The sequence below is a fragment of the Pinus tabuliformis genome, chromosome 8, assembly GCF_031772625.1.
Source record: "Pinus tabuliformis cultivar Carrire ecotype Pingquan chromosome 8, CPIR1, whole genome shotgun sequence".
Classification (NCBI taxonomy): domain Eukaryota; kingdom Viridiplantae; phylum Streptophyta; class Pinopsida; order Pinales; family Pinaceae; genus Pinus; species Pinus tabuliformis.
The window spans coordinates 1,293,989,858-1,294,061,946 of NC_142294.1; the positions used below are offsets into that span (position 1 = coordinate 1,293,989,858).

Genomic DNA, 72,089 nt, shown 5'->3' on the forward strand with positions numbered 1-72,089 from the left:
GAAATGTTTTATGTTTCTGAATCTAATGTCAATAGAATATAAGAACTGAATACCAATCATAGAGGCCTCATCTATGAAATCTAGTTGCAATTCTTGATATAGCTTTGATAAGTTGTCCAATACTTCTTTGCTTAGTGGCAATAGTTGAGACTTGTTAAAAGGCATTAGCAATGCAGAATGGATTGTTGTTCCACCTGCATTATATGCAACTTTTCCTGTATATGCTAATATTAGACCTTTTGGTTTCATAGGATCAGTTGTGTTCTGTGAATCATAAATTCGTATAAGCATTTGGAAAATTTCTTTTGCTGTGAGTGTTTTGCCTACGCCTGCTCCACCTGTAATAAATAGGTAAATTGGTTCCTTGGGGCTTTTTTTTTTAATTACAACGTATTTTACAATTGCTTGTTGCTCTTTGTTCAACATTCTTCTGAGTTTGTAATACTCATTGTTCTCCATTAAAAATGGATGAGTAGTTATTTGAAATCCAAGATTGATTTTTTTCTTCATTTCAAACTGTTTTGGAAATTGCAAGTCCGATTGCAAATCATATTCCTCATAATGGGAACTGTTCTCTTGGTTTCGCATATTTATTTGGTTAGTATTCAAAGAACTAATTTGTTCATTTGTTGCAGTCTCTAAATCACCCCATGTTGGATTGATGTTATATGTAAATTTAGCTTCATTGGCTTGAACTGTTTTTTCATGTAATGTATATGCAGATAGCCATGTAGGCAATTCTTGTTTCAATGTATTTTCACAATTTTCAAATGGCATATATAATAATAATTTCTCTCTACAAAAGTTTTCAATATCATTGTATTTGTTATATTTGACAAATCATATAACATTTGGTTTTTTCCTTTTAGATATGTGTGTGCCATCTTTCTTGTAATTTGATACAAATTCTACAATGCAGAATTTGCTAATGGAATTTCGGCGTCCAATGTAGTAGTCAATAATGGAATGGCACATCACATCCTATGAATCATCAGGTTATTGTTTCAATAGAATAGGCGGTTTAAGCATAAATGTGCGTTCATCAACTGGAGATGTGTTTATGAATATACATTCCCTTGAACTACAACTCAATGGCAATGAAAGTGCTATATGCATTGCTTGTTGAGCTAACATTTGTTGGAGATTGAGTAATGTATTTCCAAGTTTATGAATCATTTTCATAGCATCAATTTCATTTTTCTCATGCTATTTGAGTATTCTTCTAAATGCATTTGTCATAGACTTGTCAATTTTGGTCATATATGAACTACAATATGATGCTGCGGCATATGCATTTAGCACAAATTGTGCATCCGTATTTGCATTCCATAGAGCAGGCATAGCCTTTGCAAAACTGTTATTCCAAATGTGAGAAGGTTTTCGTTTCAGGAAAATTGTTGGTTGCTTTATTGTATGTTGTAATAGTTGTATGTACTCACTTTCTATTAGTCCTATTTCTAGGAGGAAATTGTCATGGGTTATTGAATCATTGTAGTTTGTTTGCTCCAGGAATGCCAAAAGTGATATTGATTTCTCTGCAAGTTTTTTATTTTGTACACTGGTTGGCTCAATGATCATTGTTGATTTCATTGGTGGCATGGGGAAATTGTATCTACAGTTTGAATTTTTTCACTTCTTATAGCTTCTTGTATGGTGATGTTTATGCAATTTAGCAACATCTGGCTCCAAATGATCTGTATCACAAGTTATGTAATTGTCAAGAAACTTCTCAATTTCTGAATTGCTTTGTTTTCCATATATTGGAGCATTTTCTATCCATAACAGTCCATGTTCATGTTCAGTTCCTCTATTTTGAAATTATGTTACGAAATAGTAATCAGATATTTTTCCAAAGAATGTAGTATCTTGACATATCATTCGCTTCACAGCATTAACTCTATGTCTATAGTACTGGCTACATGTGACTGGATATTTTCTTATAAGGTAGTCAATTTCATCATCTTCTAATATATCAGTATCATTTTTACTTGCTTTATTTCTAAAAAATGTGACCAGTGTATCTACTAATGGTTTCCATCGATGTTCTGCACTTGTAAGTCACAAAAAAAGTTGGAGGTCCCAGTTTTCGTATCATTGCAAATATGTTTTTCTTAATTTGTTCCAAATGATCAGAATATATGCGGATGTTTATGAAATCTATGTATCCAATATCATATTTCAATAACTTTTCCAAATTTGCTCGATACTTGACATCTTTTGCTAATATTTTTCTCCCTTTTAGTTGTCCTTTTCTTATTCATACCCATATGCAAGAAAGAACTTTATCAATGATTATTCGCATTGTCTTGAAAAACAAATTTGTTATATGATATGAGAAGTCACCACTTGCTTGTAACAATTCCCATTGTACAAATTTTTGGTAGCTAAACCTATTTGTAATGTCATCATCACATGCATTGCCTTAGAATAATGTTGGAAAGTTTATTTCTTCTGCATATTTGTCCTTGAAAATCCCCAGTGGTCGTTGTCCTTCAGCACGTGCCAGTTCAATAATCTTGTCTTGCAAATTGTTGATCCGTTGTGACTCTATTAATCCATGCACTAATGTTTCAGTAGGTGCTTCATTATTTGCATCACTGTTTGTATCACTTTCATTGTCACTATTTGCATTTTGTACGATGTATTCATTATTCTCTTGTAAAACATGGGTCCAATTCTCATTTATACTAATGTTCTCAGCTTTATAACGACTTCTAGAACATAGTTCGTTCAATGCTTTCATGAAAATAATTGGACATACTTTACCTGTTTGGTATGTATTTTTGTATTGCAGTCATCCTTTTAATGCAATTGAAATTGTTATTGTATCACTTAGATATTGCGGCAATGCTTTTTGCACAACGTCTATATGAACTGGTACATTGATAATTGATCTTGTTAAGCTAATCTATGATCACCTATATCCCCATTGTCTGATTTGTGCAAATGCAATTCTCAGTGACACAAGTCTTTCGTCTAGATCTGAAAGTGTATTTACAGTTGGCAATGGAATGTTACATCTTATTTGTTCAGGGGTTGCAAATTGTGGAATCTTTCCATTTTGGAGTGCTTTTTTGCAAGAAACACATATGTTTTCATTGCTGAAGGTCCTATTGTTCAATGTCAAATTCATATGCTTTTCTTGCAACTCTGTAGTGAAGCATCTGATATTTTTTGCAAAATGCAATCTGGTACAAACTACACATGTATTCCTAGGCGTTTCTTCGAATTGTTTCATATAAATGTATTTTTCATCTTTCTTTCTTGGATGGATTTGTTTGCTTATTGTATTTTTCTTATTGTTTCCGATATTGCACAATATTTGTTTTAATCCAAGAAATGTCATTCTTGTCTTCTTATTAGAAGATGCTTTTTTGCATATGTCATTGCATTTGCTTCTTGTACGTATGAATTGCTTCATTTGGTGATAAGTAAGCTTATGACACTTGGGCAATTTTTGTAAGCAAGATGCTATTTCAAATTCAATGTTGTTATTGAGATGTATGCGAGAACTAGATTGTTGATTTTCTAGTACATGCTTATGACAAAAGATGTTATCATTGTTATCTACATCACTGCATTTGCTTTTTGTACGTATGAATTGCTTCAGTTTGTGATAATTGAGCCTACGACGCTTAGTTGGTCGCATTTGTTCTAAATGAGATGCTAGCTCAAATTGAATATTATTGTTAAAATGTACTTGAGATATACATTGTTGTTTTTCTAGTAAAAAACAATCAATGTTGTCAGGCACAATGCATTGTAATCTGAATTTGTAACTGTCAACATCTATTATTTCTTCCATCATTTCCAATTGCTTACCATAGTTGCTTATGCAAGAACTAGATTGTTGATTTTCTAGTACATGATTATGACAAAAGATGTTATCATTGTTATGTACATCACTGCATTTGCTTTTTGTACGTATGAATTTCTTTAGTTTGTGATAATTGAGCCTACAACGCTTAGTTGGTCGCATTTGTTCTAAATGAGATGCTATCTCAAATTGAATATTATTGTTAAAATGTACTTGAGATATACATTGTTGTTTTTCTAGTATATGCTTATGACACAATTGATTACAATCCTCTTTTGCTTCCATGTACACTTGTTGAGAATTGCAAACATATTTTTGTATCATTGCGTGGTAATGAATATGTAATGTATCTGTTCTGAATGACATGATGTTAACAATACGATTGCATCTCGAATAAGCAGAACTATATCTGACAAAGTTATTCACAATAGAGGACCATACCTGGATATTGACTTTGAATATGACAGATATCCATTGCAAACATAATGGTCCACCTTCTACCTGTCCTTTCTCGTATGGCATTTCCATATTTATGAGATATTGTTGCCAGTTTTTATTCATTGCATAGTGTATCACATCAACTATTAGGTATTGTTCTAAACAATGCAATGCATCTTGATTCTTATGCATAAGTGCATTGAAAAAATATTGGACAATGTAAAGTCGCAAACACTGTGCATCGAATTCTGTTGCTACTAAATAGAAAATTTCATTAAAGAGACTGTCACCACAATTAGATGTCATTTGCTTTGCGATCATTAATTCATTTAAAAGCATATTATGTGCAATATGCATCCAATGGATTTCAATATCTTTGCAAATAGATGGCAGGTAGATATTAGATTGGTTACAAATGCATATTGGAAACTTTTCATAAAGCAATGGTTCATAATGACCACTAACAGGATTTGCATCATGAAATAGAATGCAGTATGGAATTGTATTTTCATGTTGATTAAAAAGAAAATATCTTGTTTGCCTTGTCAGTGACCAAACTCCAATTGATATATCTATCCATTTAGGTAACCAATGTATGCAAAAGGTGTCACCCCATAAACCTTGGTCATACTCCTTTATATTTGTAGATGCAGGACAACGCATTTTATGAAGATATGTACCAATATCATTAATGCCATGTAACTTGTATAGGAAGTCAAGTGCTAGTTCATACTCATATGACTCTATTGTTTCAACATCATTATTTTTTAAGCAAAAAAGAAAATGTTCTATTAACCCATTTCATAGTTGATTTGAAGTATAACGAAAATGTAGAAGCATTTTGAATGAGTCAAATAGACAATCTCCTACAGTATATGAAAATGCATCTAGTCTAAAAAGACAATTTCTTTTTAATACACAATCAATGTTATCAAGCACAATGCATTGTAATATGAATTTATAACTGTCAACATCTATTATTTCTTCCATCATTTCCAATTTCTTACCAGAGTTGCCTTGTGCAATTGTCTTCGCAAAAACTTAATTACTTTAGCAATTTTTACTATTGTTGTTATCTACAGGTTTGAAAAAATTATTGATCAGATTAGCAAAAACTGAAGATGATTGTTTCCAACAAAATATATATATTAAAAAAATAGGCTCTTGCATTATGTTGCCAAACAAATATCAAATTTCTAGCAATAAGTCATATTTATAAATGCCAAAGGAATTGGAAATGAAAAAATTGCTCTGGAAAGCAATATAACTTGATAAAGGAAGTAGTGGAAGGACATAATGAAAATGACTGGGATGGAAAAGTTGCAACCGAGTCCTTTGTTGATGGATAGAAAGTTGGCAAGGACAACTAGAATAGATCAAAAGACATTATAATCTCAGGGGGTGAGAATATTTGAAGCATTGAAGTTGAAACTGTTATTCATGCTCATTAAAAAATAAAATATCATGATTAAAAAATACATGAAAAACTACACTAAAATGAAAAAATGGTGATGGAGTGACAATTCTTGTCAAAACCTAGTGATCACTTTATGTTCATGATAATTCCATTAGGTTTTGGTTTCACCACGGGATTTGGTATATTACTCATTCTTCTCGTATGGTAGGTAGGCCTTAGTAAACTAACGCCTATAGGCAAGGACTGTCGCCTTTCAAGTCAGTCTTTTGGCCTTTATAGAATAAGCATTAGCATTCTTAGAGAAAATCTAGACGATTTCAGACATCACCAGTACGAGTAAGATCTCTGCATATGCCTCTCGACAAGATCTCAAGCAAAGAATCTTCCAACCCAAAACTAAAGTCAATAATACCCTGTATGAGAAGATTACTTGCAAAACACGCAATATATAGTAGGAAGAAGAAGACAAACATCATTCCTTAGAGTATCCATCTGTCACAACTTATAGAATCGAAAATATATCTAGGAGATTCAACTAAAAATAAGAAACTTAAAATATCTCTAGAACAATAATATGAAAAAAATTGAAACAGTACAATAAAGCACTAATAGGGGTGTATCCAATGGATACTTGTAAACTGGTTGTAATTTTGTTTAAGAATTCTTGCTTGACCACCACCACTGGGATAAATAGAGGATCTTAAGCAGTTCTGGTCCCTGGCTATCTGCTAAGCCATTCTACAACATGGGAACCTAGGAAAATGCAAAACATATGCTTGATCCCAAATCTCACCAGCTCAAAATTAAAAGCAATAGCACCCTGCATGAGAAGACAGCTTGCAAAATATGCAATATATACTCGTGCTTCAAATCGGTACCCTGACTCTATAAATTCATGTCTTATTCTGAATGAAGCAGATACAAAATTTGGCGTTTGTTATGGTTATGGCCTATTTTCTATGTAGGGTACACAAATGTAGACAAATGGGATTTAAGCATGAAGTTTCTCTTGAGCTTTGAGCTTTGTCAACACAATACAAAATCTATGTTCTGCAAAAAATGTGCCAAGTTATATTCCATTGTTACATAGGATAAGAGCTAATATCACATAAGCAAACATTCTACACCTCCATGTAATAAAATTAATTCATAGTTAGGATTGTTTGACTGTACAGTGTGTATGGCCATCGTATTGTTCTAATGTTGATACATATTCCTAATTCGTTGTTTTTAAATTTAGGACTAATTTTGATTTTGATTCGAGTTTTACAGTATTCTTCTGAAATTTGAGTCCAAAATTTAAACAATTGAACCTCTATCTTCTTATTATTATCTTATATGGATGATGTGCTGAATTTTGGAAAAACGTAGGATAACTTTGGGAGGTTACATGAACGAAACAAAGAAGCTCCAAAAGCAATGAAGCTTTTGTCTAAACTCTTTCCTAACAAAGTGACTGTGCAAATGCCTCAGGTATTTAAATATTCTTCAAATATATGATGGATATTGTCACGTACATCAATTCCATAATTAACAAATTTCTCATTTTAAATACAGGAAGAATCCCTTATCGTTGATTGGAAACATCAATTAGAGCGTGATGTTGAAACACTTAAAGCAAAGGCAAATCTTGTAAGCATTCGCAATGTAAGTTGTATTTTGTTTCTTATGTTGTTGCTTCATTAATTTTAGTCAAATTTTGGAATGCCTTTTCTGTATGGAATTCTTAGCAAATTTAAATTCAGTTTTTAACTTACTAACAATGAATTGGGCATGAAATTGTCAAGCTCTTTTTTACTTGGCCTACCATAATCCTTCAAACTAGGGGTTTTGTCACTTGTGTGATGGGATCTTCCTACCATTTAATCCCAACTAGCTTCCCCTTTCTTTCCCTCTTGGCCCCTGAGCATCAACCATATTAAAGTACCATAGACAAACCAGTGAGCTTTTGGAAGTTCATCAGCTTTCCACTTCCAAATTTGTGTTCTTTTTTTTGCAATGCAGGTCAAATGAATATTTACTAATTGCAACATGTGCACATCAAGATTAATCAAAATTGACATTAATCCCTATGGTGTGTCTATCCTCTAAATTCTAATCGATGACAATAACAACAACAAAATGACTAGATTTTGGAGTAAGGATCCCTCCTACATTGCATCCTGATACGTTCATTGGGTTAGAAAGAAATGGAATCCATGTTACCCTTAACATTATCACCTAGGCTAGTTAGAATTTTGAAGGAGTTCATAGTTGATGGCATGGTGGAATTTTTGGGTTTTATTTTGGCCTCACTAGGGTTAAAAGGCCCCTAGGATTCCAAGAGAGGACACAAACAGTGTGCCCTTTTGTTGTGGCCTCCAAGGGTGACATTTTGAGGGGATTGCATTGGCTCCTTGATTGTGGATGAGGCCATTGGCTTTCTTCTAGCTATCCCAACAGAAGTCAAAGGATTGCTATCTTGTGCCTTTTGGGCTATCGTAGCCTATGTCTTGTGAATTCGTTTGGACCACTTGAACCCATGCATCTTCAATGTCCTTGTTTGGGGCATACTTGCAAATATTGGCAATTCGAGTCTTTGAACTCACTGATACTTGGTGGAAAAAATCATGATATTTTCAGGGGTATGAAAGTGTCACTATATTTTGAAAATATTATGATATGTTGTCAAAATATCACAAGCCGATGTAAAATGTTCGGGATATTTTGGATTTTTTTGTCCACTTTAAACAGAAAAAGCAAGGGATTGAAAGCAAAAGGGTTATCCACTGTTATATCCTAATATTTTTTTTAGTTTCTCGATACTCTATTATTTCTGATAAGTTTCTTTTCAATCTCTTGTCAATATATTCACCAACATTATATTTGCAACATTGGGACATTGAAGAGCGTGAGGTGCTGGGTGAGAGCCTTTCCTTTTCAATGTCTTTAGACAAGTTAATTTTAAGACAGAACCTCTTCTGAGGAGGAGGCTTTGATAACCTTCTAGGTTTATGGCAGATTTAGTTTCCCAGATAATTTTGATATAATGGAATGAACTAAATTGCATGGTCAGGCTAGGAATTTTTTCCCTTATAGGACAACAAAGCCGTGGACACTGCTTAGCCGAAAAGTCCTCTAACCAATGAGAGATTACAACAAAATTATTCGTGCATAACCAAGTGATACAAGATGTGATAGCTCAACATGCAGACTGTTTGGAAATAAAATATAAACTGGCCTTTAGTCAGGCTTCTGCTACTTTAGGAATGCCAGTGATGTAGTTTCCACATCTCAATCCAGTCCTAAATGCAGGACATATTCTTGATCCCAAATCTCACCAGCTCAAATTTAAAAGCAATAGTACCCTGCATGAGAAGACAGCTTGCAAAATATGCAATATATGATACGAATATGAAGACAAATTTCATTCCTTAGAGTGTTCAGTTGTCACAACTTCAAGATTTGAAAATATATCCCAGGAAATTGTGCTGAAAATAAGAAGCTTGAAATATCTTTAGCATATTAATATGAAAACATTGGTTAGGGAAGAAGTGAAAATTGAACCCTTATTTGAACCTAGAAGTTTTTCTACTGAACAAAATGCAGAAGTCTTGAATGGTATAAAAGTTTTCATTTTGTTTATGATGATCTCAATTTCCGTTAAATGATAAATAAAGGATATGCTTAGTTGATAAACCAGTTAGAAGTGGATCTGTCCAATTGCTAACATTCCTAAAAATATTAAATACCCTGCCTGTTGATACGTGAATATTGTGAAAGAATGATGCATACCACAATACTGGGGTTTGCAAGAGATCACCAATTGAAGTGCAAAGGCTGTCAAATTAAACTGGACCTCAAACGCTGTAGCAGTTCACTGCTCTGAAACTGTAATGTATAAAAGCAAAGACAAACTGTATCGTAACAAGCTAAAGACAGATCTTTTAAACAAGTTAAAGACAAAGGTTTTAAACATACACTTGTCACACATGCAAAAAAAATTTATAATACAAAAATATATTTCAAACACGTAAAATACCATGGGCCCACAATTTTACCACATGCCTGCCTCTCATCCTTCTTGCATACCCAACGTCTTTACCTCTGTCTCTTTTGCATGTCCAACGTGTCTACCTCCTAGCTAATGAACTCACTTGCATCCATCCAAATGATTGAATCTCCTTCTAGAGTCTTTCTAAAACTGTCCTGAAGAAATGATTCAAGGAAGTCGAGGCACGTGGAATGATTCAAGGTAGTCGAGGCACATGGATTGTATCAAGGCACTTTGTCCTGCCCCCTAATGCAGACTCTCACTTCGTTTCATTCTTTGTCTGTACCGTCGAAAACAAACCCAACCCAGAGAAAAAAGAAAAATGGAGGGCATTCTTCCCTACTTGCATAAAGCCCTCACTGCACGCTCAACAAAATATAAACCATATAAATGACATTTATGTGCGTGGAGATGACCCCCCTGGACATTCCAGTAGTCCCAAATGAATAAAGTAGCACAATAAGTCGGTCAAGGTTCAGGTCAAGCCCCGCCCCTCGCTCACTCTGCAAGCAAATCGGCTCGCCTATGATGAAAAGAAAAGTACTGGCCAAGCCACTCGAGCCAAGTTGTAGCAGCCATCAGACGGAGGGGCAAAGTTTTCTTACTGTCAAAGGCATAACCAGGTCAGTTAGGGTATTCAAGAAAACCTGTCCCGGAGCGCTAGAGCTCATCCGATGAGTGAAAGCGTCCCGTCAAGGACCAGATCCTTGGCCCTCAGGGGTCGTTGCCATGCCTTTCAATGACCAGAATCGTATCCCTAAGTTAGAAGAAGATGAAGAAATTAGCAGATTTCGCAACTGGCTGCCTTCCAATTTGGCAGGAAATTCTTACAATGGCAAGGATGTATAGAGGTAATGACAATGAATAAGTCAAAGAAGGATTTTATGGTATGCTATATTTTGGTCAGAACTAAAAATGGACAATTGGTTTGTATTTTTGGATCTTGCATTGACCCGAGAAAACAAAGATACAAGGTATTCGGCCTCGAAAGCCTGTTCTTCGAAAGCCAGCACTAGAGGGAAGTGGATTTGAGGTCTGAGAGGGAGGTGGGTATGAAGCCCGATAATTAGGATCTAGGTCAATACCTGCACAGCTACAACCAGGATTCCCTCCAATCCTCAGCAAGACATTACCTTCTTTCAACTCCTGGGTTGCCGTTGTCGTGCAGGAGCTCCTCGTCTCTCAAAAGCGTTTCTTCCAAAAACACATCCTCATCCAATTCTTCTTCCTCGGGCTGGAACCTCTTAGAAGGAGGATTGGAAGCAGAGGGAGGATCCCCAAAACGTCGTTTTCCCCCCATAGTATCCATATTTCCAAGGTTTTGTCTTTGCCCTGGCTATCTCCTCTGTATCTCTGTGTATCTCTATGTATGTAACCGTGATAGATGATGAGGAGAAAATGGATAGCAGGAGGCTCCTGGACTGGACTGAGGCAAATGTCCCTATAGTGGACTAACATGAGGGCATTAGCACGGGGGTAGCAACGATTGATGAACTCAGGAAGTAGGCAGTTGGTACTCAAGATGTCTGTGGGGCAATTTGGGGAAACAATGACATTGCATATAGGTGTCGGACATGTGAGCAAGATCCTACCTGTGCTATTTGTGTTCCTTGTTCAGAGCTGGCAACCATGTCACTCACGATTACTCCATGATTCACACAGGTGGTGGTTGTTGTGATTGGGGAGATGAAACAACATGGAAATCAGAAGGTTTTTGCTCTAGACATAGAGGTCCAGGGCAGGTGCAGCCCCTACCACCAAAAGATGCAAAGTTTGCAGAGCCTGTATTGGGGGCCCTTCTAATTGAATGGAAAGAGTGTCTACTAGCTACAGAAAAAGTGGCTGAAGGCAAGCCAAAGAAATGGCATGAACAAAAAGTAGAGGAAAAGGTTGCTTACAAGACAACTTCTGTAATCGTGGAAATGTTGCTTAGATTTTGTGAATGCAGTGAGAGTTTACTTAATTTTATTGCAACATTGATGTCATCTTCCCAGTATGGTTTGCTGGATACTCTTCTAAGGACTAAAACGTTTCTGCATAAGAAAGTAGTGTCAGAGCTCCATGAGTTTCTTTTCAAGTTATTGGGAGATCCAAATTTTAAGTATGAATTTGCAAAGGATTTTATTAGGCATTATCTGATTCTTATGTCTGCAGTCACACAAGAGGATGTTGATCGGGATAATTCCAATACAAGGCCAATAAATCCAATAAAAGTAGGTCATTGTAAAATGAAACCACTAAACATACTTACAAGTAGTAATAATCCCAATCAATCAAGAAACTCCTCCTCGCTTCCTTGGTTGAAACTAAAGCTGAAGCTCCCCCCTTGACAGATGTTGTTGTTGGCTCGGATACTAGCTCGGATGCTGCTAGTGGACACTCTCTGCACTTCTCCTCAAACTAGCTCGAAACTGAAACTCACTCTCTCCCCTGCTCGTCTCCTCCAGAGAAAGGATTTTTGGACAAACATGGACGCCTCTGCACAGACATCAAACATCTGGCACTTGCAGCATGTAGGGCACGGATAACAGGCACCAGAATAACTTTGTTTTGAGAAAACTTATGATAAATTAAGTTGTGCGCACTAACATAACGCCGGGTCAAGTGAGGCGAGCAATAAGAGGGTAAACTGAAAACTTTGGTTAAAATTTTCTTGCAGAGAAAGTGCCCAGCATAAGCCCAGCATAAACTTTGGTTAAACAGTAATTAACCCATACAAATTGACGGTCAACGCAAAAATTAATAGTGAGTCAATGTTGTATCGAACGCTATAGTCAATGGTATGCCAGAGGCAGGGACTAATAAGTGTTCCATACAACGCAAACACTATTTGGGAATAAGTGAATGATAATGTGAAATAAACGAAAGATGTTATTTTCAAATGAATGTATGGTTTTTTAATATGTGAGTAGTGGTAATGTTACCGAAACACATTCTTGAAAACGATGTTTAATGTTCTCAATTGAAATAGCATAAGTAAGTTTAATATTGGAAAAAATAAAAACTGTTAAATAGCAGAATTAAAAAAATAAAATTAAAACTAAACTTCTTATAATATATAAATTAAAATTAGAATTAAAATAATAAAAAAATACATTGCTCATCCATACTAAACAACAAAGATTAATTTTATGAACTCTTACAAAATTAAGCAATAAAAGAAAACAGAAACAATTTATTTTATACCGTAGCATAAAATTAAGAAAAGGCACGAAAACTGCAGAAGTGCGTTAGCATGATCGTGAGTGTGTTATTCCAAATACTGATGCAAAATACAATAATAGTTAAAATTAAATATATTCATTTATTTCTTTGCAACAAATATTGGTAAAGATTAATATTCTTTAAAATAAAATGAAATTAGAGGAAGTTGTAGTATTCTTGATCAAAACTTATACATTGACCAATAAAAATTAATATTTGGAAACGTTCTATATGATTGTAAAACAAAAAATGATAAGAGTATAAAATAAATATAATCTAATAAAATAATGTTTTATGTAATTGGTATAAAGTATATATTATTTAATTTTTTTTTATAAATTACTATTATTTAATAGATTTTTATTTCAATATTTATTTCATTTTTTATTTTTAAAAATTATTTTTTAAATAATCTGTCAGGCCAGGCAGTAACTCCACAAAGAAAAAATTGATTCGTATTTTATATTCCATCAGGTAGGTTTGTTATATACATGAGGGAGAGACTGTTCAGTTCATCTCCCGATGACTGTTCATATTTCTCATTTATTTATTTACATATATTTACCCAATCACAAGGATTAGGTGTCAACATTCCCCCCCTTAATCTAAAGGGATGTTGGTGAGTCCAATCATCATTCTGAATCATTCAAGCTTTTCTCTTCCAAGCGCTTTGGTGAAGATGTCTGCAATTTGCTCATTTGTGGAACAATGACGGAGATGAATTGTTTTGGCCTCAACATGATGTCAAATCAGATGATATTTGGTATTGATGTGCTTCGTTTGATCATGGAACTTTGGGTTCTTGGCCAAATTTATTGCAGAGGTATTGTCAATCATTAGTGGAGTTGATTGTACTTGTTTTACCTACAAATCTTCAAGAATTTTCCTGAGCCACACAATTTCTTTTGTTGCTTCAGCTGCTGCCACGTATTCTGCTTCTGTTGTGGAATCTGCTAGAACTAATTGTTTGCGTGATCTCCAGGAGACAGCTCCTGATCCAAGACTCATAGAATATCCTGAAGTTGATACTCCAGTTTCCTTGTCTCCATCGAAGTCTAAATCAGAGTATCCAATCAAGCTGAAGTCGTCTACCTGTGTATACTTGATTCCAAAGTCTTTAGTTCCTTTCAAGTACCTTAGAACCTTTTTTGCAGCAGACCAATGTCCCTCACAAGGCTTTTGCATAAACCTGGAGAGGATTCCAACAGCAAACGAAATGTCTGGTCTGGTAGTAGTTAGGTAGTTGAGACTTCCTACAAGCTGTCTATACTTTGTTGCATCCTCAAATTCTTTTCCTTCAATAGATGTGAGCTTTAAGTTTTGTTCCATTGGAGTAGTAAGAGGATTGCACTCTGTCATGCCAAACCTGTTCAACAAATCTCTAATGTATTTCTTTTGAGAAAGAAATATGGACTTTGGATGTTGGGTTACTTCAATGCCAAGATAGTAATGAACATAGCCCAAATCAGTCATTTCAAAACTTTTCCCCAATTCCTTCTTTATGGATGCAATGTAGCTTTCATTGTTCCCTGTCGTCAAAAGATCATCTACATATACCACAAGATATACAACTGTTTTGCCAACTTTCTTGACAAATAGAGTTGCATCATCAAGATGAAAATGTTTGAAATTGAGTTTCAGAAGATGCTCAGTTAGTTTTTCATACCAGTCTCGCGGTGCTTGTTTGAGGCCATATAATGACTTCACAAGTTTGCATACTTTATGTTCATGTCCTTTCACAGCAAATCCTTCAAGCTGGGACAAAAAAAAATTCTATTTTAGATCTCCATTCAAGAAATCAGTTTTTACATCCATTTGATGGACTTTCCAACCGTTCTGAGCTGCTAGTGCAAAGAGTGTCCGGATGGTAGCCCATTTTGCTGTGGGGGCAAAAGTCTCCTCATAATCGACCCCTTCCTTCTGTGCAAAACCTTTTGCCACAAGCCTAGCTTTGTGCTTGTCAAGTGAGCCATCAGCTTTATACTTGTTCTTGTAGACCCACTTGCAGCCAATTGGTTTGGTTCCAAATGGAGGATCAACTAGCTTCCAAGTGCCATTCTTTATGAGGGCATCATACTCCTTTTTCATCGCTTCTTTCCATTCATCATGAGAAGCAGCTTCTTTGAAGGAAGTTGGTTCAAAATCTGTAGACAAGTTCAATTCACAATCATAAGAAACATCCATATCAATAGGTGAATTAGAGTCATCTACATCACCTCCATTTTGTTGGTTTGAATTTCTGGTTCCTGTCTTTCCAACTTCATCAGGACAAACACTTTCAAGTGTCTTTGTCAGCCACTTTGGGGGATCTTTTTGAGATGGTCCAGGCTGCTCCATTGATTGAGTTGGGACTGAATCAAGATTGAGTCTCCCAATTCTATCAATTACATCACTTAAAGCATCATCCATTGTTGGAGTTTCATGCGGGGGAGAGTGTTCTTAAGAAGAAGATTCCACATGTTGATATAGTATAGGAATCCCCCCTTCAAGATGTGGAATCTGATTATCAAATTCTTGAAATGATTTTGTTTTTGCGAATCTATCCAAACGATCAAGTTGTCGCTCAACAACATTGTCAGTTTTGGATGATTCAAGAAAAATTACATCTCTAGATACAACAAACTTCTTATTTACTTCATCACAGAGACAATATGCTTTGGAGGTGTTTGAATATCCCAGGAAGATACACTTACGACTTCTAGCACCAAGTTTGTTTCTATGTACCTTTGGTATCAAAGCATAACAGGTGGAACCAAAGACCCTGAGATGCTTTACCGAAGGAACATGTCCATACCACAATTCATAAGGAGTCTTGTTTCTTATAGCATTAGATGGACATCTATTATTTATATATGTAGCACATAGAACAGCATCAGGCCAAAACATTATCTTTACATTTTTGAAGAAAAGCATGGATCGTACCATATTTAAGATTGTCATATTCATTCTTTCAGCTACACCATTCTGTTGGGGATTATAAGGCACAGTTGTTTGATGTTTGATCCCATGTTGGCAAAGATAGTTTTCAAATTCATTTGATGTGTATTCTTTCCATTATCAGTGTGAATACACCCAATATGAGATTGCGAATCATTTTCAATCCATTTATGAAAATTATTGAATGTTTGAAAAGCATCAGATTTGTTCTTCAATAAATAAACCCAACACATTCTGGTGTAGTCATCAATAAATGTCATGATATATTTATTTCCATTTGCAGAAGGAACAGCCATTGGACCACATAAATCTGAATGAATGAGTTCAAGTTTCCTATGTGCTCTTGAATGTGAATCATGAAAAGACTGTTTGCTATGCTTTGCTAGAATGCAATCATCACATTGCTTAAGTTTCCTAGGAATTGTAAGCAAACCAACAACACCATTTTTCTTCAATAAGCGGAGACTGTCATAGTTCAAATGTCCAAATCTAGCATGCCATAATAAACTTGATGGAAGTGTACCTTCTTCATGATGAGAATAGTATGAGAAATATTGTGCATGAGCAGATGTTCCTAGCAGTTTGAGAAGCCTTTCTTCTTCTATTCCCCTCATGAAAAGTGAGTGGTCAGATGCTTTTCTTACCTCAAGCTTGCCATCAAACATATGAATGGAGTGACCTTGTTGGCGGATTTGGACCAAGGATAACAAGTTTCTCTTGAGTTGTGGGAGATATAGAACATGATCCAGAAGAAAGTTTAGAAGACCAGGAAGTTTAAGCCTAATTGTACCAAGCCCTGATGACTTGATTTTTGATTGATCTGCAAAGTATACTACTCCATCAACATCGTCAGTGAAATCTTCAAAAAAATATTTTCTATGAGTCATGTGTCAGGTTGCTCCTGAATCAAGCAACCAATCATTTTTCCAAGAAGCAAGTGAAGCATTAAATAAATCTTCATTTACTCCAATGTTACTTTCTGCCACAACATAGTGAGCGGATTCAGTGGCTTTACCTTTGTCTATATCATCAGTTTTACCTTTCTGTTGGTTTCTTTTCTGCTCAATTTTGTCCCATGGTAGCTTGCATGTAGAGGCATCATGTGATCCATTTATTTTGCAGCGAATGTAGTGCAAATCTGCCTTTTCTCCTTAAGAATGTTTGCCCCATGCCTCTGAAATATCTTCCTCTTGTAGAATCTTGAGCAAGAAGCTTTTCTTTATGAGCAAGGCACACAGTCTCTTCAGAAGATTCATGGGCTGTCTTCTTTCCAAAAGCTTTCTCTCTTTCAGCAAACTTTTTCACAAGAGAGTCAAAGGTTATATATTTGAGATTTCCATTTGCTTGCAATGACTCAAGATAATTGGAGTAAGTAGGATAAAGTACCTTGAGAAAAGCGATAAGAGGAATATCTAATTCAACCTTAGTAGATTTGATATCATGCATTATAGACTTTACTTCAGATGCAAGAGCAAGAGGATCATTATTTTGCAGTTCAAGAGTGAAGAGTTTAATCATGAGTTGAACAACTTCAAGTGCAGAATGTGAGTCATAGAGTTCTTTCAAATTTTGTAAGGCTTCAAAGGCAGTTGAATATGACGAAATATGGAGACTCAATTCTTCATTTACAGATGCTGCGATTAATGCATAAGCTTTGTTGTTCTTGTTTTCCCAAATGACGAGCTCTTTGTCTAAGGTAGGCTGTACTGGGTCATTGTCTCCTTCTTCGACACAAACTCCTTTCCACAACTCATTGAAAATGAGGGTGTGTTTTATCATCCGGGACCATTCAGGATAGTTCTCCTTGCCGGTGAGAACTATTCCCACCATGGATATGATTGAATGCATTCTATAGCAAAAAAAAAACTTCTGCTGCAAAACTTTTACTCTTAATGGAAAAAAATATAGTTCTGATATAATGGTACAGCAGATTCAAATATCAATTTGCATGCTTCTGCACAATGTTAAAGCACAAAATATGGCAGTATAAAAGACCCTCAACAACACTGCGTCCATTAAACAAACCAAAGAACGTAGTCCATACGTATTTGACTCTCAATACCACGCCTTTTCTTGCTTGATTTAGAACCAATAAGTATACAAACCCCACAACGATTGTCACATATGCTATGCAATTTTATGGATGAAAACAAATTCATTGGTAAACGCCCACAACATTTTAATTAAATATGAGTCTACTAATAAAAGTATTGTTCTCTCAATTTTTGAGTCCAAGTTTCAATAACGCACAACACACGAGGAGTAATGAGGACCCAGCAAGAAGGCGGAATGCAGGGCTCACCGCCGCCTCTGTTCAAAGAGTCTCTGTTTGCAGATACTGCGATGAAGGCAGCTCGGGCAGATACCGCGAGGTAGTCGCTTTAGGTACCACGCAAGAGTGGAAGGCTTAGCTCGGGCACCAGCAAGTCTCCACAGCCATCAACATTGATAATGAAACACAGGTAGCTCGGGCACCAGCAAGTCTCCACTGCCAAATGTTGTGCGCTGCATGTGTGATGGTGGAGGCAGAAGGATTTTCACAATTGCATGGTCTCAACACATCAACACGGAAAACAAAAGTTCTCGACCGAGGAAGGGGCTCAATGAAACAGGCTATACATACAGTTAATCTTCACTGGATACAATTAATATTCACATCAATGACACACACCATACATACCAAATCTACCATCGTAGCATGGATGAGCAGCATAATGAATCAACGGTATAGATGAACGACCAACGATTTTTAATGCACAGGTTTCCAGATTTCGACCGGCGCATATTTAAAATTGGATTACGGCAAAGAGAAATCAGCCATAGGTTAGCTATTCAAGCGCGCTTGCTTTGGCTGTGGATGATTTGAAAAACGATTCTTGAAAATTGAGGTCTACGGAAAGACGGTGAGGGCGGAAGATGTGCCATCATTTTGGATTTCGGTTCTTGACAGGAGAGATGTCGCAAGATCAGAGAGTCACTATGGATTGACAGGCGCAGGTCTTATAAATGGAATATGGTAGAACAACAAATGTTCATGGCGCAGGTCTTATAAATGGAATATGGCAGAACAACAAACATCATGGACAGACGCCTTCTGGCAGACAGAGAGCGCAGGTAAAGGAATATGGCATACAGACAAAGGAGTTACAAGGAGCATGAGAGCTAAAAAAGGAGCTGGCTCTGATACCATGTCAGGCCAGGCAGTAACTCTACAAAGAAAAAATTGATTCGTATTTTCTATTCCATGAGGTAGGTCTGTTATATACATGAGGGAGAGACTGTTCAGTTCATCTCCCGATGACTGTTCATATTTCTCATTTATTTATTTACATATATTTACCCAATCACAAGGATTAGGTGTCAAAATAATCATTAAATTATTAATATATATTTGTTGATAATTATCTTATATTTTTTTATATAGATTATTATTATTATATATGGAATTTAATTTAATTTAATTTTTATTTAATTTTTTTATTAATTTCAATCAAATTTGAAAAAAATGATTATAATTATAAATTTCAATTAAGTTTTTAATAAATAAAATTCATTATACCACCAAAAATTATATCATTGTATTTCAATTTAAAAACTAAATCTTAAAATAAATATATATATATATATATATATATATATATATATATATATACATACATACATACATATATTAGAAATTATTGTTGGTGGTGGTGGTGGTGAACATCTAGCGAGACTAAACTTTGGTCTATCAAACCTAAGGAAATGAATTATTTAGTTTGATTTAAGATTTTATTTGTATTCTTAAAAAGTTTGGAGAGAATCATCCTGAGCTCACTGTAATTTTGACATCGTAAAAGGCTAGGAAGGTCAGTATTGCAACAAAGATTTTGAAACTAAGATCAAATGTGGTTGTACGTGGCGCACTCTAAGAGGAAGTGATTTTCATCCTCAATGTTCGTATTCTCATAGAGATGGCAAAACCTTTCCATCCATGGTGTTTTAGGAACTGCCTAACAACCTATTTCACTATGGAGCTCATGAGAGTTCATTCTAATCTTGGCTATATTAATTTTCTTCTTTGATCTAGTTAAAATAGAGAGATACTTTTGATCTTCTAGGGTGGGGTTGATGACCTCCTTATAATTTCTTAATTTTCTTTCAGTTGCTAAATCTTTCTCACACCACATTTATTCTTTGAACTTAGAAGTAACAATATTTTTAATGTTATTAATGTTTTGCAATGCAACATTCTCTTCGATCTCCCAATGGTTTACCCAGGCTATGGTGTATTTATACCAACCTCGTTTGAGCCTTAGGTGGATTTGGCTAGAATTTAAAGCTAGCTTAGGAAGTCTATGGTCTCCTATGTTATTGAGTTTGTGCTTGTACAACACAAGCCTAGTCATAGCTAGGCTCTCGATAGAGGAAAGACCCAATTCTATAAGGAGAATAGCATAGGGTGCGTTGCTTTTAATTTTTAGGTTATACGTTATAAAACGCTTCTAGATTTGCTCAATCTTTCTCCAGGATTCTCTAGAGATGCTACAACCCCAAACCTCACATACATATAAAATAACCAAAGTGACTAAAGTTTCAAAGAGGAACTTCTTTCTATCCCACATTACGAGGTTTGCCATTTTACAATTATTTTCAAGACCAAAATAAGCTTTTCCTCCCCCATTAATCCTTTTCTCAATGCTATAGTTCTAGTTGAGCTTGTGATGAATATCAATTCCTAGGTACTTGTAGGAAGACACTTCCTCCAAGTTATTATTGTCATACATAAAATTAGCGTAAGTGTCCTTCTTGGATTTGATAATGATAACTTTTGTTTTGTTAGTGTTAACAATCATACCCATGGTACAGCAGAAATCCTTAAGAAGTCTAAGTTTCTTATCAAGATTAGATGGGCACCTTGCAAGAAGAACAATATCATTAGCGTAGAGAAGAAGGATGATGACTATCCCAGTCGTGCCAGCACATCCTGCTTCCTCTAAACAACCTTCTAGCTTGTCGATGTAAATTCCAAATAGGGTAGGAGAGAGGGGGAGACCTTGTTTAACTTCGATATTACACTTAATATCTTTCAACCACCCCTCATTTCTCTTTAACTTGCAATTACATTCTCGTATAACCTTATAGCGGCATCTCTCAACTCAAAAGGAACATCTAGCTCTTCTTATCTGTTCTAAAGGTTGTTTCTAGGAACTGTATCGAAAGCCTTTCTAAAGTCCACAAAGAAACAAAAGAGATTGGATTTATCATTACAGCATTCCTCCACAATGATGCTAAGTGTAACGAAGTGGTCTGTTGTTGAGTGCTACTTTCTAAAACCTGCTTGGCATTTAGCCTGCCTACCTTCACTTTCAAGCCATATGCTCAACTTCTTTTCCAAATTAATACCATATAACTTGGCTAGGAGAGGGTTGATCATAATTGTCCAATAATTAGAGCGGTTATTTTTATCCCCACTTTTAAAAATAGGGATAATGAGGTTTTGAGTCCATGGTTTAGGGAACCCTTGCTTGACCACTTAATTGAAAAGCTTCTGAATGTGGGGGATAAGGACAAGACCTCCAATTTTTAAGATTTCCACCTGGTAACCTTCAATGTCCTTAGCTTTCACATTAGCCAAGCGATTAACGCCAAAATCAGTGTCTTCTAATGAGAAAAATTATTTCATTGTGAGAAGGGTTTCAAAGTTATCCATGACATTTGGAGATTCATAAAGCTTTTTAAGATAGGAATTCTAGTCGCGTAAAGCAATTTTATTATTATCTTTAGTTTTCCCAGTTAGAATCTGCCTGCAAAATTTCTTAGGAGCTACTTTTGAGAGGTGTAAGAGATTCTCTTGTCTTTTATGAATATACTGCCTTTTTTTCATTTTAGTTAGGGCTTTGTATATTTCTATCTTTCCATTTTTAAGAGATTTAATTGCTTTCCTTGCACTTTTACAATCTTTGTCATACCATGGGTTGGTTTTGCTATTTCTTTTATTACTTGAAACTTCAATTGAGAACTTTTTAATAGAATATGAGACAGTTGTAGTAAAATTATGATAGAGAAGTTCTATGTTGTCTATACTAGATAAAGGAAGCAAATTAGTTTTTAATTCATTTAGAAAGAGATCTTTTTTGTTTCTATCAAAGATTAACTTCTTTTGGCTATAAGGATTATCTTCTATGGGATCTCTATGCATGACAAAATTAAGAGTTATAAGTAAAGGCCTATGATCAGAGTCAGGGTCGTGGTCATTTAAGATATCAAAATTTGTTATTTCGTTGTATAGAGGGAGATCAGAGATAACATAGTCTACCACACTCCTACCAAGCCCATGGATGCAGGTCATCTAATTTTTATATTTCTTTAAGATAAATAAAATTTATAATAATAATAATAATAATAATCATTTAATTTTAACTTTAAGGTCATGACAAAGCTAGATACTTATCTTAGTGTTTATATACCTTGGGTATATAATATTAATCCCTTGGGTTTAATGTTATTCCCTTGGTTATATAATACCTTGGGTATTTAGTACTAATATCCTAGATTTATTACTCATTTGGGTTTATATTATCAATTGCTCAGGTTTATTACTCTAAGGGTTCAAATTCCTAGGGTATGTTATTATTCATAAGGTTTATAATATTATTCCCGGGGCTTAATATAAATCCCTTGAGTTATAATCATTGTCAACCATGCTCCAATGTCAAATTGAGATGTCTCAATATGGAAATAAACCATGGTCCAATGTCACATTTAGAGAAAGATTGTCTCAATATGAAAATCAACCATGGATAGCCATGGTCAACCATGGTTAGTCATCGTCAACCATGGTTAGTCATGGTCAATCATTGTCAACCATGGTGAACCATGGTTAACCGTGGTCCAACGTCGCATTGTGACAAATATTGCCTCAATACGAAAATCAATCCGTGTCAACCATGGTTAACGATGCTTCAATGTCGTATTGTGCCAAAGATTATCTCAGTGTGTAAATCAACCATGATCAACCATGTTTATTTTAGCGTTTATAATATTTATCATAGGGTTTATATACCTTGATTTATAATATTTATCTTAGGTTTATCATAGGATTTTCTCAATATAGAAATCAATCATGGTAAGCCATGGTCCAATGTCTCATTATGATATTGTCTCAATATGAAAATCAACTATGGTCAACCATGGTACAATGTCATATAGTGACAAAAGTTGTCTCAACATTAAAACCAATCATGGTCAACCACAGTAAACCATGGTCTAATGTCACATTGTGACAATGATTGTCTCAATATGAAAATCAACCATGGTCAACCATGTTCCAACATCACATTGTGACAAAGATTATCTCAATATTAAAATCAACCATGGTCAATAACTATGGTCATATTGTGACAAAGATTTTCTCTTGGTCCAACATCACATTGTGACAGTCGTGGTCGTACATGGTTAACCATGTTCCAACGCTATATTGTGACAAAGATTGTCTCAATATGAAAATAACCCATGGTCAATAAATATGGTGAAATTATGGAAAAGGCTATCTCTTGGTCCAATGCCACATTTTGACAACCATGGTCATCCATGGTCAACGATGTTCGAACGTCACATTATGACAAAGATTGTCTCAAAATGAAAATAAACCATGGTCAAACATATTCAATCATGGTAAACCATGCTGAATAACCATGGTCCACCGTGAAATTATGACAACATGGTGAAACATGGTCCAACATCACATTGTGACAAAGATTTTCTCAATATGAAAATCAACCATGATAAACCATGGTAAACCATTGTCCAACATTGCATTGTAAGAAAGGTTGTCTCAATATAAAAATCAATCATGGTCAACTATAGTCCAACGTTGCATTTTGACAAAGATTTTGTCAATATGAAAATCAACAGTAGTCAACCATGGTCAACCATGTTTATTTTAGGTTTATAATATTTATATTTTGGGTTTAATAATATTCCCTTTGTTTTATAATCCCTTGGTTTTTAGTATTAATCCCTTTGGTCTAAAATAGTTATCTTATGATTTATATACCTTGGGTTTATAATATTAATCCCTTTGGTTTAATATTATTCCCTTGGGTTTATAATACCTTGGGGTTTTAGAAATAATCCCTTGGGTATATAATATCAATCTATTAGGTTTATCAATCTAAGGGTTCATATTACTGGGGTATAATATTATTCATAAGGTTTATAATATTAATCCTAAGATTTAATATAAATCCCTTGGGTTTATAATCATGGTCAACCATGCATAACGATGCTCCAATGTCATATTGTGACAAAGATTGTCTCAATATGAAAATCAACCATGGTCAAATATCGCATTGTGACAAAAACTATCTCAATATGAAAATCAACCATTTTAAACATGGTCAAACATGTTTATTTTAGGGTTTATAGTATTTAGCTTAGGCTTTATATACCTAGGGTTTATAACATTAATCCCTTTGGTTTAATATTACTCCTTTGTGTCCATAATCCCTTGGGTTTTAATATTAGTCCGTTGGTTTATTATTCCCTTCGGTTTATAATATTAACACGTTGGGTTTATTAACCTAAGGGTTCATTTTACTAGGGTGTAATATTATTCATAACGTATATAATATAAATCCTTGTGTTTGATATAAATCTCTTGCATTTATAACCATGGTTAACCATAGTCAACCATGGTCCAATGTCACATTGTGACAAAGATTTTCTCAATATGAAAATCAACCATGGTCCAACATGTAAATGTAACAAATATTTCCTAGATAAGAAAATCAATCATGCTAAACCATGATCAAACATGGTCTAATGTTGCTTTGTGAAAAATATTGTCTTAATATGAAAACAAACAATGGTAAACCACAATCTTCCATGTATATTTAGGGTTTATGATATTTATATTAGGGTTTATATACCTTGCATTTATAATATGATTCCCTTTGGTTTATAATACCTTGGGATTTTAGAATTAATCCCTTGGGTTTATTATTCCCTTCAGTTTATAATAGCAATCCCTTTTGTTCATTAACTTAAGGGTTAACATTCATAGGGTATAATACTATTCATAAGGTTTATAATATTAATCCCAATGTTGGATATAAATCCCTTGCAATTAAAATCAAGGTCAACCATGGTCAACCATGGTCTAATGTCACATTGTGCCAAATATTGTCTCAATATGAAAACCAACCATGGTCTAACGTTGCATTGCGACAAATACTATCTCAGTATGAAAATCAATTCTGGAAAACCATGTTTATTTTAGGGTTTAAAAAATTCCTATTAGGATTTTTATACCTTGGGTTTATAATATTTATCCATTGGGTTTAATATTATTCCCTTGGGTTTTTGTATTAACCCCGTGGGTTTATTATTCTAAGATATCATATTCCTAGTGTATAATATTAGTCATAGGGTTTATAATATTAATATTTGGGTTTAATATAAATCTATTGGGTTTATAATCATGGTGAACGATGGTCCAACGTTATATTGTGACAAAGATTTTTTGAATATGAAAACTAACCAATGTTGCATTGTGGCAAGGATTGTCTCAATATGAAAATCAACCATGGTCAAGCACGTTCCAACGTTTTATTGTGTCAAACGTTGTCTAATATGAACATCAACCATGGTCAACCATGGTCAATAACCATGGTGACATTGTGACAAAGATTGTCTCTTGTTCCAACGTCACATTGTGACAACCATGGTCGAACATCCCATTGTGACAAACATTGTCTCAATATGAAAATCAACCATGGCCAACCATTTTCTAACGTCGCATTGTGCCAAAGGTTGTCTCAGTATGAAAATGAATCATGGTCAACCATAGTCCAACGTCGCATTGTGAAAAAGATTGTGTAAACACGAAAATCGATCATTGTCAACCATGGCCAACCATGCTTATTTTAGGGTTTATAATATTTATCTTAGGGTTTATATACCCTGGGTTTATAATATTTATCCCTTGGGTTTAGAATCTCTTGGGTTTTTGTTATTAGTCCTTTGGGTTTATAATATTAATCTTAGGGCTTATATACCTTGGGTTTATAATATTAATCCCTTGGCTTTAATATTATTCCCTTAGGTTTATAATACCTTGGGGTTTTAGAATTAATCCCTTAGATTTATAATATTAATCCCTTGGGTTTATCAATCTAAGGGTTCATATCCCTTGGTTTTATTAATCCCTTGGTCCAACGCCACATTGTGACAACCATGGTCATCCATGGTCAACCATGGTCCAACGTCACATTGTGACAAAGATTCTCTCAATATGAAAATCAACCATGGTCAACCATGGCCAGCCATTGCATAACATCACATTGTGCCAAAGGTTGTCTCAACATGAAAATAAATCATGTTCAACCATCGTCCAACATCACATTTTCACAAAGATTGTGCCAATATGAAAATCAACCATGGTCAACCATGTTTATTTTAGTGTTTGTAATATTTATCTTATAGTTTATATACATTTGGTTTATAATATTTATCCCTTGGGTTTATTATTCCCTTGGATTTATAATACATCAGGGTTTTAGAATTAATCCCTTGAGTTTATAATATCAATCCCTTGGGTTTATCAATCTAAGGGTTAATATTTCTAGGGTATAATATTATTCATAAAGTTTATAATATTAATCCTAGAGTTTAATATAGATCCCTTGGGTTTATAGTCATGTTCAACCATGCGCAACCATCGTCCAATGTCACATTGTGACAAATATTGTATCACTATGAAAATAAACCATGGTCAAATGTAGCATTATGACAAACATCATCTCAATATGAAAATCAACCATGGTAAAAAATGGTCAACCATGTTCATTTTCGGGTTTATAATATTTATCCTAGGGTGTATATACATTGTGTTTATAATATTTATCCCTTGGGTTTAATATTCTTCGCTTCGGATTTTAGTGTTAATCCCTTCGATTTATTATTCGTCTGGGTTTATAATATCAATCCCTTTAGATTTATTAATATAAGGGTTCATATTCCTAGGGTATAATATTATTCAAATGGTTTATAATATTAGTATTTGTGTTTAATATAAATATATTGGGTTTATAATCATAGTCAATCATGGTCTAACTTCACATTGTTACAAATATTTTCTCAATATGAAAATAAACCATGGTACAATGTCGCATTCTTACGATGATTGTCAGAATATGAAAATAAAGAATTGTCAACCATGGTCCAACATCACATTGTGAAAAACATTGTCTCAATATGAAAATCAACCATGGTCAAGCATGATTGTTTTAGGGCTTATAATATTTATCTTAGGGTTTATATCCATTGATTTTATAATAATGATCCCTTGGATTTAATATTATTTCCTTGGGTTACTGGTCAATATATTGTGGTGCCTCGAGGATTTTAGGTGACAAAATTCTATACATGGGAATGCTTTGAGGGTGGGTGCATGACACCTATAGCCCCTTTCGCATTTGAGAGGTCTCCTAAGAGGAACAGGGGGCAGTTCTCTAGTTGGTTGTCATGTTTTAGTGAATTCGAGAGGTTGGAGTCTCCTTGAGTAGTCGTAAGTTTAGAGAAAGCCTGGAACTGGATGGGTAACTCCCACTCTTGGAGCCTAGGATGAGTCAACGACAAGAAGAAGGTGGAAATATCTAAGTGTTTTTTATTGTGGGTGTGTAAGATCCTGAGGGAGAGAAGGGAGTGCCTGGGAGTGTGGGAGCCTAAGGCTGTTTTTTTAGAAGGAATGAAATGACAACGACGGAGGCCCTGTCATTGGGGTGGCCAATGTGAGGGTGCTAAAAACAGAGGTGTTGGTGCCTCTTCCTCTAATGACAATCATTCAACTAGCCTAGCTAGGGATGAGGGGCGTGCTCATATTTTGCATGAGCCACCTGCCCATTTAGTCTAGGATAACATATTGGATTCCATTGTTGAAAAATTACAGAGGATTTAGGCCAACATGGACATCCTCTGGGACCACATGTATGAGGATCACAATGAATTTGTTTCCTACTTGAATGACATCCAATTCATCCAAGCGAAAATTCTGGAGAAACTACCTCATGTCCGATGCTGGCAGCGTAGAATTAATGACCGTCTATGTGAAATTGAAGAGCATCTGAAACACATTGAATTTCACTAGCATGACCAACAAATGCAAAGGGACCAACCAACTCATATAGACATGCATCCACCACGACCACCACCCTGATATGCATACACTAGGTTGTGTCTTAATTTTGGTTTTTTTTTGGCTTATATGGCCGAGATGCCCTCCAGAAATAACGTGCGAATTGAGAAATCTTATGTTGTATATTCCAACTCTAATGTCGACAAATTCAATCGAGTGAGGCAAGATGAGTTGATGACCAATAATGTGTACCTGTTTTTCCTTCAGTAATATAAATTTTTTGTTTTGATCGACAAAAAAAAATAGTATTTCCTTGGGTTTATAATATCTTGGGTTTTTAGTATAAATCCCTCGAGTTTATTATTTCCCTGGGTTTATAATATCAATCTCTCGGTTTTATTAATTTAAGGGTTCATATTCGTAGAGTATAATGTTATTCATAAGGTTTTAATATTAGTCCTTGGGTTGAATATAAATCCTTGAGTTTAATTAATTAATATAAACTATAGAATAACCACAATATTTATATTAATAAAAAATAAAAATAATATTTATATTAATAAAACAATATTAATAAATAATAATAATAATTTAGCCCACGGGGCTTTGGATTGACAATGAATGGGTGTGTTGTTAAGGCACTCCTTGTGATAGGTCACTGGTTCAAATCCCCCGTGGGTACTTAGGTTAGACTTAACTAGAAAAAAATAAATAATAATAATAATATAATAATTATTATTATTTATTAATTAATTATTAATTATTTATTAATAATTAATTAATTGATTATTTAATGAATGAATTAATAATGAATGAATTGAAAATTAATTGTTAAATTAATTAACATAATTTATATTAATAAATATATTTAACCATATTAATAACCATATTTATATTAATACAACAATATTAATAAATAATAATAATTATTAGTTATTTATTTATTGATTAATTATGAATGAATTATTATTTATATTTGTTGATTAATAATATTATTTAATTTATTTAATAATAATAATAATGTGGTTGTGCATGTGATTGGTATAAGCCTTCGGCATATATCAACCACATTTATTAATGTGGTTGTGCTAGTTTACGTTCTTTGATAACGAATTAAAAATTTAAATTACAGATTTGATCCAAATGTCCATCATATCATTTCAATCTTAGTGAGATTCGTTGCAATCCACAACTAAAAAATCATTTCCATTTCGGTTTCAATAGATGAATGCCTTAATAGATATGGACAAGCTATGGCAACATGTGCTCCACTTTGGTTTTGTTGTCATTGTGTTTAATCTTCGTCATACTCCATCACCCTATTAATGAAATCGATGTATGTTCTACATAGATTCGAATGCAAGGAAAGCTCTTGGGACCAATCGCCTTGCCTTTTTTTTCTTGTGATCTCTGCTTCATAACCATGAAAGTTTTTTTTCTCCTCCTGTTCACTTCAATAAGAAAATCATCGGCCAAGAATATGCTTGTTTTGTTTGGCCGACGATGGAACTTTGCTTGTGGAAGAAGTCATGCAGAAACATTGGAGTTTACAAGACATTAAGTCTTGGATGTGAAAACGATTCAAAAAGAAGCCTTGAATTTTGAGAAGAATTTATATTCTTCTATGTAAATAATTTGTATTTTCAAAGATGATATATTTTATTAGTTTTAGAACTAGATATTCATAGTTTTATAAAAACTATTGATATGTGAGATTTTTTTTATAAAGAAAAAGTTAATCTACCTTGAAAAGCATGAGAGATTTTAAGGATAGATTGAGTAAATTTAGAATTTATGGAAATATGGTTTATGGAGCAATTAATGGATGATTTATGAAGTGATTTTAGGATTTAGGAATGGTTGGTGTATGGATTGATTTATAGGTGATTTAAGTAGTGCTTTTAGGATTTAGAAAAACTATTGCATTTCTTAATTCTACTTATTATAACCCTACGAGCAATGAGAGAATGGCCAAATCAATGTGAAAATTGGAGAGAAACAAATGGTTTTGAGTATTTTTTTGTTAATGGAATGAAGTGTCATATCTTTTGTGTATGAAGTCTCTATGTACATGATCATTGAAGATTCTTAAAATATGGAACTAGTAGAATTAAGTTCCTATGTTTGTGAATTGGGAAGAGAAATCTTATTGAATGTTTAGTGAAATTAAATTTACTGAATGTGTTAAATGATGGAGACCACGAATAATTGGTTAAAATGAGAGATTTGCAGTTAAATTCCTTGTGAATTTTGTATTGAATTTAGTTATGGGTTATGTTGAGATTGTATGGAGATCCTAAGTAGAGACCAGGAAGATGAGTCATAGCAGGAAGTTATCAAGTGGTATTAGAGCACAAAAGATCCTTGCATGTAGTCTAGAGGATAAGTAGTGGAAGAAGGTACAAGGGATTGAAGATCTGGTAAGATATTTGTCTTCTCTGTGTAGGTGACAACAAAGGAAGGTGAGAATGTTTGTGATAGCCTAGAGAAAAGAGTGCTTGAAGGTTTCCAAAGAAGACAACCAGCATGATGAAAGACCCCTAAACTCATGAGAAAGTTTGGTGAGATATCCTGTAGCAAGGTGGAGAGTTGTTATTCCATAGGCGTGTTGCAACTCACGAGTTGAATTTTTTATGAGAAGACCATAAAGCATATGTGAAGGAGGTCATAAATTTTTGTACCTTGGGATTCTTATAGGGAACCATCAATCCATCCTCTAAAAAAACCAACAAGAATGAGTTATGGAAAACATAACTGTCAAAAGGTAGGATAATATCTATTTTGTAAAAGATTAAAAGCATGAAAAATCAGATTTGTGACGAATCTTAGAAATTTGTTGAGAGCTTTGTGGAGAATATCATGTTGAAAGCTTTATGGAGAAGATCGTGGATTTTGAAATAATCCATGATATTTTAATTTTATAATATAAATTGTAAACATGTGTTTGTATAGACGGTGACCATTAGAATGAATATCTCGCTAACCAAGGTGCCAATAGATGCTATGTAATAGTATAGTGGGTTTAATTAATAAAATTTGATTTCTGCTTTATGTAATTCTATGTGTGTGAATAATGGGTTGATATTTTGATGGCTTGATGGAGAGATGGTTTGAATTTGTTTGATGGATTAACGCCGCATGTAATGACTATGTGAGTCGAACATGAATTGATATTGCATGCATATATAGGACAAAGTGCCCAACAAAAAAGCATAGTAGACCCATAACCCACAAGTACAAGATCAAACGCACTGCCAATAAAAAAGCATAGTGGACCCATACCCACAACTACAATATCGAACCCACTGCCCAACAAAAAATCGTAGTAGACCCATAACTCACAAGCACGAGATTAAACCCACTGCCTAACAAAAAAGCGTAGTGGACCCATACCCTAAGTCCACTGAAAATATGGAAGATGATAAACCCCAATTTTGTTTCCACCAAAACCGACATCTATATATATAGATGGAGATAATCCAAGACCGACGTGTGTGTATATATATATTCGTCACAGTTCTGCATTTGATTTAGAGACAGTATATATATATATATATATATATATATATATATATATTCGTCACAGTTCTGCATTTGATTTCGCGTCTCTATGGGTGACCCATTTTACATTTCACACCAATCATAGAAAAACTCAAAGATGTTTTATATATATATGAATTAACATCAAAAGTGGTCAACAGTCAGAACTGAGAGTTAAATTGAAGTTTTTAAATCCTGCGTTAGTGACTACCTTCTTGCAAATCTGGAGAAGTAATAGGACTTGCAACATTCATCAAGAAATATCAGATATTGGGATTATATCGTAAATTTTGTTTGGTTTTTTTCGTTATTTGCTTTGAGCATTCATTGTATTCAGATTTTTCAACAATGTGTAGATTCACGATATTTATTTAATGGTGAAGGGAGATCATTCGAGGTATACTAGTCATAGTAGCAAACAAAACCTCTCCTTTCCCTTTGTGTTATAGCTCTAAAATTTCAATCCAAAAACTTTTATAAAATCAGATAATTATTATTCTAAATGATTTGTATCATTATTCTAAATGATAGATAATTATTATTCTAAATGATCTGTATCATTATTCTAAGTGATTTGTGTCATATGTATCGTTCTTTACCAATAAAAACAAAATTACAACGCAAATTAAAAATCCTTCTAAAGATGACCATGATTAACATTCAAATTTAAATAAAACAACAATGTAGCCTAGCTGTAGAGCTTCTGATACAAAGTTTTGGTTGTGCATAGTCTTCATAGTATTGGAAGGAACTGAGTTTTTAAGAAGCAAAATGCAGCTTCTGTATATAAACTTTTACAGTATTGGAAGGAACTGAGTTTTTAAGAAGCAAAATGCAGCAAGCATCGTTGAAATCAGAGATAGCAAATTGACATTGATTTTTGTTGCATTGAGTTGCTTTCATAAGAGCAAAAGGTAGGCAAAAGCTCATTTTCCCACAAATTTCATCTGGCGGAACTATCTGAATCCTAATTTTCTGAAAGTTGAAACTTAGTTCAACGTAAACCCTGCACGAGAATAAACCCCAGCGCTAATAGGGAATACGTACCTCTGGAGGAGACCCGGGCGGTCTAGCAAACCCGGTCACGTTAAATGAAAGGAGAATAGAACAACTCTTAACTTTAAAATGACATTAAAGGTTGACGACATTACATAGATCGGAGATAATAACGATCTTGGGCCACGCCACGATAACATAACAATAGAGGATGCAAATAACGGACAGAAAATAAAATAATGTCTAGGCGACCCGGTTGGCTGACGACGATAATGAGCCACGCAATGTAGCTTGGAATGGACGACTATGACGAGCCACGCAAAATGATAGCTTGAAACTGAGTACGACGCCACTATGTGGATCCGGGCTGCAAAAAGCAATCCATATTCAGCTATACAGGAAAGAAATGTTGAAAAAGATTAAAGAAAAACAGATGAGATGACGAGAAAGATTCAAGAAAGAATAGAAAATAATATTATATTTTGGAGAAATTAATTAGAAATGAGCGGAATACCTTCAAATCTGAGGGTTGTGCCATCCTTCTATTGAAGCGTTTGAGGAGAGATTTCCGTCTTGTCGAGACGTCCCAATCCCAACCATTTGGATAAAATAGATTGCTGTAGTCCAACACCAACTGCTTCAAGGGAATTGGGTCGGTAAGTTGTTGGAAGCGCTCGTCATCATCCGCTATATAATAATAGCAGGTATCATGTGTACACTGGATGGTGCGGGCGCAGTCCACCACCACAGTGCAACGCCGCGGCCAATAAAAAATTAGAAGGCTGAGGTTTTCACAGCCCCAGTCATTCTCCACGAAATCTTGAAAGGAGATAAATACGTGCAGCCTTTCCTCCTGTTGAGAAATGCTCCACCCCATCTCCTTTTTCCACCGGATCTCCAGGGGTATCCGACTTATAAAGTACACCCAGCGGTCCAAGTGAAGCAAAACCAGTTCTTTTACAAGGTTTGGGGCTTTTAAAAAACCGTCAATGTCAGGATCTTCATGACATTGGGACAACCATCTCTTGCGTTTCTGCTCCTCCATTGGCATTGCCATTGACTTTCTGTTCTGTGGATTTCCTCTTTCTCTTCCTTTCCGTTTCTTGGATTTCTCTCCCTTCGTTCTTCGTTTTTGTTCAGTGGATTTCTCTCCGTCTTCGTTTGAGATGTAAATGTATATCACAGAATAGATGTATGCAGAGTTCATGAGTTGGATCACTATGCAATTATGAAATCCCTCCAAATTCCAATGAAAGAAAAAGTCGTCCGTGTTTTTATAAGCTAAAAATAGAAAGGGTATGTACGCAAATTATGATTTGACAACGTAAGTATTGAAAATTATGATTTCCAAGACAAATACAAAAGAGAGTTATAATGAATTAAAATGGGAAATGTTATAACTAAAAAAATATTGATTAATTTTTTATAACAAGACAATGAGACTCAACATTTCTGTAAGCCTCTGAAGCAGCCTATTCCGAGAGGAAACTCCGAAAGCTTCATTTCATGATTGACAAACCAAATTGCAAACGGCACTTGGCATTTAGCTTTTTTTAATGGCAATAGACATCTCAGAACCTCTTATAGTAAAGCCATTGTAGATGAAATTCTGGATAGATAATACATCTAGTTATGGATACATTTTCCTATCATAAATAGGAGTGTCTGATTTGGACTTTAAAAACAAATGCAATTTGATATGACAAATCCAACACCAGATAACAGATGAAGTTTCTAAGACAGTGATAGAGAGACCTCGCTATGCAAACGAAGACAGAGCTTTATATGAAATATGCAAAACAACCGCATGGAATTATGGACCACACAGTCTAATAGCAATAATAGTTAGTCATTGAAATGTGCTTGGGACAAATTACAGAAAGAAGATCTTGAGCTGAAAGAGAAAGATCAAAAGGCAATTGAGGTTACCAAGGCCAGGGTAGAATCAGAAAAGCAGCAACTTATGGCTGTAGCAGATCAGGCATTGTCAACTTGTTCAGAAAAGGAACAAGAACTGTATATTGCACAAAAAGAATTAATTCTCAGTATTTTTAAGGGAAAACACTACCTTGTGAAAAATGTGCGCATTCGATTACCCATGCACTAAATTCTTCCTAATTAATAGTAGTAACATTAATAGTAGTACCTTAGCTTATATTTGAGGCATTTTTTTCTTTCACTGTGATTTATATCGATTTCAGGCACGTACATTTCTGTAAATTCGTTAAACTTGTATTTGAGGCAACAGAATTGGTTAATTCGGTGAAGTAGGTCATTGGTTTAAGAAAACAAAAAAAGATATGTATTAAATAACTGAATTATTCATTGGTCTAGTTTCTTTTTGTTTTAGTTTGTTTCTGTGTATCTTTGTCTAGCCTATGGAAATTATAGTGACTTTATACAGACTATCTTTTTGTATTGAGAAAATCATTTGATTTAATAAATAAAAGCGGTGCACCGCACAGACATGGAAACATATATCATAGCAACCATACAAGAAAATTCGAGAAAAAAATATCATTTCCGTAGCAAAACATAAGAGAATATAAATGAAGGAAAAAAATTAATACAGAATCACTGACATACATGTAGGCAGCGCTTAAAATTACAGAAAATTGTAATGGAGGCACCGCTTAAAATTACCGAAAATGGTAACAGAGCATAAATGTAAGAAAAACAATTAAAATAAAATCACTGTAATACATGGAGGCATCCATAGGATTGACGAAAATTGAAATATCCGAAGAAAAATCAATGGAAGCTTTCTATGAGTAATAAAACCCATCAACTGAAACCCAAGTTTTATATAAAATATGGAACGACCGTTATAAAACATAATCCAGCTTATAAAATCATGTAATAGTACAAAGATAAACTGCTTGCAAGATTAGAAAACATAAAGAGTACCTGGACCCGGCCGCAAAGTAACGAAGTCGAAATAACAAAGCCGCAAAGTAACGACGAAATGATGTATAAGCTTAGTATATAGCAAAAAAATCAGTTACACGTAGCCCCGATGCTACATGCACAATGTCACCTGGAATGAAATGTGAACAGAAGACAGGTAACCCCCATCAAATCAGTCTATGTGAAGGCGCAACAGATGTTAAGAATCACTCTGAATCACCCTAACCCCCGTCAAATCAGCAGTGAGGGCGCAGCTCTTATGTTAATTGTGATCCTGTTCACGCGTTGGCAGCCAAACTAGCTCTCTTTTACATAGAAGGGGTTCTTCAGGGCGTAGTGTTAATAAGTCTGTAGTCAAATTACCCAGGCGAAAATCCCAGGCACTCTTCTGTTGTGCCCAATCCACCAAAGAGAAGACATTTGTTGTAGATCCATCTCGCCGGTAGAGGACAGGGAGAATGTAGTTGTGATTGACTGGATCTAACCAGTACATGGGCTGATCTATCGTCTGGTTGCCTAGTTTAGAGATCCCTCGTTCAGATCTATGAGGAATGCCTTGTTTCAGACAGGGATACGTCCTCCATGTCCCCTGTGGGTATCTTTTTGCCTCTGAGGGTTCATGATCTGGCTGACGGTGCAACCTGCAAATTCCTTGCTTTGTGTAGTCGTCGTGTGCCTTTTCTGCCGTCTCTACTGAGGAAAACCAAACCCTTAAACCCTCGAAATGAAGCCCGTAGGTGACTGGAAGGGTTTTCTCTGATTCAGAGCACGCCCAAAACAATCCATCATTTGCTAATCCATTCCTTCCGCCTTTCCTGAGTTCTTTCGGGAGTTGAATGTGGCCTTTCATGCATTTCCTAGAAGAGGTCCAAATGTATGCTCCTTGCTTTGTGTAGTCGTCGTGTGCCTTTTCTGCCGTCTCTACTGAGGAAAACCAAACCCTTAAACCCTCGAAATGAAGCCCGTAGGTGACTGGAAGGGTTTTCTCTGGTTCAGAGCACGCCCAAAACAATCCATCATTTGCTAATCCATTCCTTCCGCCTTTCCTGAGTTCTTTCGGGAGTTGAATGTGGCCTTTCATGCATTTCCTAGAAGAGGTCCAAATGTATGCTCTTATTCCAGCCACCATAATGTACAAGACCAGGCTCTGGTTACATGCAAGGTTTTCGTGGGTTAAACTCAGCTTCAAAGCTCTGATGAACCCTAGCTCCACAAGCCATCCTCGTTCCTCCTTCCCGATGTGAGTGAAACTCGAGACCTTTGTGAGCGAAGTCGAGTGGCTGAAAAAGATTTGCAGAAGCATATGGCGAGAACCTCATTACCCACCCGTCAATACCAGCACACCGATGCGATGCAGCACAACACCTGTTAACCCTGCGACCTTAGGATATAGTTTACGAAATCGAGATATAGTTTAGGAAATAACGAAACCTGTAAGGAAGTAATGCTAGCATTAAGGCAAACAGTTAACGGTCAGGCACACTGAAATTAGCGATAACTTGCAAATTAACCTAAGTTCGGGCCTCTTCCGCCTCGGGAAGAGGCCAAATAAGATGGCGAAGGATGGCTAACAGTTAACGGCTTTAGAAACTTAGGACATCCGCGCTCTAACCGCCGTATAACAGATAAAACATCACACAAAACATTCATCGAAAGAACTAACACAAAACATCCAGCCGAGGATTTGCCTTATCAGGACAAAGTAACTGTGCCAAGTGCAAATTGACAGGATAAAATCATTTTAATTCTTTATAACAATCTGTTATTTTTTATGACTATTTCTTATTATAATAGTATGTAGACAAAATTTCATTAGATGGTTATCTTATTTATGATAAGCGATTGCTTCTTGGGAAATAAATAAGATAAGTGGCTTAGTGAGTGTCGAAAACGACCTGAAATTCATTCAAGTGCGAAAAACCAGTTATCGTTATGTCGCCCACCATGCATAACACAAAGGGAATAAGCCTTTGGGCCTGTCATTTGAGTCTTTTTTCGGACGTTATGGTGATCAAATCTTTGATTTACCCTCGAATTGTTTCTTCATGTCTAAGACATCAGGTTGATTGCCTTTCCATAGGTTTGTATTCATATTTGGAATTAGCTTTTTGTATTCATCTTTGGGATTGGCTAATTCTTTAGAGTTACAAATCAATATGGCCTGCCCACCCTAATTATTTAGGGGAATTATTTAAGTTTTCTCTTGAACCACCTTTTTCTTCTCTTGAACCATCTACCTTGGGGGACAAGTGAAAATACTAATGCATTAAGAAGGGCAAGGAAAACCAATAACTACCTAGAGCTGGGAGGCTGAGAAGCATTTATTAATTATATAATTATTATTATTATGGTTATAATTTAGATAATAATAATAATTATAATTATAATTGTTATCATAACTATATATGAGCATATTACTTAATAATACGTAATATATATTATAAATATATTAATATAGTAATTTATTTTATATTTATTTTTATGTTTATTAATATTAAATTAATATTATTTAATGTATATATTTTATAATTATAGTTAACAATAGTTTACCATAGTTAATTTTAGTAATCTATAATTAGATTTAGTTATCATGGTTTACTGTGTTGACCTAGTTTTACTAGATTGACTTAGATTTAATACATTGAAAGTTTATTAGGTTTAATATTAAATACTGACAAGCATGGTCAACAATGTTCACCCATAGTAAATATATCCTATGGTATACAACATTATAATCAACCATTGGTATCCTTAACTTTTGATCTAGGTTTACTAATTTGACCTATATATACTAGGTTGACTTAGGTTTATTAGGCCTAATAATAATATTCAAGAATGTCCACCCATAGTGAACCACATTTCACCATAGTTAACCAATGTCAACCTTTATTCATCCATAGTTAACCTTAGTCATCTTTAGACAAGCTTTGTAAGTCATATTCAACTATAGTTAACCCTCATTGACCATAATCAACCATAGTGAACTTTAATCAACCCTAATCAAAGATTAAAATTTTTAATAACAATAATATTACTTTTAATAAGATATATTATTAATATTATTATTAGTGATAATGTTAAGATTTATATTTTATAATATTTGAGATTTATTTAATATTTTAGTTTAAAAACATTTAAGACTACTCTGGATATTAATACTAAGATTTATGAATAAAGTTTATATTTAACAAGGTTTAAGGTTTGTATGAGATATGGTTTAACGAATTAATATTTAAGTTTTTTCAATATTTAATTTTTACTATAATTTTTATAACTATTTTCAAGAGTGATAATATATTTAATATTATTTTCAAGAGTGACAACATATTTAATATGACAAATAAAAAATCAATGTTACAATGTCACAAGCAAAAACTCAATGTCACATTGTGACAAAGAAAAAAATCAACATCTCAATACTGCAAAATAAACATCACAATGTGATAGAAAAAAATCTCATACTGCAATGAACAAATAACAATCTCACAACATGATGATATAGTTAAACATAGTCAGCATTTATATAGTTAATCATAGTTAATAATAGTTATCCTTAGCGAAGCTTAGTAAATATACTCAACTATAGCTACCCCTTGTTGACCATAATCAATCCTAGTCACCATTAATAAACCATGATCAACCATAGTCAACTTTAGTCAGCCTCAACAAGGATTAATAATAATAATAATAATAAGGTATGTGTTGGGAAAAATACTAAGAAGGGGGGGGGGGGGGGGGGGGGGGGGGGGATGAATCAGTATTTAAAACTCATTAAATCTTTTTTTTTCTTACTCATTTATTTGTATGTGCTTTACTAAAAGAAGCATGCGTATGTACATCATTGTTATGCAGATAACTAGTGTATATCTAATTAAATTACTTTTTCAGTTAATTCGTCATCTATTTAACTTAAAATAGTGTATTAGTACTTCAATAGGCATTAATTAAATAGTAACCATGTGCATTAAGATTAGAATAAACCATCACACATAAAAAACAAATCAACACACATGAACACTAGGATTTTTAGATGGAAACCCAATGTGGGAAAAAACCACAGTGGTTGTCATCTTTGTCTTAATCATTTATTATAATGAAAAACATCTTAAAATATTGTACTAGCACAAACTCATACCAGCACACAAGCACCCACCTGTAGAAGGCTACGACTTTCTCTCTCACTCACCTGCAGAAGGCTACGACTTTCTCTCGTTCTCCAACACCCACTGGAAAGGAACTCCAACCCCTTGATCTTATTTACCAGCACCCACCGGAAGGGATCTCCTACCACTTGATCTTTAACTAGCTACCACTGGAAGGAAGCTTTGACTCCCTTACTTAAGGCTCCAACCCTCAGCACCTCCGTGGACCACATTTCATAAATTTTCACACTAGATCCACCTGATACGAAACATCAGAACATGTAGGCCACTTTTCATCAAATTTTTAAATTGGACCCACTACCATCATTTAAGCCCAATGCCAAATATCAAAACTACAATTAATCACTACAACAAATCACTCAATCATTGAAACAATTGAATCAACCAATCACTGAACCAATTGAGACCCAAATCAATCAATTTATTCTCAAACAACCAAAGCAGTTAGATCATTGTAACTAGAAGACCAATACTAAACCCAAACATTGCATCAACTTACTGAGCCAACTAAAAACCCTGATCAATAAAATGTCAAAATATATACACTACTTTACTTCAACAAATCTGCGTGTATACGTGACTTCCTTTAAGCATACCCGCATACAAATATCAAGACATTGAACCCTGAAACTAAATTACTGTCATTCTCAAATAAACTCTGAGTCACGCACAAAACCACTAAATCATTTTGAAATAATGATAGATCCATCATTGATCTTCAATCACATACAACTATTACTATCATCACTCTTCAACATACCAATCCACAATCCATACATCTTCAAACACCTCTATTAAGTGAAGATCATCATGTAAGACTTCATTAACATATATCAAAAACATAGCAAGACTGATTAGACTGATCAGACATCTTATTCAGTAAAAACTTAGCTTATATACGTGCTTTCCACAAAACACTTCCGCGTGTATACGCACTTTTCAGGAATTAAACACATGTATTGATCTGAATTGACACACAACTTACCCACATTAAAGCTATGTATGTACATACCTTTCAGTTTATCAAAATCTCGTACAGATCTGCAATAAATGACTGATAGCTTCGCTGCACATTAGACCTTTAGAACAAAATCCCATCCCTTGACATACATAAAAAAACATGTGTGAGACATAAATGTTACAGATCAAAACAATCCATTATCAATGTAGTCATTTTAGATATATTAGATCTGATCCATAATCAAATTCATGGGTGCAGACTTAGTTTCAGATCAAGCAATTCATTAGTAGCCCATTTTATGCACATTTTCTTCAGATATAATTATTCATGAAATATTCATCATTTGCACACCAAAGTACTTTGATCTTCATCTCCTTATATAGCTTACCCCTTAGCAAATACCACTAGTCAAAATCACACTAATGCCAATGGTTTTCTTTCATGGGATCAATTATTCGTTGTTGGGTTCAATACTATGGGTCTGTACCATGGTAAAGACCCTTGGTATTTATAATACCATGGTAAATAGCCTTGGTATTTATAATACCATGGTGCAAAAATTGTACGCTCATTTGCTTCTTCATATTCGTGTCTGTATGCGACTTTGCATCACGAAACCTGTGTATGCTTCTTGAAACTTCATCTTTACCATTCCTCTCTCTCTAAACTGCTATGTCTTTGACCAAACTCTTTGTCACATGTAGACACATCCTACTAACATCTTCATCAAATAGGTTGTGATCAAAATACAACTAATCAATTAGGTTTCCATCAAGGACAACACATTATTTATAATGCCAACAATCTCCCCCTTTGGGCTTGATGGCAACCATTTTAGAGTTTGGTCACCACCACCTATAGATACCTGAAAACACATATGTGGATACACCAATATTTTAAAACACCAATTTACTCTCGCCCTTTAACATCAAGGGCAAAGGGATGACTCATGTTGAATGAAGGCTTCTCTCTTGAGCGTTGCAGATCTGAGTTATTGAGTATGAACACTAAATATGGACCATCCTCCCCCTGAGCACATGATGAAACTTGTGAAGTATGTGAAATGAAGTACATGACTATATGAATCAATTGGATATGACCTCTCCTATCACCAAGGACTCAAACTTATGTCAACCAACCATTCACAGTGGGGTTACAAACTACATCATATTCCCAAGAAGATGGGATTACATGACTTGACTACAACAATTCAACCATGAATGAATATTATAATTACATCATAGGTATTTACATGAAATTTACATGAAAATACATATACAACATTTATGACCGTGACCAAACTGACCTCAAAGAGACCATGACAGTTATCAACAACTATCATACACCATATAGGATCTGCACCATAATCATTTGTCGAAAACAACATGAACGACAACATGCACATTTTTCATCATCAATTTGCAAAATTTAGCTTCAATATCATCAACTTGTGACCAAGTATGCAACATCAACATCATACTATTTTCCATAGAGATCATCTATCAACTCATCCTCTTGACATTACCAAATTCAACTTTCTCTTTCCCTTTGTAGGAATAGCCTCAATCAATGTTCATCAAAGAAACATATCTTTTCATGAATCAACAGACATATGTGAGAACCAAGCATATCATCATAAAGTAAGATAAGGAAAAGTAGCTTCATTCCATAACCTCATCAATATGTGATTAAGGATTCCATGTCTCCAAGTATCATTTAGCAGATGTCCTCATAAAATCTATAGTAAAATCATTATCTTGGCCCATTTTCTTCATGTAAGAAGAAATATCATACCAAAACCACTTCATCAATATGAAATTTAAGTAACCATCCATGAAGGAAACCCATAACCGTAACAAAGCATGATGCAGTTAAAAAAAACTTCAAGAACATGAACATCATTAATATAAGAATCATTATGTAACAAGAAATTCTCAAGAAAATGTAATACCAACAATGTATTATTAGAAGCATAGAAAATTCTCCCCCTAAACCTGTGCCAACTATTCAGTGTCATATGTGATCATATCATCTCATATATCGGTAAGGACATCAAAGTATATTCATCAATCAATTATCTATTAAGGCATCAACAACTTATAAAAGTCGAAAATTACTTCTAAATAGCATAAACAGACTGTAACCATCAATCATCAGAATAAGAAAACCAAATAATAATTGTATGAAGCATATCAGAGAGTTTTCCCGAGTTTTTCCCACTATTTATTTATCATATAAAAACATACATGATTGTTCATATTAGAACTCGCGTATATATGTGACTTGTCTTCATAGGATCCTCATACAGAAAGTAAAATACTGAAATTTTATAAGCACAACCCCCCCCCCCCCCCCTGAGCTTGTTCTATTTGTACCTATTCACTGTTGCTACACCAGATGCACTTTCAGTAATATAAGAAACATGAATATCAAAAAAATCATAAGAATCATCATCAAGACAAAACATGTGTTGCACCCCCTGAGATTATACATCACTGATCCTGAGGACCTGATAATCATTTTCTATTCTTATGAGGTCATGTACCTCAGATCACTTTTGCAGTCACTGTGAGAGGTATTCTTTTAAGGACAATGGACTACAATGGGAACAATCTTCTTTTACTCTGAATCTGAATCCTCCTCATAACTGTTAGAGTTTCATTCTTCAAACACATATAACTTGTCTGGGTTTCTATATCCTCTTGTTATGGATTTTCCAGTTTCTTCAATCATAACCTTGCACTGTGTTGACATAAACAAAATTATATTTCCCTTATCTACCATTTGACCTACACTTAGAATATTATGATATACCCCTTAAACTAATAAAGAATCAGTTGCCCCTCTTTGTTTATTAGTTTTGGCTCTACCTTTTCCCAAACTTTCGTTCGAGCATTATTTCCAAGAATAACCTTACCATTTTGGTTTTTCTTAAGAGACTCCATCTTACTCTTATTTCAATTCATGTGATAAGAGCATCCACTATCTAAGTACCATTCATATTCTTCTTCAAATGAGTAGAGAGAAAGACCACACTTTATCTGTTCTTCTTTATGCTTATTATGAGAAATGGTGGTGGATCCATCTTTTTCAAGTCCTTTGACATCAATATTATTATATGGTTGCTTACCATGTTGTCTAAGGCGATCCATAGATTTGATCCTGCATCCATTTTCTATGTAGTATAGCTAGGGGGAATAGTATGGGGTACAGAGGGAAGTACCGAAGGGAATAGTGTAATAATGGGATGGACCGTATGCTTGTCCATACAATAATCATTGACATCTCTCGATGGGGAGTCTCTAGCGTCTATATATGATTCATACATACAATACCATGGGTCATTCCCATGGTTCTCTTAATACCATATATCTAATATCGTGGCTTAACTTATAATTATTGCCCATCCCAGTATTACATTATTCCCTTGGGTACTTCCCTTTGTACCCCATACTATCCCGCCTAGGTATACTACATTCTATATGCCCAAACTTGTTACAAGAATAACATCTTATATGAGCAGAGGAATCATAATATTTATGTTTCATATTACTTCTATTGTAATTAATATCTTTGTGACCAAATATATTGCTAGCAAAACAATAGTCTTTAAAGAAGCTTGACTACCTAGAAGTTGATGATCTTTATGTGAAGCATTATTTGCTTGTGATTGAAACTGACTACTTCTGCAATTAGCTACAACATGTCCATAATTATGACATATAAAACATTCAACATCATTGATCAGAGGAGGGACTCGATTAAAATTAGGAGTAAATGATTTTCTTTGAGGATTCACTTTCCTTTATTTTTTATCAAGTTGTCTTCTTATTTCTTTGTCTAGAATTTCAAGTTTTTCATTGTTACACTCTAAATTACTTGCCTCAGCTTGTGAGTCAAATTCCCCTTCAACAGTTTCATGAAAACGAAGACCATATTTGATGGCAGCAAACCTTTGACTACTAAGAATATTATCGAAAATTGAAGTATTATCTTGAAATTGCAAATTTTTTTCTTTTTCTTTTAATTTACCTTTTAGGATGTTTACCTCAACCTCCATTCTTTGATATCGTTCCTTTTCTAGATATTTCTTCTTCATACCTTCTTCAACCCTTCTTAATTCTTCCCAATCTTCAGAATATCATATTTCAACCCATTTTCTTGTTCTTAAAATGTTTTAAGTAATTAATATATGATATAATTACTTGTAAATGATAGATTAAACCTTGTGCATTGATGTAGAATTGACTGAAATTTAGCTTTTTGCTCCGTTGAAGAAAACACAACACATCTAGGATAAGTGCGGAAAAAGTACAATGCTGACCAAATGAGGCACTTTGGTGGCAAGAGAATGCTTCTCTAAGGGTTCCAGAGCTTCTCGAGGATAGAGAGAGGTCTCTTGGAAGTAGAATGAGAAAATGAGAGGTTCTTTCGTCTTTTATTGCTTTGAAAATTTGATTTTCTCCATGGGTGGTGTAGTGGGCCTACCATGTACTTTCTCATTTGCTTTGGAAAATGCAGCTTTCAAACCTTATGAATAATAATACATCATATTTAAAATATAAATACTTTTTGAAAACTTTATTTAAACTTTTTCCATCACTGCTCCTTGAGATGATGACTTTGATGGTGAAATCACTGATTTTTTATGATTTTGACCCTATCACCTAATGATGACTTGAAATGGAAAGAATGAGTAGGATGCTGACGATAATGACTATGACACCCTTACAACAATGAATGACTTGAGCATGAAGGTGAAAGGAGTAGTGATGACCTACCTAACATAACTAGTGACCAATTTTTTATTAAAAGACTATTTGAAACCATAAACACTTGTAGTAGAACCCTAACAAAAAATTTGTAAGAGCATATTTGATCACTGGTGCCAGACAAAATTGAAAGATGCTAACAAAAATAATATAACACACACCCAAAAAATTGTAGCACAATTTACTATTGTTGGCAGTTTTTTGGGTCTTCAGGTTCAGGAGCCATTTTGAGGCCCTAAATGACCTTTTTTTGGAAAATGGGAAAACTAGTAACTCTTAGGAGGGTTTTAAATCGAAATTTATAGTCATGGGATATATATTTCTAATGAAGTATCATATGCATCAAACAAATATCATATGCCAAAATTACGACACTAGGAAGTTGATCTACCAACTTATCCTAATAGGGTCCACAAGCTTTTTGCGCTTCATCACATAGGGTTAGGTTTTTGGATTTTTAGGGTTTTCTATTTTTTTTCAATAATAAATAGGCCTTCAAGCCTCATTATAAAATAGTTCAGAAGTCATGTAGCCACCACATCTCTTCTCAAAGATAAGCTACCATGGCATGAGATTGTTTATTTCCATTCTGCATGTAAACATTTTTTAATACATTGTTATTAATGAATTGAAGTTCTATTTTTGTTGTATCTTTGTGTTCTAGTTCAGATATGTATTTCATTTCATTCCTTAATAAATTTGGATCATTGGTATCAGAGCAGTCTTCTCTTTCTTTAATTTTCTTTGCATGTCCCCAATGAGTTCTGGATGTGACGAGTTATGGCTCGAACTGGTTGAACCTTTGCAAGGTTGGCCTTGCTAACCCCGACCGCCTCCCATGAAAGAAAAAAAGTAAAGAAAGGGGAATAGGAGATCATTCCAAAATATTTCTCAAAGAAGCCCTTGAACGAGAAAGTAGCAAAATAATGGAAAAAATTCCTCATATCCTTTGGTGGATGCCCACCATTGACGTATCGTCATCCAAAAGTCACTTTGAGGGAACCTCCCCCTTCAAGATATAAGTAAACCTTGATATCTCTATATTCAAAGTTAAAATAGATGAAAATGTTGTAGATTAATAATTGAATTTGTTGGAAGGTTGCTTTTTGATTGATATTTTCTTCGATATGGAGAAGATTAATTTTGCATTGCTTAAGGCCACTCCCCATTTCAAGGACTGGTAAGGAAACTACTGTGAGAAAAGGGTTGATGAACCCTTGTTATTTACAGACTCCCCTTCTTAGAACTCTTTCCAAGATGTTGTCACAGAACAATATTACTCTGTGCGGATCTATTAGGACAAGTACATACATTTGACCACACTACGACAACAAAGAGACCAAGATGTGCATGAGCTCACAAATATTTTCCATACTCTACGCACAAGGTTGGGTATTAAAGTCTCTAAGTGACATCTGGTGCTCAATCACTATGGTTTTCTGCACAAATACATTCAGGAAGAAATGGAGTTCCTGGACATCTCCTCGCTTGGTGAAACATATCGATATGTTGCCAAGATAGAAAAAAAAAATAAACAAAAGAAGCACAACTTTGGATTTGTGAATTAGAAGTAGGCAAGAGAACCACCAGACTATAGAACAAAGGACTCCATAGCCCAAGGAGAAGGCACATGGATCTGCAAGTTCTCTGCATTATACAGGAGAAAGCAGTCCCTAGATGGAGCAAATGTTGTAGCATTTTTTGGTTTTGATAAGATAGAATATTTAAAAAAAATGTTAAGTTAGGATATGGACATAACAATAGTGAATAAAATGTTAGTAAAAGGAAATATCTTGATGATTATGTCCATATCAAAGAAAATGTTAGGTTAGCTGGTCTAAAAAATCAAGGCAAAAAGAAAATGTTAGGTAGAAATAAAACAAATAAACTCTGAAAGTGAGCAAGTCTAAATGCCACTAATCTATTTCCACAAAATAATGGTTGTGTGCAACTTGTTTTTAAATGCCAAAACCCATGACATTCAAACCGTTTAATCTTGATTGTTTCACGCTTTAAATTTGATGTTATAGAACTTAGAAAATAAAGATCTGGCCAAACTATTTAATCTTGGCAGATCAGTAGTTAGGTAGGGAATAATAAGGTGCTCATCAGTTTAATTTGAGCCCTTGGAGGTTATAAGGGTATAATTAGATAGTTTGTTTTTTGTCAAATAAGAAGAAAGGAAAAGGGTTTGCTAGCTTAAATGCACCCATTAAGTGAAGAATAAATGATAGGATAAACAAAGGGTAAGTAGAGAAAGGTTGCAGAAGTTTAATGTTTGATTGCACAAAATGTACATTGATCATGTTTCTATACTCATGAGGCAATTACACAAAGCAAATGAAGGTCTACTTGATCAAGTAATTAACTTCTCATTCATCCTCGTTCATTCCTATATTCATTAATTTCCCCTTCCTACCTTCATACATTCATATTCATTCATTTCCCACTAAGAATCCCTTTTCCTAAGGTCAAAACCATTTTTACCTAGGAAAAGTGAAAACCCTATGTAAAATCCTTTTTACCATGTTAAATTTCCTTTTACCAAAAAGACCCACAAAATATGTTTATGCCTAAGTATTAACGAATATATGTCAAAGTCAAATAACTCATGAAAAAGCATTATACTTAGTGCTATTTCCCTTTCTGATCATATTTCATATTAGCATTAAATTAATGTATTAAACCCTTAAAATTCCCCTTTCCCATATAATATTAATTCCTTTTATAACATACCCCGAAACCTTAGTTTTATTAAGAAATTATGTATTTTATTAAAATATCGCATTGCAAATGTTCACAAATAGCAACTTTTCATATGAATGCACCTTTCCCCAATTGCGATATGTGATATGTCATAGACCCGAACCCGAGCCTAATATATATCATGTTTCATTCCCGTTTTGCATCCGCTTCCATCGCAATTCCCAACCAAAGCATAACCCTCCATGTATTGCGATCTCCAACTTTGATATGGAAGCCCAAACCCGACACTATATATATATATATATATATATATATATATATATATATATATATATATATATATATATATATATATATATATATATATATATATATATATATATATATATATATATATATATATATATATATATATATATATATATATATATATATGTATGTATGTATATATATCACAACCTATTGCAACATCGCATCCACCTCCATCGCAGCTTCCCGCTAATACCATAACCCTTTGCGCATTCTGATCTCTAATTGCGATAGACCCAGACCCGACACAGTTATATGTCATATTTCATTCTACGTCACGTTCGCCCATTGTCATATTCCTTTATGATGGGCCTTCCCCCGTTATACTGCAATTGCGATATGCGAATAGACCCGGACCCGATATCATTATCAGCTCCAATTTATATATTTTCAAATCTGCCATATACGTTTTGCAAAGGCTTTCTTTGTAAAATCGTTTTACGATTTAAAATGAAGAATTAACTTAAGCCTCCATTTTACCATAAAACTCCATTAAACTCAGTTTTAAACCATAATTAGGCCATTCCCACCATAATTAATCCCTCTGTACTCTTTCTTTCGCTCCACCACTGTTCACCTTCACCCGATAATTCAAAAGTTAACTGTTTTTCCATTAAACGCATAAAAGGCCATTTTTGCTTTGTTTTGCCTGTTTTACACAATGAAACCTCCATAATGCCTCTGCAACCACTAAATCCATTGTTTACCTTCTGATATGCCCTAGACTCCTTCCGATATCCTTTCAAGCTCAAATAAAGCCATTGAATGCCTCCTATGTCACCTTGTTTTTCTTAAACAGTTTTTTTGTTTTGCAGGTGAAGACTGTTGTTCCCGGTTTATAAACAAAAGCCTACATAATAGTTTCAAGACAAAGATGAGCGATTTATTGTTGAAAAACACATTAAACTGGAGTGCACAGTAAAGGTAGAAAGGATCACAGTAAAGATCACTAAGCCTGGTCACAGCATATTAAACAAAGTTTAAAGCAGTATCAGGTAAAAATGTTAAATGAAGCAATCTTCCAGTGTGAAGAATACAAACAAGCGACCAGTTGAAAGGGCAAAATATCATACAAAATGCTAGCACAACCTGAATAAAAGGGGACAACAAGAAGCAGTTCAATAGCTGCCCCTATCTTCTTGCATGAAGATCGTTTCCTTTCCTAGAATAAATCTTAATCACTTTTAGGATATTTCTTAAGTTTATTATTGTACAAATAACTCTCTTCTCAAGATGTTATCGGTTCGGAGTTCAAGATTCATAGTTCATTTCTTGTAAAGTCCTGACTGTTAATTCTAATTTGAACCTGGAAGTCACCTTTGAAGGAAGCTTTTACAGACACTTGATATACTCAGTGTTTCTGGAACCTTAATACAAAGCAGAGGATTCTGAATCTGGTTTTACACAATTTTGTGTTATCCTGTAATTTTTTCCAGTTTTCAATCATTATGTTTTCTTCATATGCATATGACTTATAGAGATATCTAAGTAGGAACAATTAGTGTTTCAATTGATTCCTATAAGCTCCTGAAGTGATCACCTATTAAGAGAATGGATTAATGAATTGTCTGTTTAGCTAATCCCCTCTAATCAATAAATCATCAACATCTTGTGTAAGCCTAAGTACACTGCCTCAAACCTTTGAAATGTAGTTTATAAGGTTTTCCAACTTATGATTGTTTTGTTTTACAGTCTAGAAACTGTGATAATCATATTTTTGTTGTCTTCTACTCACCACTTTTTTGATCCTTATCACTGTGTAAAGTCTTATAGTAGCCCTCTGTTGAGATATTAATATACCCCAAAGGATTAATTGCTTCAATTCTACATCTGTCTTCATTCACTGGTCTTCCAAAACTAAAACCCAAAAACCCCAAAACACTTTTTTTAGATGCTCTAGCATTAGTAGCTAACCTACTACTATCTCAGAGGTACAACATGGACCACCATGCATACTCCTCTACACAGTGCATGCAATTCCACATGGGTTCAAGCTTGTACACAACATAAGATGAGTGTTGATCTATCTAAAAATATACAGTTTCATGGAAAGTGAAGAACTAATACACTATACACAGCAACAGAAAATTCATAATAATAAAACACATTATTTATATTAATTTTTAATTTGAATTAAAATACTCTTATATGTGCCAAGTTCCTATCTCAGCGCTTGATGTTACATAGCGTCTGGCCTCCTTTTCACTATACCAAAGGCTATAATTTATATATAACACAATACACCGAATGGATCATTTCAGATCCATTCGTTTCTCCTAGGATCTCGTAATAGTTTGCTAAAATGATGCACTTCCCTATTTTTATAATAGGTTGACCATATCTACTTTAGTGAAATGGCTTACAATCTCTTAAAATAGTAATTTCATTAATAAAAATTTAACAAACTCAAAAAAACGTGAGTAAATCGCGTCCTCATGCCATGCTTCCTCTTTTCCCAGCATTGGATTCCGATTTTAATGAAGGGTGCTCGGATGCTCCTGCATCACTCAATATGTCTGTACCATGCTATCCCACACCATGCACCCCTGCAAGTTTAAGATTCATATAACACACTAATGATGATTCATTTATATGTCATATAAATACCAACCCATGGGAATAGAATAATTAAATTGAAGGTTTTCTATTTTTTTCAATATGAATAATAGAACCAATATAGAAATTTCTATTAAATTTTGAGAGTTCTTATGTCGTTATGTCATTTTTGGTGATAGATGCCAATTTTTATAAAATGTGTCTATTTCAAGTTCAAAAATGGAAATCTCATTTTTAGTTACCATGGATCCTATCTATTCCATAAATTCATAATTGAATTTAAACATGACTATATTGGGGCATTTCAAACCATGGAATTTGAGTGCAAGATCTCCATCCATTAGACTTGTTGAAAGAAGACAAATTTCTTGAAAACATATTCCTTTTATATTATTGTTATTTTCCTTTTATATTATAATTACTTGAAATATTAGAATCCTCCCAAATTGGAGAGTACAAGTAGACTCAAAGTTGTTTTATTATTTATAAGTTTGTCTTTCAATTCAAGCCATGAAGTTCAAAGTTTACATCATTTTCTCCTCTTCAAAATATCTTACATCCCATGAACTTGACCAAACTAAGTGGGAACATTTTAAAAACATTTGAATGTAACTCATGAAAGCTTCAATATATTTATTATTTCCAAAGTAGTATAAAACATTTACATTTATGATTTTACTTGGTTTCATTTTACTTTATATTAGGTGAATGATAAGGATTTAACATCGGCACACTATTCTAAAAGATTCATATTAGTATTCACAAATCAAGGTTTTAAATTTATTTTCATAGTTTTCTCCATTTTATCATTTTTTTATTTTTTTTAAGCGTGGGACTACATCTTCATCATGTCGAGGCAGGGTACATCTTCATCATGTCAAGGCAGGGAATTGAACCATGACTTCACATCAAAAAGCGCCTCAATAGAGCACCCAATCACTGTCTATACAAGACCCCATGGACTTCCATTTTGTTATTTTGATTAAATTAATTAATTAAGAAAAATATAATATAAAAAAGTGTCCTATGAAATGAGCTATAATTTTTTAAATAAATTAAGAATTTCTATCAACAAATCATAATTGGAATAAAGGAATTAATAAAAAAATCTAAATTAAAATGAAAATACAATTTAATTTAAAAATAACAAAAATATATCTTGATTTCTAAGAAATTTTACTATGATAAACACATATGAACTCATTTGACGACCCTTTTTGAAGTATTTGATGTGGTAAGTATAACGGTTACTTTGAGTAGACCAAAAATTAGTAAATAAATGATCATTTAATAAATTAAATCATCAAATCAAAATTATATATATATATATATGAAAATATTATTTTTACATATAAAATTTTAAAATTATAATAAACAAATAAAATTTACACATATGGAGAAGGGTTGATGTCAAGATTATTTTTAAGTTATTGTTTAATTAAATTAATAAATATATATCAAATAATTTTTTGAATATTATAAATTTACAAACTGAAATAGTTAAATATAAAAATACAAAACAAATTAAATTAAATTCACTAAAAACAAAAATTGGAATCAACCAAAAGTCAAAATTAACTAAAAAAAATTGAATTAACTTAACTAAAAACGAAAAATGGAATCAACCAAAAGGTCAAAATTAACCAACATTTAATAGATTAACGAGAAAGAAGAGAGTTAGTCGGAATTGTCCGGTTTAGAGAGATTGCCTCATCCCTAGCCTAGAAAGTCCTACAAGGTAAGGTCGCCGGACTAGCTACAAGGTAAGGTCCCCGTACTAGCTAGAGGAACTTCAGACTCTAAAGCATGGAACGAAGGGACTAGTTCAGGAGAGAAGGTATACAATTAAGCCGGGAACAATCTAACTACCACAATCTCACGCAGGCTTAGCTGGGAGGAGTCCAGATCCGAACCCAAATTCCAGTCGCAGGGCAAAAGGACCATAGCTTCTATCTATAACCCCCACCCACCACTAGGTTCCTACAAATAAATGAGGGAGGGAATTAGCAACTGATTAAAAAGGGAGAAATCAATAAAATTACCAACACGTTTTTTAACCAGAAAAGATTAAAAAAAGAAAAATGAAATTTAAAAATTAAGGTTCTAATAAATAATTAAATAAATAAAAATAGAAAATAAAATAAAATGAAAACATAGATATAATATTAACTGATTTAACCAGTTAAATATGAAATATAATTAAATACTAAATATAAAATAGTTTTAAAAAGAAACTGGTCGTAAAAAAAATAAAAATGAAATATAAAAGAGTTTTAAAAAGAAACTATATTTGCTTGACATATGGAAGCAGGCCTGGAATTTCAAATCCCCTATGCGTGTTAAATGAAAATTTGATGACGTTTTTGCATTTTTCATGCCCTTCATTTTACGTTCTACCCAAATTTGTGGGTGTCAACTACTCTTGCATTTCAACTTGCATTAATCTCCCTAAAAGAGTGCCTTATTTTTTCCCAAGTTAGCATATGTGTTTCGATATAGCATACAACCATACTTTTGATATAACACAATATGAGGTTTATTTGTTTCGATATAGCATACAACCATACTTTTGATATAACACATTATGAGGTTTATTTGTTACAGTTAAACTGCTCTAATGGTAGCTGAGTATGTTTTGATTTCCTAATTATATTGTCCAATGAACTAGTTTTCTTTTTTTTTAGGACTTAAGAGTCAACACAACATATATTTCGATATGAAATATAATGATTTTTTTTAGAGAAAAAAAATAATACATGTTGCAATAATTGATAGATATTTTGATTTTGTTTCTAGTAAGATGTATAAAGGAGGGGACTTTTTTTTATACATCAATGACTTTTATACTTAAAACAAATCATCTCTCAAATTCTTTAGCAAGTCCTTTTTTACTATTGTGTATATAATGAAATTAGTTGACCAACATGTTAAGCTCAATATTTAGATGAAATACCTTCAAGCTAAACACCAATATTTCTATAAAATACCTTCATGCTAAACAAGCATATTGAAAATATAACCAGCTGCAAAATCCTAACAAATACTATACATTTTTCTAATTTGACCTTTTCTCAACCATTAATAGAAGAAGAATAATGGGACACCACATAAAAAATGAGCTACACTAAAACATCTGGGTAATAACTCTACCAAGGAGATCCTATTACAAAAAAGACATCAGATACACCAATCACAATTTTTAAAGCCCAATAATCAATTTTATAGGAGAACCAAAAAATAACCATTTTCATGAAAAAATTGAGTCACTACAACCAAAATTACATCCTTACCCCAAGTTAACTTATAAGTTTCACATGTAACATCCACATTGAATCCACATGTAACCTAGACATAAATACTCCCAATATCCTGAATGAAACCACCATTTCCAACCACATATGGTAGTGCACACCTTAAGTGTCCATGTTACACAGATATTAACTATATTACAATTATTCCATGATTCTATCACACTCCTTTTAATATAAGTGGTATTTGTTAGGCAAAGAACTAGATTATCTTTTGGAGTTTCCACCATGCCAATTGGGATTCGATGCCAATTCAAACGCTTTTCTTTCCCTTAATTTCTTTGGCTATTCAAACGAATGCTCCGCTTGATTATTTTCCATGTTTCCAGGTTCTGTAAATTTCCCCTTGCATTGCATCAATTTCTTCATGTCCTTTACTCCACACTAATAAATAATTTACACTATTCGTAGTAAACAACATCTTAGATGGAAGGAATTTAGAGGCTTTCAGTTCCAATAAGATAAACGGCAATTTAAATTATGCGTCTTATATCATAATAAAGATATCTTAGATCAAATGAATTGATAAAAGGAAATTCAAATTATGAGCTCTCTTAGACCAAAGGAATTTATAATAGACTCTCTACATCCGAAGGGTTGCGAAGACAAACAGATTTCAAGTGATTTCCATTCGACATTTCAAGCATGTTTACTATGATTTCCATTCAGCGTTTCAGGCATGTTTACTGTTTATTCAAGAAACCTAGTACCGAGCATACTTATGACTGACGCTCAAAAGGATCCTTTGAAATAGATACGCAATGATGAGAACGATAAGAATCGTAAAGAAGAAATACCCTGACTTTCAAAAGATGTGTTACCGTTAATGAGCCTGGAAGAATTGTTGCCCTGATTGAGAGAATCAACGGGTGGCTCTACAGGAGTAGGCATGAACTTGTGCGTCCCTGTGATAAAAGCTAATCAATTTGTGCCTCTTTCCAAGGTTGAGTAGGAAATTAGAACCTATAACCTATCAGTTTAAGCCCGTTGCAACTTGCATTCGGTCATCAAGTGCAAGTAACCATCTAAGCGGCAGTTATGACTGGAGGGTGACCATTTAATCTGCAGTTAACACATGCCGCAACCACTGTACCCTAATTTTGTCAATTGCTATGGTTTCCATGTTAATGAATTCGCTTGCTAGAATCCAAGGTGGGAAAGAAGCAAACAAAACTAGATACCAGATACGTATTAATAAACTTAAATTAATAAACTTCTAAACTATTATCACTATACCAACTTAAATTAATAAACTTCTAAACTATTATCACTAATTTTTTTGGCGGTTCCCTAATAAATTCCAGAAACATTTCAAACATTGTCATGGCAGTTCTGATTGTAAATTGTAATTGAGAAACAGGCCGCTGATTTACATCGTCCGTGACGTTAACAATAATTCTTTGTGCGAAAATTTCAAAACTCATTCACCCTCATATTAGACGGTTTGGACAGTTGGAATGGACAATATTGGAATCCGCTTTCCATATTTTTAATTTTACTTTGGAAAAAAATAGGTATATGTTGCTGATTTCAGTTTGATAAAATATTCTCCTCAGTAAAAGATTTAGATTCTTTTAAACCCTTCTTAATTTCCATTCTTTGATAACGAAATAAAACTTTAAGTTACAGATTCGATCCGGATGTCCATCGTATCGTTTCAATGTTAGTGAGATTCACTTCAATTCACAACTAAAGAATCGTTTTCATTGAGGTTTCGATAGATGAATGCCTGAATAGACATGGATAGGCTATTGCAACATCTGCTCCGTTTTGGTTCGATCGTCATTTTGTTCAGTCTTCTTCATAGTCGATCTCCCTGTTCTTGAAATCCATGTTTGTTCTGCACAAGCTTCGAATGCAACGAAAGCTCCTGGCATCAATCGCCTTTCCTTTTCTTTCTTTATTGTGATCTTCGCCTGATAACCATGAAAGCTGTTTTGCTCCTTCTGTTCACTTCAGCAGAAAAATCACTGGCCAAGGATTTGCATATTTTGTTTGGCCGAGGATGGAACTCTGCTTGTGGAGGAAGCTAACATGTGTATATATATATATGCATTCGATTTTTTCATGGCCTATCTCCATATTCCTCAAGGTTGTTCTCAGGGAGTCCGCCATTTTGGATTTGACTCCAATCCGAGAAAAACACAAAGACTAGGACTAAAATCAAAACTGGTCGGGAATTTTTAAATTTGCCGTTAGCGACTACCTTCTCACAAATCTGGATTATCAAAATTCATAGGGGAAAAGTAATATGACTTGCAACATTCATCCAAAAATTTCAGATATTCGGATTATATCCTAAAACCTGTGTGTTTTTCCGTGATTTGTTCTCAATGTTTACTGTTTTCCGATTTATCAAGAATGAGTATGTTCACGTTTATGATAATGTTACGAATACTTATTTGATGCTGAAGGGAGATAATTTTTGAGATGTTCCTTCATAAACGTAAAACGTAAAACTTATTGCGAACGCAAAAAATTGTTGTTTCAAATTTTTTGAAAAGAATTGTGGAATCAAAGTATGAGCACACATGCATATTCCTACCTAGAAGTGCATGAACAATCTCATTCAATAGTGTCTGTCTTGTCTGTACATTAGTAAGCACATGCCCACTGGACTGAAATCTGAGATGGCAAGTGTATATGGTGATTTGGTGAGAAGCAAGAATATAATATTAAAAATACTGGCACAACCACGTGTCTGTCCATTTGCACATGCCTACTGGATTGAAATCTGAGTTTGCAAATGTATATAATGATTTGGCGAGGAGCAAGAATATAATATTAAAATTACTGGCACAGCTATATTAGTAAATATAGTTGATATGTTAAAGATAATAATTCTAATTCTAATTATTAATTTTAATTTATATTACTGCTATGATTAATAAATTTATTAGCATTATTAATTAATAAATATTAGTGATAATCAATTTATTAATATTGTTAATAATAATTCTTTTTTAATTAATATTGCTAATTAATTTAAATCAAGAGATTAATATTAATTATTATTATTATTATTTTTATTAATTAATTATTATTGTTGTTATTATTATTATTATTAAATATTTAATATTAATATTAATATTTTTTGAAAAAGTTTAATTGTATTTTCATTAATTTTAATTAAAAGTAATAATAATATTGTTAATTAACCATATTTATTAATATAAATACTTTTAAATAATTAAATAATAATAAATCCAAAGGATAAAAATTATAAATCCAAGGTATATAAACACTAAGGTTAAATTTATAAATCTTAAAATAAATATGGTTGACCATGACTGATTTCCATATTGAGATAATTCTTGTCACAATGCAATATTCACTGATGGTTGACCATGCTTGACCATGATTGATTTTTGTATCGAGACAACCTTTGTCACAATGCAACCTTGGACCATGGTTGACACTGATTGATTTTCATATGGAGACAATAATTGTCGCAATCCCACATACGACAATGGTTGACCATGGTTGACCATGATTGATATTATAAATCCAAGGGATTGATATTATAAACCCAAAGGAATAATAAACCAAAGGGATCAATACTAAAACCCCAAGAGATTATGAGCCAAAGGGAATAATATTAAACACAAGGGACTAATATTATAAATCCAACGTACGTATATAAACCCTAGAATAAATATTATAAACACTAAAATAAACATGATTGGCCATGGTTGATTTCATATTGAGACAATCCTCGTCGCAATTGGACCATGCTTGATTTTCATATCAACACAAACTTTGTGACAATGTGATGTTCTACCATGGTTGACGACGATTATCATAAGGAGACAATCTTTGTCATAATGTGACGTTGGAGCACGGTTGAGACAATGATAGATTTTCATATTGAGACAATCTTTGCCACAATGTGATGTTGGACCATGGTGGATATTATAAACCCAAAGGATCAATACTAAAACCCTAAGAGATTATGAACCTAAGGAAATAATATTAAACCTAAGGGACTAATATTATAAACCCAAGGTATATAAAGCCTAAGATAAATATTATCAAAACTAAAATAAATATGGTTGTTTATGGTTGACCATGGTTGATTTTCATATTGAGACAATCATTTTCATAATGCCATGTTGGACTATAGTTGACCATACTTCAGCATGGTTGATTTTCATATCAACATAAACTTTGTGATAATGTGACATTCGACCATGGATGACTATGTTTGATTTTATAAAACATGGTTGACCAAGGCTGGCCATGATCGACCATGGTTGAGCATGGTTGATGATGATTATCATATTGGAACAACCTTTGTCATAATTCAACATAAGGCCATGGTTGGGACAATAATTTGTTTTCATATTGAGACAATCTTTGTCACAATGCGACATTGGACCATGGTTGAATAATATTAGACCTAATGGACTAATATTATAATCCCAAGGTAGATAAACCCTAAGATAAATATTATAAACACTAAAATAAACATAGCTAACCATGGTTAATCTTCATATTCACACAATCCTTGTGACAATATGGTGTAGTACCATACTTGACCATGCTTGATTTTCAATTCGACAAAATCTTTGTCACAATGCGACATTGGACCATGGTTAATTCTCATATTGAGACAATATTAAACCTTAGGAATATGAATCCTTAGATTAATAAACCCAAGGAATGATATTATAAAGAGAAGGGAATAATAAACCCAAGGGATAGAAATTATAAACCCAATGTATATAAACCCTAAAGTAAATATTATAAACCCTAAAATAAACATGGTTGACAATGGTTGATTTCCATATTGAGACAATCATTGTCACAATGCGACATTGGACAATGGTTGACCATGATTGGTTTTCATATTGAGACAAATTTTGTCACAATGTGATGTGGGACCATGGTTGACCATGGTTGATTTTCATATTGAGACAATGATTGTTCACAATGCGACATTCAATCATGGTTGAGCATGACTCACTATGATTGATATTATAAACCCAAAGGAATAATAAACCCCAAGGGATTATGAACCCAAAGGAATAATATTAAACCCAAGGAACTAATATTATAAACCCAAGGTATATAAAAACCCTAAGATAAATATTATACACACTAAAATAAACAAATAGTGATGAATCGATGGTGGCTTGTTGGTCGAGTGTGCTAACGCACCCTCACCATATGAATAGTGAGTGACTCCGTCGATGGTGGCCCTAAGGTCGAGCCATGCTTACGCACCCTCGTCCACTTAGGGTGAGTCACTGTCTCTGTCTATCGCTTCCTTTGCATCGATCCATGTTCGTACTAGAAATACCATGCTAAGATTCTTTGAAAGTTAACCTTGATTAATCATGCTTGATTTTCATATTGAGACAATCCTCGTCATAATGTGACCTTACAGAATAATTGATCATTCTTAATCAACACTGATTTTCATATCAACACAATTTCTACATATTTAGAATTTAATTTTACATTTTCTATATTTAATTTCACAATTATAAATTAGTTCCATAGCAAAAACTTCTATTTAACTTATTTCTAAAAATACGTAGACTATCACTCAAAACATAATGAATTTGAAAATATCGCATGATTTTGTAACCTCTTTACGGAGAAATTGAACAATCAATCTTACAGCATAAGATTAATGGGCAAGATTAATAAGTTTCAAGGAAATTGAAAATGCCATACACAATATCCAGCTTAGCTGCAAGAAAATTGTCCGAAAATGATGCCGTAAACAATGAGTGTTGATGCCACAAAATTGGCCAGCCTGAACACGGGAAAATAATGCAATACAGAATCCGGAATGTGGCTGCCACTAAATTGACAACCTGAACACGGGAAAATAATGCAATACAGAATCTGGAATGTGGCTGCCACTAAATTGGACAACCTGAACACGGGAAAATAATATCAAACACAATCCGAAGTGTGGCTGCTACAAAATTGGAGAACGTGAACACGAGAAAACAACGTCACACACATCTGCCCTGTGGCTGATCCAAAATTAGCCAAGGTGAACGCGGAAAAATAGTCCAATAAAGATACTGTATAACTCCACATATTTAAACCTTATCATGTCGGTGTTGGACATTACAATTAAGAAAGAATTGGTTTCTGTACACTGTCGCCTTGCCAACGCAGTTGGGATCGCAGTTTTTCAATTTCAATATTATTTTATGCATCAGCAAGGACATTTCAATTTCAATATTATTTTATTCATCAGCAAGGATATAACATGCACGTCATAAGCAAAGAGGGCTTGTCTCAAGCATTGTTAAAATCGGATGAGCGATGGGCACAAGACAAGCTCTGAACGAATCATCATAAAAGCTTATTTGATCGTTCCTTCTTGAAACGTTTGCACTGTCCGCATAAGCCACGGATAGTGCAACAGATTGTTTGAATGTTATGCTAACGGGCTATTTCAACTCCCACGAGTTACTCTTCTTTTCGTTCTCTTTTGTTTTTTAAATAGCTCCATGGGGTCACTTGTCTTTCGGTTCATAATGTTACGGTGTCATATGAAATTTAACTTAACAAATTAGCATAGTCATGATGTTATGGTGCTAATTGAAATTATAAATGAGTACAGTAAAACAAAAGCTTTTAATAGAAATCAATTTCTAATATATGAGAAATTATCATGAATATGCAGAATTGTTGGTTAAATTTGATGTGTAGTTATCCACATTTCAAAATATACATGACATCGTTGACCTCTAGGAATTTTGTAAAATCTTCAATATGTGAATTAAATCTTCACGAGTATGCAATTATATATATTTACATCAGAGAAATATATATATATATATATATATATATATATATATATATATATGAGATGTTTATTACACATATATTTATAACTATGGCATTTTAGATATAAGAAATTCTAAATTAGACTAGAGAAACTCTAAGATAAAGACAAGATCAGTATGTCCAGAGTGACTCAACCAGCATGCTAGAAAAGGTCAATGTCCATCCTAACTCATATCATGCAATCTCACACTATGTAGCCTAGCGAGTCTAAGACTCATACAATATGCTAGAAAAAGCTTGTGTCCATCCTAACTCAAATCATGCAATCCCACATGATGGGACCAGCCCGTAACTATGGATGAATGTTAATTAAGTGTTGATTAATAGATGATTTGGGATCAATACATATGATTAGGCTTAAGCAAATGATTATCCAGGATATTTGTTTGTTGGCATTTATGTCAGAGTTAATGTTGGTCCGCTGGCTGTACTCGCCTCGATTTTTGCCTTCCTGCTCTTTGGTGTTACCAAAACCCTCGTTTCATTTCATTTGGTCATTTCTTGGTTTGCTCTCTACTGCTATGAGGGTTTGTGCTCAGCCTACTCGTGACTGTATAGAGCTTGGCAGCAATGCTCTGTATGTACCCAGCTATGAATTCTTCCACCTAGTGGCGAGGTATCTCCGCCCACACTTCCAGTTTCATCGCCTAGTTGCCTGGGCACTGTATTGAAGGCTCCGTCGACTTCGTGAGAGGGTCTATTCCGTTTCTCTGTTGGCTCTTTAGCCTTCTGCATGGTTATTATGCTTTCCTCTGTTTCCTTGTCTTGTTCTGTTACAACTTTTCTGGTTAAGCTTCCTGTTTTGATTCTTCGGTTGATGTATGATTGTTTTAATGCTCTGGCAGGTCGCAGTCACAGTGGCTTCCTCGGCTTCGCTCGGTCCTGGCAAGGTAACTTCACCCCTCCATGCAATAGCTTGTCTTCTTCATTTTTCTTCAACACTAACTGCAGTCACCCCTTTGTTTGCAGGGTTTTCACTGTTGACTGTGACTCAGTTGGGGTTTCGTTCCTCCAACGCAAATACTCTTCAGGTAAGCCATCTCTTCTGATTTTGCTTGTCAAATTTTATTTCCAGGTTGCTCTCGGCATACATTTAACTGACATGCTCTGTTGGCTCTCTGTGCAGGTTAGGGTTTGTTCCAGGCATGGTCTTCGAAATTGCTACAAGCAATGGCTCCAGTAGGGTCATTCTCTGCTACTGTTAACTAACTTGTAGTACTGTTTTCTCTGTCATGACACTGGGAAAAGTCCCAATACTCCTTTGTTTAGTTGTCTTTGCTGTCGAGCGACCTTGGCTCTATTTGTATGTAATCTTTGACTATTGTTGGGCTCTAGACACCTGTAATTTATTCTCCTTTTCTGTTGTGACTGACTAGGGTCCAACCTTGGCTTTCGGGGTTTTGTTGTTTCGTATTAACTTACTTTGTTTTTAACCGAGCACTCTAAATTGTTCTTGATGTATTCCAATATTATAGTTATAAAGGAGGGATTAACAAGAGAATCTGTGTAAATGGGTTACCTCTCTTTTGAATTTCATTCTTCAGCAGTTGTATTCTCGTTCTGTTGAGAAATGGCTCGTACTATTGTTTGCTTTCATATATTGGGGAACTGTTGTTGTTGTTACTGAAACTCCGTGCTGGGAACACTAGCATGGTTTATTTTTTGAACTCAGTAATTATTTCTCTCTTTTTAATCGAAACAAAAAAATAATAGATAGGAACGCACAGTGCTATTTAGTTTACACACACAGTAATTAGAAGAAAGCAAATAAATGTCATAGATAAATTGTTTACAAATGGATTCAGATATTCAGATGTTTGAAAATTATTTTCTCCCTCTTGTGTTTCTGTTCTCGTGCATTAAACCCCTTCAACATGTATTACATTGGTTTTTGTATTGTATTCAGACAGTTACTCGAACAGTTCATAGTTACCATTCAATTGCTTTTATAATTACATAATGGATAACTATTTTGGGTTTTCTTGTGCTGTAGGATTTACAATATTTTTCTTTTTAAATGAAAAAGACAGCTGTAAAAATGGATTAATAAAATGACAGAACAATGTGACTATAGTGACCCTAACCTAACTGTATTGTTCCTAATATCCCTTAAGTAGTAATGAAAAAAAAACTAGTTCCTAGACACTGTTTTGATCAACAAATGTAAATGAAACTAAATGACAATGAACCTGTCCTCCTTAGCTAAGACCAAACACGCAGCCATGGTACCCTTAGCTGGATGCTCCTGCATCACCACACCATGCAGCACAACAGGTTTGATACTCATATAGCACACTAACCATCTACCATTTCATTTATATACTCCATAAAACATTAACCTATGGGGATATAATAATTAAATTGAAGGGTTCTTACTTTTTTCAATAAGAATAATAGAAGTGACATGGTAATTTATATTATAATTTCATATTTTTTTTATGTAGTTTCTTTAGTGTTAGTATGTTGGTGATAGATCTCAATTTTAATAAAATGTTTCTATTTTGTGGCTAAAAATGGAAATCTAATGGTTAGTTACTATGGCTCCTAAGTATTTTATATATTTATAGACTTCTAATGCAAGAGCTCTATATTTGAGGTTTCAACAAATCATGAATTTCTTCGAAACATATTCTTTTTGTATAATTATTGTTTTCCTTTTATATTATTATTACTTGAAATATTAAAATCCTCCCAAATTAGAGAGTAAAAGTAAGTTCAAACATGTTTGATTATATATAAGGTTCTCTTTGAATTCAACTCTTCATGTCGAAAGTTGAGGTCAATTGCTCCCCTTCAAAATATCTTACATTCTATGAATTTGAGTAAACTACATGGGAACAACTTAAAAAGCAATTAAATGTGACTTATGAAAGCTTCAATATGTTCATTCTTTCCAAAGTAATGTTAAACACGTACATTTATGACTTTATGTTTCTTTTTACTTTGTACTAACACAACTATATAAATTAAATGATTAAATGGTTGATAAACACTTATAGATATTAATCCATGAGAATATTGAAAGCACTTTCTTCATGAAACATCTTATTTTCTTAAAATTTAAAAAAACGATACAAAATTATCTAAATTGTAATTTTATTATCATTATTCATTATTAAAAGAAATAATTCATAGGTTAAACATATATAGATTTGAAAAGACCTAGGACAAGACTCTTATCCATGGAGAATAGGGTTTCTTGAATTTTAATTCATTTATTAATAATTATTAGGTTAATGTTAGAATTTTAACCCCTACAAAATATTTTAGAATATTCATATTACTATTCACAAATCAAAGGTTGAAATTTATTTTCATAGTTATCCCCTTTTGATCGTTGCTCCTAAAGGAACTCTCCAACCCACTATGAAAGAGATGTTATGTAAACATTTTGTTTAGGAAAATTACATAAAAATTGAAAAAATAAATTAAAATACAATAAAATAAAATAAATAATTATAATTATAATTAATAATTAAACTAGCTTAGATTCATCTTAACACGATATCTATGAAGCTCTAAGAAGGACCAAATATCTTGAAGTGAAATCCTCATTTAGAGGGATCAATGAAAAGAGGTTTGATCCCCTCCCCACTTGGTAAATACAGAGTTAAGATGGATCTAGGTTGGTTTAGAAAAAAACACTAATAACTTTTAAAAGTAGATTTTAGAACTAATAAATATCTTTAAATTTTAAATTATTGATTTATTTTAATATTAAACAAGTAAATTCTTATCTAGAAAAAATGATCATTTTATCTATTCTTAATAATTATTAAGTGAATTGTAGAGATTTAACCTCTGCATAATATTTCACAATATTCATATTAGTATTCACAAATCAAAGATTAAATTTATTTTATAGCTGTCCCATTTTTATTATTTTAATTAAATTGATTAATTAAAATAATGGTCATATGAATCACTGTTATATGAAATGGGTTATGGATTTTTGAGCATGTGGTATTGTAATCCATGATATTATCCATATTATTATAACAAATTCTATTTATAAATTAAGAATCTCTGTTAACAAAGATAAAATTGGAATCAAAGAAATAATTAAAAATAATACGAAATTTATATTTAAAAGAATAATTTAATTCGAAAAAAAATTGTCATTCAAACGAGCTTTCATTACATTTTCAAAAAGGCACAGTTTACAGAGTTCGATTGAACAATCCCCGCTCTCTCATTCTGACTAGACTTGTTGAGATTGGGGACTGGAGGATACCATAAAAGGCAACTTACATACATTATTGTCAGAAGGCTCTCTAGTCCAAGTATAGTTGAGATAAACAAAAATGAAAACATAATTGACGACAACAATTTGAGTGGGATGAGGGGGGAGTACAGGGGGAGCTACAAAGAAACCAACTCGACCATGCATATGAAAGTCGATATGTTCCAGCCTCACTTCCAAGCTACAAAGGTGGTCGTTGATCCAACAGTGGCTTTGTCGGAGGCTGCTTAACTACTCTAGAATTTCATTCTGGGTGAATTGAATATCGTTAAAGTAATCCATCGTTTTGTTTCAGTCTTCATACCTGTGGTCCCTAAGAATATCCATATTGAGTTGAATGTGCTAGAATTGGTCAGCGATGGAGCCCATTGTGGCAAGAACTTCTACATTACAAAGTGAGGCGGCTAGAGCGTTAGTATCCTTAGAGTCTTGGCTATTCGAATTTGCAGTGGATGATATATGGCCAGGCTCGGTGCGCCCTTTGGGAGCTTGTTGCCTTCCTCCACTAGGGGGGAAACCTTGTTGGTGTGGCGTATGGAGAAGAGACAACCTGCAAAGCACACAACACTTACCGAGACCACCAACCACCCACGCTCAAAGATAGGGAGAACAAATGACCTCTCATCTAAAATACCCATCAACACATGGCACAACACCAATTAACCCTGGTTGAACTCACAAACCACCCTCCAGCTGGTCGAGAGACAGCCTCGCACCATATGGTATAGAGGAGTGCTTATCCAAAACACCCACCCACACAGCTAGTGTAGTCACAATTAACCACAAAAAAGAATACAAACCATTCTCCAGCCAGCCTAGAGACACCGTCAAACCAGAAAGTACCAGGGAGGGCCCGCGAAGAGCCAACAATCACAAAACTACAAACCACCGGAGGGTCGACCTTCAAAATGTGAGGACATGCAGAGGAATTAGAAAACGTAGACCGCTTACCACACATAGAGTACTAAAGTCCCAGAAAGTGTGCAATGGTAACCTCGAGTAAGAAATAGATGGTGTAACACCCTACAGTTGATAGGCAACCGGGTGCGCGCTCCACCCGCTCCGCGAAATTGACTAAGGCATGAAACAGTGCGAGGGGCGACCAAGGGCGTAACATATCTATGAGGACGAGTTGGTGCTCCATCGTTTATAGGGGTGAGATGGGGAAGCTTGTTCACAAGTTGACCGAGGAAGCGTTAGACGAATAAATGAGAATTGGGGGGTAGTCCCGCGCCATGGGCGGGCCGACCTAACAAAAGCGCTCAAGTCGTTCGATAAACGTATGGTTGGTGGAGAAAATGGAGGGTCAGCCAAGGGCACGACCTCCACACTTGTTAGCATATAAACAAGGCGACAATCGATGGCATTCTCACCATCGTTCTTCGGTCTTCACTCATCAACACAAGGTGCAAGCAATGTGATAACCACAGCAAAAAGGCGTAGGTTATGCGCCTAGTTGCCGAGCACGGTTGTAGGACTTGGCACGGAGGTTGAAGGCGCGAGTGGTGGGCATGTGAGGGTGCCCGCCCGCCGAAGGGTGTCGACAATTTTAGGGTTGCGTTTGGGTGTGGGACATGCACGGGTGCGCCCGCCTGGTTCGGCAAGAAGACTTGTGTTATATTTTGGTTAAGTCGTGGTGAGACCACCGTGCGCTCTTGTACGGGTGGGCACCCGACTTGGGTAAAACGCCAATCGAGCCTAGCTCCCGGTCACTTGTAAAAATTCTTCTATATAATAAAAGAATTCTCTTGCATATGATGTGTTCATCCTGCCGTTCTCTGATGTTGTTATATTAATGGTTTCCACACATTAATATGTTATTCATGTTTAATGATGAATGTTAAGGCATAGTTCGTAAAGTAAGCTAACAAAGGAAGATGTTAACTACTTAGGAGGTGCCACACTCGGCCAATTTAAGGAAAAAAGAATTGGGGCATGACAGGTCGTATCAGAGCAGGTTCACATGGAGTGAAGCCGTTGCTTGATGACGGACACAGAGAACAGACATGCATGCAAGGAAAAGTTATGGGGAAATCGTGGATTAATAGTCTAGGTTTCGTGGACTTGATGGTTCATGGCAAGACCATTCAAGCTCTGGTGGACACGGGGGCCACTCATAACTTCATGACGACACGGTTAGCAAAAGAGGTTGGACTGATGATCTTCCCATCGAATGTGGAAGTTAAGGCAGTGAACTCTAGAGCTAAAGTGGCAGGATTGGCACATGAAGTGCCTGTGCAGATAAAAGATTGGAAGGGTCAATTGGACTTCACAGTGATGGAGATGAACGACTTTGATATGATACTCGGACAAGATTTATTGAAGGGCAACAGGGCTATTGTTGTCCCCTTCTGTGATGAGGTGGTGTTGGTTGGATAGTCACAAACTTGGACTTTGCCCACTCATAGGTAAAGGAGGGAAGTCAAGGTGCAGCATGTTTCTACACTAAGTTTGGAGAAGGCTATGAAGGAGTAAGATATGGAGACATATGCGGTGATGTTCAAAGGAGGTGAAGGTGATGGAGTGGGGACGCCTGTTCGAGCAGAGATTTCTAAGGTGCTAACCAAATATGCAGATTTGATGCCTGATGAGCTACCAAAGAAGTTTCCACCAAGGTGTGCAGTGGACCATAGCATTGAGCTTGAGCAAGGAAAACAACCCCTCACTAAATCACCTTATCGATTGTCAGGGCCTAATTTGGAGGAATTGAAACGACAGTTAAAGGAGTTAGCTGATGCAGGTTTCATCAGACCTTCAAGGTCCCCTTATGGAGCTCCGATATTGTCCCAGCAGAAGAAGGATTTGAATGAGCTATGGATGTGCTGTGATTACCGTGCATTGAACAAGCAGACAGTAAGGAACAGGTATCCTTTGCCATTGGCTGCTGATTGCTTTGACAAGCTTGCAAAAGCCCGAGTGTTTTCCAAGCTGGACTTGAGGCATGGGTATTATCAGGTGCTGATAGCCGAAGGAGATGAGAAGAATACCGTGATAGTAACAAGGTATGGTAGCTTTGAGTTCCTTGTTATGCCATTCGGGTTGTGTAATGCTCCTGCTACGTTTTTCACTTTGATGAATGATGTCCTACGACCATACTTGGATCCATTCGTAGTAGTGTACTTGGACGATATAGTGGTGTATAGTGACAACCTGGAGGATCATAAGAAGCACTTGGCAATGGTGTTCGAGGCACTGAGGGCAAATCAGTTGTTCTTGAAGAAGTATAAGTGTGTGTTTGCTTAGACTGAGATTCCGTTCCTTGGGCATATTGTTGGTCAAGGGTACATACGGATGGAGCCGAGCAGAGTGAAGGCAGTCGAGGACTAGGTTGAATCGAAGAATGTCCATGAGATGAGGGTGTTTTTGGGCATGACCAACTACCAACGGAAGTTTGTAGAGGGGTACTCCAAGGTAACATCATCACTAACAAACCTATTGAAGAAAGACAAGAGGTGGAGTTGGATGGATAAATGTCAGAAGGCATTTGATGACTTGAAGAAGAGGATGGTTACAGCATCGATACTGAAGTTTCCGGACTTCGAGCAACTGTTTGAGGTACACACAGATGTTTCAAATTTTTGCATAGGAGGGGTTCTTATGCAGGATGGGCATCAGGTGGCGTACGAGAGTTGGAAGTTGCAGGATAGAGAATAGAGGTATCCAGTCCATGAGAAGGAGATGATTGCAATCATTCACTATCTTCATGTGTGGAGGCATTACCTGATTGGGAAGCCTTTTTTTTCCAAGACAGACAACGTTGCAGCAAGTTATTTTGCATCACAACCAAAGCTTTCTCCAAAGCAAGCTCATTGGCAGGACCTCTTGGCAGAGTTCGACATGACTATCAATTATAGACCAGGAAGACACAATGCAGTAGCAGATGCCCTTAGCAGGAAGGGACAACTTGTAGCATTGGAGGGAGAAGATCGGGCAGCTAGGAGTAGAAGTCGAGCTCAGATGTCAGAACAGATGCAGAATAAGATCAAGGAAAGTGCTGAAACCGATACTCAGGCATAGATTATAGTGAAGCAGGTGAAGGAGGGGAAGACACGGAAGTTCTTTCTCCGAGATGGATTCTTGTTCTTTGGAAACCGGCTCTATGTTCCAAAGTCATCTGGGCTCAGGAGGCACCTTTTGAAGGAGTGCCACGACTCGCCATGGGTTGGCCAACCAGGGATGCGTCGTTCTTTGGCATTTTTGGAGAGAGGATTCTTTTGGGAGAAGATGCAAGAGGATGTAGAGGAGTATGTACTTGCGTGCATTAGGGGTGATTTTAGGGGCAAATGTTCGCCCTTTGGCGAAATTAAGGGGTTTTAAATTTTTAGTGGGCGAATATTTTGTATCATAGTACATTTTTACAAATCACCTCAAATAGCCCACCTTATTTTAAGGGAGAGGGTAAAAAAGGTAAATTTAGCCCTTGAAATTAGGAGTTACAACCTTCCATTCGCCCATTTTCAAGAATAGGTTTTATTTAAGTGAATCCATTCGCCCATTTTCAAGAATAGGTTTTATTTAAGTGAATCCTATGGGCCAAAGGCCCAAATACCATATTTATAAAAGAGGTATGGTAGATTAATAAAAATATAAATAAATGAGAGGTATGGTAAATAAATAAATCATTTTTTATATTTACTCCATAAGTCACCTTATATACATGCAAGGGTGTAAACAAATAAAAATATAAGTAAAGTGGAGGTATGGTAAATAAATAAAACGTCTTTTTATACTTACTCAAAAGGTATGGTAAATAAATAAAAATATATATAAACTAGATGCATGGTAAATAAATAAAACCTCCTTTTATATTTAATCCATAACCCTCATTCTATTTATGAAGGCTCAAGAAAGAGGTTTTATTTAAGTGAATCCTATGGGCCAAATACCATATTTGTAAAAGAGATATGGTAAATTAATAAAAATATAAATAAGCGAGAGGTATGGTAAACAAATAAAACATTTTTTTATATTTACTCCATAAGTCACCTTGTATTTATGAATGGTATGGTAAATTAATATAAATATAAATAAACGAGAGGTATGGTAAACAAATAAAACATTTTTCTATATTTACTCCATAAGTCACCTTATATTTATACTATGGGACAAATACCATGGACTAGATTGTTATTAATACCATGCAAAAAAACGTTATTAACCCTAATATTAGTATTAATAAAAATAAAAATGGCACATGGTATTGACCCACGGTATTCACCAAAATTGTATTCACCAAAATGGCACATGGTATTGACCCATGGTATTCACTTGGAATGTAGCCTATTTAAATGGGGGAATTAAACCAGCATAGATCCATCTTTACTCTGGATCTACTAACCCCCGAGAGGTATCAAATATCGTGATATGCAAACTAGCATAGAGTGAAAAAATATTTGATCCGATCAAGAGTAAAAATGGATGTTGTAATTTAATGTATGTTAAACATTTTAGCTTGGTTAAAATAAAAATAAAATAAAAATCAACTATTAATTTTATTAATTTTTATAAATTACTAATAGTAATTTCTAAGCTCTAGGTTTATGATAACCCATGGTATTGACCCATGGTATTCATGTGAGCATAGACTATTTAAAGGGGAAATTCTATCTTAGATACATCTTAATTCTGGGTCTACCAAGTGCTCAGAGGGATAAATAGATTTCATCCCCCTAAGAGTGGTAGATGTGGAGTTAAGATGGATATAGGTTGGTTTTTATGATAATGAAGATATTAAATAGACTTAGGAAATTATATTGTAAAAACATCTTAAGGTGAATGGTTAAAGCATAGACATTGGACAAGTATATTTGTATACTTCTGTTTTAAACTGAAACAAATCCAGGGCTAAAAGGAATGGATTGATTGCACTAGTCATCCTTCTATAACTTTCCAACATATGCTGGAGTAAACAGACTGTAATTTGGGTAATTTTTCTAATTGCAAACGGTAACATACTTGTGTATTGGCAGGGTGGTTATGAGGTCCCTAGAAGTGGAGTAAACAAATTGCAATTTGGGTAATTTTTCTAATTTCAAACAGGAACATACTTGTGTATTGGCAGGGTGGTTACGAGGTCCCTAGAAGTGATGAATTTGATTTTTTCTTGGTTTTATATATAGTATTAGGTGTTTTCTCATGCTTTCTGTGAATGGCACGGGTGAATTTTATCCTACACCCACTAGGTTATCCATATGTAATTTCAGTAATTTTGATTTCAAAAGATATTTTAAAGAAATGCAATGATTTCATTTGTGTATTCAATAAACACAAGATTTTATAATTGAGTAAAATATTCGCCATGCCTGGTGAGAGATTCGCCAAAAAATTATATATACATATCATATTATTGATAAAATCGCCTTCCATTTTTCTTATATACCATGGAGATTCGCCCATTTATTATACATGTAAATTTAGGGGGGGTTCTTAAAATTTTCCCTAGCGTGCATCATTTGTCAGCAGGACAAATCAGATACTCAGAGGCATGGAGGTCTATTGCAGCCTTTACCGATTCCTGAGAGACCATGGATGAGTGTCTCGAAGGACTTCATCACTTAGTTGCCACATGTTCAGGGGTATAATGGGATCATGGTCGTTGTTGATCATTTTTCCAAGTATGCTGTCTTTGTTCCAACAAAGATGCCATGTGGAGCCGAGTGGATTGCGGAGTTGTTCTTTAAGAACATAGTGAAGTATTGGGGGATGCCATTAAGCATCGTGTCGGATAGAGATCTGCATTTTATAAGTAGATTTTGGACCACATTTTTCAAGTTAGTCGGGACAGAGTTGTTGATGAGTTCGAGTTACCATCCGTAGACAGATGGGCAGACCGAGAGGATCAACTCATT

At 34.5% G+C, this 72,089-nt stretch overlaps 1 protein-coding gene across 1 annotated transcript; it reads right to left on the reverse strand.

Annotated features, from left to right (window-relative positions):
- Positions 1 to 32,285: 32,285 nt before the first annotated feature.
- Positions 32,286 to 33,673, reverse strand: LOC149240196 (uncharacterized). Its single transcript, XM_089367272.1, has 2 exons — positions 33,015 to 33,673; positions 32,286 to 32,867 (listed from the first exon to the last, which is right to left on the reverse strand). Exons 1-2 carry the CDS (start codon positions 33,555 to 33,557, stop codon positions 32,853 to 32,855), a joined length of 558 nt encoding a protein of 185 aa, XP_089223398.1. The 5' UTR covers positions 33,558 to 33,673; the 3' UTR covers positions 32,286 to 32,852.
- Between the last annotated feature and the right edge of the window lie 38,416 nt (positions 33,674 to 72,089).

What these genes read in the sequence shown, in the direction of transcription:
- LOC149240196 (XM_089367272.1), bottom strand. Translation starts at nt 33,557, where the DNA reads ATGGCAATGCCAATGGAGGAGCAGAAACGCAAGAGATGGTTGTCCCAA.